We start from the raw sequence: 72,089 nt of genomic DNA, 5'->3' as shown, positions 1-72,089 counted from the left end.
CAGCCACTTTGCAGAATTCCAGGTAACATTGTTTACATCATTGCCTATGCAAATGGTGCCTTTTAGAATTATGCAAAGGGGAGTGAGGATAAGTAATTACTTTGGTTTTGTTTGTGTTTTGTTAGTGTTCAAGATCTTTCTTGAAAAACAATTTCCATGTGCCCTTTTGTAGATTTCCTTCTTCCTCTTTATTTAAAATCACACACACATACACACACACACCCCTCCAGGACTCAGTTACAAAGTCGAAGTCTAAGAAAATTGATAGTCAGTGACTGCTCCCAGTTGACCCGCAAGGTATCTCACCTTGGCTTCTGAGACCTCAGCTTTATGGAATACCTCCCCTTGAGGTCCACATGAACTCTTCATCAGCTGAGATATTGACTTTTACATTCTCATATTTCGTAACTTCCTTGAAAGACTCGCCAGTGTCGGCCATCTCTTTCCTCAATGTCCACAGCACTGCCCTTTCCTCATTCTCCTCTGGAAATACTGCCTTCTTAACTCACTCCTCTTTCTCCTTCTTTTCTTGCTCTACACATATAATGATCCCTAGTTTACCCTTCTTTCATGAAGGTTTTATTCATCTGATTGGATGCAGAAAATTGCCATGTAGAAGACCTAAAACCTCTTTTTCTAACTCCAGTATTCCTCTAAAAATTCATACCTACGTTTACAACTTCTTTCTGAAAGCCAACATCTACAAAGCTCTTCTGTCCTCTCTGCACCTAAACGTAGTTGAGAATCATTTATTAAGTTGAGCATAAAGTACATCATATGCATTGCCTAATTCTGTCTGTTCTGATGCACGGATGTTACATTTACCAGCGTATGGCTGTATTAAGATCCAGTGGAAAGAAGCATAAACCAAGAATTGAAGAGCCCAGCCCTATCTCAGTCTCCTGTATTGTATAACTTTACACATATCTAACTTCTTGAAGTTTTATTTTTCTGATACGAAAACAGTGGTTGATTGGCAAAAGGAACTCTAAATCGGTAACTCTCATCTTGAACCTACTAGTATTATCTTAGAGAATTAATATTTATTTCCCCCCTTTGAATTTATCTTGTATTATCTTTTCTATCCCATGTAGGCATCTCTCATTTGCTTCAGTAAACTGGTGGGCTCATGACAATCCTCAGGTTAGTTTAGCTTCTCCACAAACTTCCCTTCATGGGGGTGGAATTGACTGGACCTTGTGCAAAAAGACATAGACTTCAAAAGTTCTTGAAAGTATTTTGTTCATTTCCTTACTTGAAAAGTACTCACAGAATTGCCTTCTTTACTGGCTTCCCCAGGAAATGCCCCTCATTATGACTAGGCTGAGTTGGACCCCTGAGGTTTTAGTTAGTCCGCACTTCTTCCAGACTGTCCGCTGCCCTCTCACGCCTCTTTAATTTGCTAAAGTGTTAGCAATTAGCACTGATTTGCTTAACGAGGTGCCAAGCCAGCCACATCAGCTTTTATAAAAAGAGAAGCTCAAACATTGGGAGGTCTTTATTTTTCAACTTTTTTGCCTTCTTTTGCCAAAATTTGCCACAGGGATTTCTGGCTTGCCTCTTAGATTGCATGTGACCTTATGTAAGAAATCAGATAACCAGATAACAAATGGGAATTACATGAGCATCTGGAAGAAATAATTAATCTGAGAACTTTAACACTTATACAATATCAGTGTTCCTCAAGTCTTTGAAAGAACAAAAAGTATTTTATTACTCTGAAAGGAATACATTGTAACATGCTTTTTATCCTCAAATAATTAAATGATCTCTGTTGATCCCCTTAGGCAAGTGGTTACTGACTTCCTAATTGTAAATATATTTCTCCCTGGCCAATAGCCAACCTACCACATGATATTCTCCTTTATTTAATATTTATTTAGTGAGCCGCAGTTATGTGCAAAGCGTTATATTTCCAGGAAATTCTCTGGGGTTTTCCCTTTTCTTAGCCAGAGTCCTCTTGCTTCCTTTGTAGATCTGCACAGACACATTGTCTTTAAATTAGCTGACATGGAGGGCTTTGGACTCTCTGTATTGAAGAAAGACTATTTTCTGTTTATTAATTGGTGGTTTGGAGAGGAAGAAGAGGCTACCTTATATCAAGAGTGAGGGAGCTCAGCTGGTAACCAGTCATGCCTCACGTGTTCACCAGACAGCACTCATGGCCCCGCAGACTATATTATTTTAATGATTTCATAAACAGTATTAATGAGGAATTACTAAACAAACAAACAAAAAGAAAAAAGAAATATTCCCTGCCTTTCAGTGGACTGATGCTGTGGTGTTTACAGCAGAGAGGAGGTCATTGAACAATAGGCTCCTTGTTTCCAAACTCAACACCCAGAAATCTCTCTTCCAGTTTGTTGTTTGTTTTTCTTATGTAAAAAGATTAACTCAGGAAGTTTAAGTATTGGAGGAATACAGTAATTAACAATATTATGATTATACTAAGAGAGAATATTGAAGAGAGATAAGATTAGCAAAATTCATAAACAGTGTGCGACAGTAATGTGGAGTTAAAGAAATTTATCAAATAACTTTTCAAGGTACAAGTCTGGATCACTGGATTACACTTTTGTCTCTTTTTTTCTCACCACCTTTTCTACATACTACATACTCGACTCCCATTGCTTTGCCCAGGCAGATAGATACCCTGTACCAACTACAGAAGGTGGCAGATGCTGGTATACTTGGGTAGGAAAAGGGAGAAAATAATTTTAATTGCCTTGTTATGCAGTTTATCTATGTAATAAGCCTTCATCTACAAATATAATCTCAAAATAATGGATATCAAGATCTTATAAAAAGCCAGAGTGAAAAAAAATAATACTTATTGAAATCTTGAAGGCTCTACAGCCAAATCACTGAGCTTGATACTTTATTTATTTATTATTTATTTATTTTTTTGATCTTGATACTTTAAATCATAGCCTTAAGTCATGATACTTAAATCAAGCTGGGCTTCAGTACCTGAGTTGATCACAGAGTTGCCTTCACTAGATTATGTTTTAACGTTATCCACCGAGCTTTTATTGAAGAACACTACACCTCAAGAACCATATCAAAATAGGAGTATACTTGCCATCAAAATGTTAAGGGCTCTGTCTTCTGTGTCCTTCCTCATCTTCTTTGTAACGTCAGGAATGTCTAATAGGAAAGTGCTAAGAGCACCCATGCTTCCTACAGGAACTGGCTTTCTGTCTCCTGATTATGCAAGTAATCATCTTTCTTTTCACTCTGGCCACCAAAAAGATCAGAGTAAAATCTGAAACTGCAGTATAACAATTAGGTTTGACCTTTTTATCTGCATTTTAAAGGCTTCTATTCCCCGGTTTTGATTTTTCTTCTTCTACTTCGTCATTATTTTCTTGAAAGCACTTGAATAATCTGTGAAGTAGGCAGTGTAGTTATCTCCATTTTCCTGAGGTAAATTTTTACTATATGTTGATTAAGTGACTTTTCCAAGATTTCATTGTTAAGACTGAAACCTAGATATTTGCGTACAAAGTCACGTTCTCTTCACATGAAGCCACATGAAGCTGGGGATGCTCAGTGGGAAGGGATGAGGAGGGTGATGTTGCTCTCCTTGAGACATTCGACAATGTTTGGAAATAATTTCGGTTGTCACAAACACGGGGAGGATCGGTACTGGCATCTAATGGGTAATTCTACAATTTACAGGTCACATCTCCCCTTCCCCTAACTGTAAGGAATTATCCAACTCAAAAATGTCAGTAGTGCTAAGGTTGAGAGACCCTGCATTAAAAGAGAAAAACAAATACCGTATACTAACACATATATATGGAATCTAAAGAAAAAAAATGAAGAAACTAGGGGCAGGTCGGGAATAAAGACGCAGAGCTACTAGAGAATGGACTTGAGGATATGGGGAGGGGGAAGGGTAAGCTGTGACGAAGTGAGAGAGTGGCATGGACATGTACACACTACCAAACGTAAAACAGATAGCTAGTGGGAAGCAGCCGCCTAGCACAGGGAGATCAGCTCTGGCTTTGTGACCACCTAGAGGGGTGGGATAGGGAGGGTGGGAGGGAGGGAGATGCAAGAGAGAAGAGATATGGGGATGTATGTATATGTATAGCTGATTCACTTTGTTATAAAGTAGAAACTAACACACCATTGTAAAGCAATTATACTCCAATAAAGATGTTAAAAAAAAAGAAAACCGTAAAAATAAATAAAACCAGTAGAATAAATAAATAAATAAATGATTAACTCTCTTCAGTAGTACTTTTAAAACAGCTTTTGTGTAAGTTGTTATGCCTTCTTTCTCTTTTGTTATTTTACTTTCAACACCTTTGTTGGTTGTCTACATTTTATTAATATTTTACAGTATACTAACTTTTATTACTTAATTTGATAGTGTTTTTCACTTTTCATTTTATTTAATTCAACTTCATGGTTTACTTTATACATTATTTAACAAGAAAATGAATTTATAAAAGAGGAATATAAAGTCTTTTGACTCCTAAAATTGAGAATAATATCTTTGGTGATGGGAAGTGCACAAGGTCCTTCTTGTTCCGTAATTCTCTAGACTAGGATAATACTTCTCCAGCAGAACTCCCAACTACTTGATTGCGATCTTCCAATTAAGCTCATCCCCTTCAGTGTTTAATCTCCAAAAGAATTGCTTTTACCTTGTTACCTTATAAAGAGCACTGATTATTGAAAATGACTTCTAATCGAATTTTCTTTTTTTCTCACAAGAATTTATCCTCTTGAAAAGACAGTATAAATCTTTTGGGAAAAATGCCTTCCTCTCTGTGCTCTACACAAAAGCAGAGAAGGATATTGTGTTGAAACTACAATAAGCTAAAGCATAGATAGGTTCTAGGCAGAAAGATGAGGTAGATGGATAAGAAAAATATATTTTTAAAGATGCTGGTTCAGTGAGAACACAGAATAAGGAGATCCACCCTTGGAATAGTTATCTGGAAAGTTCTCTTTACAAAGTGATTTTTAGGCTGGGAGCTGAGAGTAGAGTAGGAGTTGTAGATCTTCTACTGAAGGATGCTGGGAAATCATGTCAGGCACTTGTGCACGAGAATGTGAGAGTGACGACGTTGAGATGAGAAAGCATTTGGTGAAATTAAGGAATGAAAAGATTGTTATTGTGACTGGAGCTTGGTGAGGATGCAACAGGATTTGATTTGACAGAACTTGGTGATGGACCATTGTGGTGGCAAAGGAAAGAGAGATGTCAGCAGTAACTTCCAACGTCCAAGTGCAGTGACTGGCTGGATAATAGTGCCACTAACTGAGTTGGCAAAGACTAGAGAGAGATTTACCCAAGAAGATGAAGTGGTCAGTTTGGGCTATGTTTTGTTATGTTTGTTCGCCCATTGTTTGGTTGGCTGTTTGCCTATTTTCTTTCTCTTTCTCTTTTCCGTGCTTTTTTTCTTTCTTTTTTTCTTCTCCTTTTAGATATCAACATGGATATTTTAAATAGAAAATTAAATATATGAGTCTGAAGTTCTGTAAGGCAGCTGGACTACAGTTTAATTTTGGAGTCCTTGACATATAGATTCCATTATAGCCATGGGAATGGATAAGATCACCTAGAAAAAAGTTTCCAAAAGAATACTGACAGCTCAGAATGGAGCCTTGGGGAATTCTAACATTTAAAGCTCAAATACAGGATGAGAAGGAGAAGGAGAATTAGGATAACCAGAAAAGTGCATTATCTGGTGATCTTGCTACTGAAGCCAATAGAAAGGAGTGAGTGATTAAATGTAATATATTTGAATAACATAGAACTTTATAGTGTAAATCTAGTCCTAAAAGTGAAGAATCAAACTCTCTGTCTTGGTTGACAGATTATTTTCCAGTTTTTAAAATAATAGTATTTATTCATCTTACTGGTAATAAATTGATAGGGAGTAAAAAGATGGAAATATAAAGCTGGACTGAGAGAAAAAGGAAAAGTAGATTACTGCTTAAATAGTAACCTGATAAAATATATTAATGAAAACTTACAAACCAAAAGGAAATTATAGAAATATATTAATCATAGGTTATCACACTATTTATTCACATTTCTTGGTGGATGGAAAGGTTATACATTGAAAAATACATATCCATGTTATTTACGTATATATGCGTTACCTAAAATATCATAGAGTTAAACCCACACATTCTGTTATCTGCAACTTTTAATCCATAATAGCTCTTTGATATCAAACTAGCCATCCCATATCAATCTTGATTGATGCCTTGATGTGTTTTTTTTTTTTTTTTAATATACATGGTTTGACTGGGGCTATACTTCAAAGAGAAATCAGTCTTTTAATGGAAAAGAGCTTTTTCCTTGTTTAGAAGTAAGTATGTGAAAGTCCTAGACTAGTGTAGATTAAAAAACAGCTCTCAAAGTGCCAGAAGATCCGACAGAGGGGCAAACTACGTAAAATTCAGAGGTCTAAATCCCAGTCAGCTTCCAAGAGACTGATATTTCTTTGCCCACATCATTTGAAAATTTTGAATCTTGGTTTGAGAAGAAAGTAGTAAGGCAGGATTTCCTGAGTTTGCTATTACATCAGGATTTCTGATTATCCTGAAAAGATCTGAGTACAGAAGCTCAAGCATTTGAAAATCCCTTCAGTTTCGCACTCAACAAGGTGAAATTCCCATTTTCCCAAATTTGTATATTGGTAAGTTCTGAGCTTGGAATAATTTTTTCTGATTCTTACTTACAAGGATCATTATTTCAGTCCCTCAACAAAAACCAAAAATGCTTTCATATTATTTCCTGAACATCAAAGCAAATCAAAGTGTCTTACTATTTACAAAAGAATACTTAGGCATAATAGAGGGTAAAGTATCAGTTTTGCTTTTGAAGCAAGAACTATAGGTAAAATTTTTTAAACTAACATTTTGGGAGTGAATGAAATAGTGTATTTTTTTTCTGTCACGTGGGTAGAATGCTTAGATAAATTATTTATTTTCATCTTAATATATTCTCTTATATCAGTAATTATTTACATTTTAAAAATTCTTATCATGTGAATAGTTGAAATAGTTTAAAATATGGCCATAAAATTCCCTCAGTTAAGTATTATGGAGGTTCAATAAGTATATTCTGACTTTTACTTAACAGCTGTATCATCAGAAGACTATACTCTAGAAACTAAAGTTGTTCTTAAAGAACATAGGCTGGACACCTGTTTATTATTGCAGGTCTATTACAGCAGCAATATTTGAAATACAAAGTAAAGCTTAGAATAAAACTTCCCATACAGGCTTGAATTGTCCTTGCCCATTTTATTTAAGTCCAGAAAACAATTGCAAAAAGGAGATCATAATTATGGTGAAAATTATGTGGAAAACATGGGGATGTATATACAAATATCATTCTAATAGTAGAAATATGGGTAGTATATGTTGGTTGTCTAATTTGTGTTCCCAGGAGCTGTTTACTGTCTATCAAGGAACCCAAAGTAGGACGGCTCTAATGATTAGTGATGTTGAGCATCTTTTCATGTGTTTGTTGGCAATCTGTATGTCTGCTTTGGAGAAATGTCTGTTTAGGTCTTCTGCCCATTTTTGGATTGGGTTGTTTGTTTTTTTGATATTGAGCTGCATGAGCTGCTTGTATATTTTAGAGATTAATCCTTTGTCAGTTGCTTCGTTTGCAAATAGTTTCTCCCATTCTCAGGGTTGTCTTTTCGTCATCCATAAAAAGGAATGAAATTGAGTTATTTGTAATGAGGTGGATGGACCTAGAGTCTGTCATACAGAGTGAAGTAAGTCAGAAAGAGAAATACAAATATTGTATGCTAATGCACATCTATGGAATCTAAAAAAATGGTACTGATGAACCTAGGGGCAGGGCAGGAATAAAGACACAGACGTAGAGAATGGACTTGAGGACCCAGAGGAGGAAGGGGAAGCTGGGATGAAGTGAGAGAGTAACATTGATATATATACACTAACAAATGTAAAATGAATAGCTAGTGGGAAGCTGCTGCATAGCACAGGGAGATCAGCTCGATGCTTTGCCTAGAGGGGTGGGATAGGGAGGGTGGGACGGAGGCTCAAGAGGGAGGGGATATGGGGATATATGTTTGCATATGGCTGATTCACTTTGCTGTACAGCAGAAACTAACACAACATTGTAAAGCAATTATACTCCAATAAAGATATACAAAAAAAAAAAGAGAAACAAAAAATAAAGTGTACAAAATGATGATTTGAAAAAAAACCCAACAAATTAGGACGGCTATCTTCCTTTCATACTGCTTGCTATGGAAACTAGCAAAATTCACTTTGTTGGTTATGCTACTAAGGAGAACAAATCATTGAAACATTGTGGTAATATTAGTTAAGGCTCCAAATTCATTATCTAAATCACACATGCCTCAGATTTTCCTTTTAATGCAAATGACTGTGGATCCTTGAGATTATCCTATAGGTCAGGAGCAAAGTACTCCTATGTCTGTATACATATATATTCACTTTCAAATGCAGACATCAGAGTAAAGCAGCCACACCCAACATCAACAATATCTTTTCTTTTAGTATAGCCATGGCTCTAAAGAAGTTTAAATAATATTTGAAAAAAAAAGTCTTTGTTCTCAGGATTTCTTAGGTACTTTGGAAAAATCCTCTGAATATTTTGGGAATAAAATAAAATACTTTCTTTGGATATATACACATTCATTATCATTTTTTTTTCCACTAGAATACCCTGAAGTTCAATACAGAGTTATATTTTAAATCTTAGCCAGAACTAAAACATTGAGAGACAATAAAAAGTTAAGTGAAAATCAACTTCGTTCATTCTATGGTCAAAACTCTATTTTTTCCATAAGAGAACACCTAGGAACTGATCATATGGAAGGAAAAACATTGAATGAAAGGGCCTAACAGTCCATTGCTTTTGAAGAATAGAGTGCAAATATATTTGGGGCCCTGCCAACCTCCCACTTGAAGATAAAATTAGTTATGCCAAACAAATGTCTAACTTTCTCCTGTATAATTTTCTTTATGGGGAAATGACCTGACAGCATGGATGCTTAAAATGGGCTCTCCCACTTGACTGTTTTATTTATGATGCAATAGAGTACACATCTTTAAATTTAATGCTTTCTGAATTGAAACAGCAAAGGCAGATCTATAAAAAGAATGTCTGCACCAGCCAAAGACACGGAGTTAATGAGGTATTATGTTACCACTCCTTAAGAAATGTGAACTATATTGACACCTTGGAGAAGAGTGAAAAGTAAAAGAACATTGAAATAAAAATGAGCCAAACTGAATGTACCTCTTTCCCAGCCTCAGAGATAGTCACTGCAAAATCACATTACTCCTTTCAGCCATCTGGCCCTGAGATGCTTCCCGGGCACCTGGGGTGGTAAAGATCTGGTGTCGGGTTTTTGTCTTCAGTCAATTCATTAAGCTGCAAGGGGCCTAGTCTATTAGATCACATTAGTCTCATAAAGTTGCCACCAGTGTTAAACAATAAGTATGTTTGGAAAGGGAAACACATTTCTTTTTTTCTCCTAGAAAACAGAGCATTTTCCTTTCAGAGTTAGTCTTTGTTTTTTTAGCAGAGCCAAGAAATGGGGTCTGTTTATCAAGCTATATTTTAAATAGGATTTAAAAATATAATAAAATGAAATGTTTTACTTTCTAGTTAATAAATTTGCTTTTGTAAGTTAGAAGTAAATGAAGAGGACTTATATTTAGTCCAGACAGAGCTAATACGTTGGTGAGAGTGTAGATTAAGAATTATGTTTAGGAAAGTGAATTAACAACCTATTCCTGGCTACGGAGACAATGCCTCATTATATATAGAAAGTGTACATAAAAGTAAAAGGGAGATGCTTTTTCTTCTTTTTTTTTCCGTTTTGTAGTACCATACCTTGTTTACGTGGTCAATACCCTTAGAATCCTTCTGATGTAAGTGGAAAGCATGATGTCAGTATAATGCTTGGTTTGATGTCGACAATTTGAATATGAGCATGTATTCTCCAACTCTGTGAATATGAAGATGTAATTTGCCTGTTAGGAAATAAATGACTAGGCAGCAGGCCTGTAATACATTCTTTCTTATCTGGCCAGTTCTTAAAGCAGATGGTTCCTGGAGGTTAACAGTCTATACTCCAGGATTAAACTAAATGGTTTCACTGATTGCCTTAGCTGTACCTGATATGACAGAAAGTGCAATAGGCCAAAGAGGTATTTCAGGCTGTTATAGACCTATAAGCAAACTGATTTTCAATCCCAATTTCTAAATCGAACCGGGACAATTTACATTCTTATGAAATGGGATACAATATACATACAATATACATTTACACATTGCCACAAGGGTATTTTTAATTCACTAGCCTAGTCCCATAATCTAGTGAAATGGGACTGGAACTTAACAACCATTATGAGGAACTTAGTGAAAAATATAATGAGATCATAAGAATTGCCTTCTTAGAGAAAGGAGGGCAAAAGAGTTAAAAACATAGCTATAAGACAAAGACAAAGGGGGTCTGACTGATAAATTCATTTCAAATTCAAAGCTAAGACCAGTCTTTGAAATTTCTGAGGATGATGTGGGCTGCTGAAATTGGGAGCATTCCTCAGAAGGTGGACAATAAGTTGTTACATGTCACAGACCCAGCCCAAAAACAAGATGCCCAGAGCCTAGGGGCTCATTTTCCTCATCTAGAAGCCCTTTCCTTTTGCCCAGTTGCCTTGCTATATTGTTGGCAAATAAGCCCTAAATAACTAGATAGTAAAGAACACACTTCTAGATAATAAAGAACACACTTAAGTGGAACCCTTATTTATAGAAATTCCTGTGTGAATGTAAAGTGGGTCATGTAGATGCCCACAAAACACATGTAGCTGAGGGCTCAGGGGAACAGACTTCTAGGGCAGATGCCTCAGTCAGATCCCAGAGCTGGTTACTTGACTTCTTGAAATGAGCAGGCGTGGGGGTGCTCAGCCGTGCACTGGTGAGCAGAGTCACAGTGCATTGTTGCCATCATACCTGATGAAGTGGCTGAAGTGATAAGAAACTGCATCCAATGGCAACAGGAAAGAAATCACTTAGAAATGGCTGGGAGTAAAATTCCCCAAGGACAACAGTCTGCATGCAACTTGCAAGTGGATTATATTGGACCTCTATCAGGGACACCGGGAAGCTACAAATGGGTGTTAACTAGGTTTGACACCTATTACGCTCTCAGATTCACTTATCCTGTTACAGAAGCAACTTTGAAGAACACAGTGAGAGGCTGGAACATCGATTCTCTATTATTCAACCGATCTGGACATAATATTTCTGATTAAGCTGGGCCTTTTACTCCTACTAACATGCAGAATGGACAAAGAATACTGCATGGTCATGCCTCGTTCCTTATTCCCCGTTAAGCAAAGTGGGCCATCAAAACAGGCATTAAGTCAAAACATCTGGTAAAAAAGTTTTTTAAGGATTGGCATAGTTGTTTAAATAACACGTATGTCAGATTGATTATGGGAGGACTTGGAAGTTTTCTAGGATTAGGAGATGGCAGGATATAGGGGAGAATGCAAATAAATAGCTGCAGGTATTACTGACTTACCAGATTTTACTTTTATTTACCTGATACGATGTTCTCAAAACATGGGGTAAATGATTTTCTTGTGTAAACCACACCATATACAATACCACTATATTTGACACTGAGTTTTGCTCAAAGTATTTTGGATTGTCATAACTTCACTGCACCTTCAGTAGTCAAATTAGTGCTGACTGTGACTGTGGCCCCTCTTGTGAGTATTGTTATTCTTTATCTGTCAAATCCTAGGATATCTGCCTGGAGTTTGAGCTAAGAAGAACCATTAGCAAGACTGCTATTACTGTTGGATATTAGGTTAAACACAATATCTGAGTGGGTAACCCTAACTGTGGGGGGGAAGTGTGTGGGTCAAAACAGGTAATAAATAAAACATGGGGGTGGGAATATACCAGATGGAAAGTGCCCTCATTAGTGGACCTCCTCATACTGTTTCCGTGAGGGCACTCTAGGGCAAGAGGCTTAGATCTGGAGCTGAGCAATTGGCAGTGTTGGGAGAAACATCCAGAGCTATGTTCTCTGGAGAATGGAAATTGAATTCCTGCTGCTTTATGGGCTCCAAACAAATAGTTAATCTGGATAATCTGCAAAGAAAGAAGTGGCACAGCACCTACTAATGATCCAGTTTACAAGGAGCTGACCAACTAAATGAATGCAGTACCTAATAGTGAACGACAATTGGATTTCCAGGTGATTTCTAAAGAACACCAGAAGCTGGATATCAGTGAAATAATACCTGAAAAAGCCTGGGAAAAAAAGTCACTTTAATTTTAAATGCAGAAAACATGTCTTGAAAGAACAAAGGTGATATATAGACATTTTCAGATAAAAACAGAGAGATTTCACTACCAACTGATCTTTACTAAGTGAAATGTAAAAGTATGTGTGTCCAGGTAGAGGGAAAATTGTCCCAGGTCTAAGATGGAATTATGAGCAACAAAATTGGCAAATGTGTGGATAAACCTAAGCAAACATTGACTGTATGCTATAAAAAATAATAAAGATGTCTACTTTGGAGGGCAAAAACATTGTAAAACTATAAACTTGCACAATCATAATATTTGTTATTGGTTATGGGAAAATCCGAACGAACTTTTTGGCCACCCCAATAGAAAGGATTGATCATAGTTTATTATTCCAAGACTCTTACATTGTTAAGGGAGAGTATATTTATGAAAATGCTATGTTGGTTATGCAACTTAGAATTTAAAGATAACCTTTAAAACAATCAAAATAGGGATCACGAGTTGCAAAAGAGTGAAGTAAAAATATGTAAAACAAAAATAGTGAAAGTAGATAAAATGATACCAAAATTATTAGAGTGTTTATATCTGGATGGTGTGATTATGAGTAAATAGTTTTATACATTTTATCATTTTGACGTGTGATTCAAATTTCCTACATAGAATATATTCCTTATATAGTGAAAAATATGTATAAGTTCATCAAAAGTTATTGAGGACTTGGATGGTCTAGGTAGTGAGTGAACCTTACTTCAGGGATTTAAGATTTTAAACCAATTTGTCAGTCATATTTCCACATCACAAAGAAACTACCTAATTTGAAACATAATTAAAACATGTAAAATGTCAATCAACAGTTTTAAGTGAGTCTGTGTTTCAAAATGAGGATTTTTTTCCATTTAAAAATTGGACCCTGGGGGCTTCCCTGGTGGCGCAGTGGTTAAGAGTCCGCCTGCCAGTGCAGGGCACACGGGTTTGAGCCCTGGTGGGGGAAGATCCCACATGCCGCGGAGCAACTAAGCCCGTGCACCACAACGACTGAGCCTGTGCTCTAGAGCCCACGAGCCACAGCTACTGAGCCCATGTGCCACAACTACTGAAGCCCGTGCGCCTCGAGCCCATGCTCCACAACAAGAGAAGCCACCGCAGTGAGAAGCCTGTGCACTGCAACAAAGACCCAACGCAGCGAAAAATAATAAAATTAATTAATTACTTAATTAATTAAAAAAAAATTGGACCCTGTAGATAAGAGGGCTTTTTAAATAGTGTTAGAAATAGAATGGATATCCATTCAAAAGTATTATTTCTAATATATTTAAGTTCATATAATATCAGTCTTTTGTTTCTCCTTTATGGACTAAAGGGCAAGCTTCATTGCAAGTATTTTTGTTTCTGTTTTTGTTTATCTGTTTGGACTCTGTAGTCATCAAGCTATTATAGAATAAATATTATTTATGTATGTGTATATTATATTACATTATTTATAGCATAGAATTTGGTGAGTTTCTGTTTTTTTCTAACTATATTTTTATATGTTTATTTCTGTTTTTAACTATATATTATTCTCAAATCCTATGCTTAGAAAAGATGTGTTTATTCATGACTGCTGATGAACAACTGATTTACCTGTTAAAATGTGTTTTTTCCCTAAAAGAAAATAGTTTCAATGACCTTATGTGAAGTGCTGAGGGACCATATTATATTTGTGATTAAAAGAAACAGAGAAATAGAGGCAGCAAATGAAAGCTATCAGAAAGATTGTATCTGTGTAATTCTCTAGCTATATTTAACTCACTGGGTGCAGGCACAAAGTAGGTGGAAATTTGGGTTTAACCATAATTAGGATTTTTCCAAGGGAATGACAGAAATAGAGAGGGAAAAGGAATTGAGGGTTGGATAAAAGTGAAAACTTCTCATGAAAGACAATGAACTCTAAGCTGGGCTAGGATGGAAGTAAGAATTCAAGGAGTAGTGGAGAGTAAAAAGCAGATTCAGTGGATAGAGGTCAAGGCGGGATTGAGTACTTCTGTAGTGTGGTTACTAAAGTAAGTAAGCTTGAAAGAGAATAGATAGTGCTCACATTGGAATGTTTTAAATAAACATTTTAAAGATGATGCAATGATTGCCAATGACAAGTCTGTGTTATTGTGACCACAGTAGTGGATAGCTGATAGAGGGTAGACTAAATAGAAATCAGGGAGTGGAAGAAATGAGAATCCAAATTCTGAGGAAGGTCATCTTCATGGAGTTTGAACTGACCAAAAATAATTTTGGTGTTAGTGGAGGGGAAGACAGTGATCCAGGTGGTAAATCTGAAGGAAATTAGGAGTGTATTAGGAGTCCCTGAGAGCTTGATAGACTGCAGCCATGAAGGGTCACAGGAATCTAGTGTGGAGCCACGAGCTTCAGAGGAGCTGATGTTTTTGAGAGAGGGGAAAGTGCAAATGATTCTAGAAGCAGCAAGGTGGGTCAGAGAGGACATCACCTCCTTTTCTGGTGGACATCACCTCATTTTAATGTGCTACAGAGGTGGTGCCTCCTCAGGACAGTATCTGCATTTCAAGGAAGAACAAGAAAATGAAGAGCATGTTCAAAGCAGAGTTTGAAGATTTAAGGAATTTGCTGATGACAAATGATGCATTCCAGAGGACACCCTGGAAGTGTTTAGGGAGCTCATAGAGATACAGGAGATGCCACCAATTTTGAGGGTGTACAAATTGTTACAGGGATAGCAATTTGGGTGATGATGGGTAGGATCTTTGAAATTCTGTGAACTGAGGCAAACCAGAATATGAGGAATGATTTAATTGATGCTGAGAGTGTTTCAGGGAAGAGTGAGTAATCAGTTCTGATTATAGTTTTCAAGATTTATATTTGATAGGTGTTCAGTATTGAGGCTGATGAAAGGAGGAGGGGAAAACGGCATGAGGGAAGGATATTTGCTATTAGCAGAGCGCCCTGTTGTTGCTAGGTGACGGGCTTTGACTGGCTGTCACCCAGAGAAAGTCACAGGCTAGCATTACTTCGTGAAATTTTATTAACACCTAGAAAGACAGCCATAACACCTAGAATGTGATCGTTTTTATTCAATTGCCTAGAACAGCAGTCCCCAACATTTTTGGCACCAGGAGCCAGTTTCGTGAAAGACAATTTTTCCATGGACCGGGGGAAGGGAAGTATGATTTCGGGATGATTCAAGAGCATTACATTTATTGTGCACTTTATTTCTATTATTATTACATTGTAATATATAATGAAATAATTATACAACTCACCATAATGCAGGATCAGTGGGAGCCCTGAGCTTGTTTTCCTGCAACTGTCCCATCTGGGGGTGATGGGAGACAGTGACACCCGAAATGTGTTGCTTATGTCCAGTCTTCTCTGTAAGATGCAGTTTAATTGTCACTTGCCACTCACTGATAAGGTTTTGATATGAGTTTGCAAGCAATTGATTTATTATGGTCTCTGTGCAGTCAAACTTCTCTGCTAATGATAATCTGTATTTGTAGCCGCTCCCCAGCGCTAGCATCACTGCCTCAGCTCCACCTCTGATCATCAGGCATTAGATTCTCATAAGGAGCGCGCAACCTAGATCCCTTGAATGTGCAGTTCACAGTAGGGTTTGCGCTCCTGTGAGAATCTAATGCCACCACTGATCTGACAGAAGGTGGAGCTCAGGTGGTAATATGAGCGATGGGGAGCGACTGTAAATACAGATGCAGTTTTGTTTGCTTCCTCGCCCGCCGCTCACCTCCTGCTGTGCCAGTTCCTAACAGGCCATGGACCAGTAGTGGTTCATGGTCCTGGGGTCAGGGACCCCTGGCCTAGAGTAAAATGACAACTTTGATTTTTAATATAAAATGGTGCCTCTAACTATCACGTAGAATAAAATACAGTAGCCATTCTCGGGGAGATAACTCAAGAAATGCATGCCTGGTCATCTGGAGATCAGAGCAAAGGCAGATGAATTAAGTGTTTGTGACACCAGAGTAAGCATATTGCACATGAGGGGTAAATGATCACGCCGAAGACTCTAGAATGTCTAAGTCTGAGGGTAAAAGTCTTTCTCCTCTGCACAGGGTTCCCATGGTCCTGCCCGAATTGACCTTTTCAATCTCATTTTTGATAATTTTACAGCTGACTACTCCCATTCTGATTGAAACATTCTTTAAATGTGTGATATATTCAAACAGGGTTCAGTCAACTCAGCAGGTTTTGAAATCATTCTCTCACTTTACCATGAAATTGCACATTTTTACTTGCAATTAATTCATTGTGTGTTAATTTACTGTTGATATCTCATAAGACAATTTTTTTCTTGTGATACATACACTTGAATGACTCTTCACTGTTGCTCTATATGATAACAATATGGTACAAGCCTAGATCTCATTTATTTTGATATCCACAGCACATAGCATGGACCTGATAAAGATATTCATACAGTGACTTTGGAGTATTTATTAAAGCGGGTACTAGAGGGTATTTAACACTATTTCTCTCCTTGATCTTCAGCACATGATGTGTATCACATTGTGTCTTGGTACTTTGTGTAGGATTTAGAGACTCCTCAACTGGCCTGAATTTGAAACTCAAAGGAATATTTTTAGAATATTTTATAGTACATAAGTGTGTCTACTAATACCTTATTCATATATTCAAATCCATGAGCACATCAAGATCTATATCTGTACACATGTCTGTATTTATATAACTGTAATTTATTTTCCATCCTAAATACCTCACATTCTTCAGAATTCCTAAACAATGACAGAATATATTCCTAGTAATAAACAATTTCCTTTTTCCTTTTTACCGAAATCCAGGCTTGGGATGTTAAGTGGCAAGCCTTTTTTTCCCAAGGTTTAACCTTATAATCGGCTGTTACTTCAATTCTCTGTGCTGCAAAGTTTATACAGTAGCATATTTCATTTAAACATTTTCCTGGATGGGCCCACCTTCTCTACTTTTAAATAAGATAGTTATCACCTATCTTTTTTTAAATTGAAGTATAGTTGATTTATAATATTGTGTTAGTTTTAGGTGTACAGCAAAGTGATTCAGTTATGTATTGATGTATATATATATTTTCAGATTATTTTCCATTATAGATTGTTACAAGATACTGAATATAGTTCCCCCTGCTATAGAGTAAGTCTTTGTTGCTTATCTATTTTATATATAGTAGTGTGTGTATGTTAATCCCAGCCTCCTAATTTATCCCTCCCCCCGACCTTACCCCTTTGTCTGTCCAAGTGTTTTTACTCAAATGGCATTACTTCAGTCTTTTTTATGGCTGAGTAATGTTCCATCTTCTTTATCCATTCTTCTGTCAATGGACATTTAGGTTGCTTCCATGACTTGGCTATTGTCAGTAGTGCTGCTATGAACATTTAAGTGCACGTATCTCTTTGAATTAGAGTTTTCATCTTTTCCAGATGTAGCTCAGAAGTGGGATTGCTGGGTCATATGATAGCTCTATATTTAGTTTTTTTAAGGAACCTCCATACTGTTCTCCATAGTGGCTGCACCATTTACATTCCCACCAACAATGTAGGGGGGTTCCCTTTTCTCCACACCCTCTTCAGCATTTATTATCTGTATACTTTTTGATGATGGCCATTCTGACCAGTGTGAGGTGGTACCTCATTGTAGTTTGGGTTTGCATTTCTCTAATAATTAGTGATGTTGAGCATCTTTTCATAGGCCTATTGGCCATCTGTGTGTCTTCTTTGGAGAAATGTCTATTTAGATCTGCCCATTTTTTGATTGAGCTGTTTGTTTTCTTTGATATTGAGCTGTATGAGCTGTTTGTATATTTTGGAAATTAGTCCCTTGTCAGTTGCATCATTTGCCAATATTTTCTCCCATATAGTAAATATTGCTCCCATATTATAAACACTGCTGCTATGAACATTGGGGTGCATGTGTCTTTTCAAATTAGAGTTTTCATCTTTTGCAGATATATGCCCACCTCTGGCAAACCCGACCTAAGATTGAACTCCTTTTAAGATAGGTGATAACTGGTTTAGCAAAAATCAACCCACAAAAAAACCAAAAGCAAACAAACAAAAAAACCAGATAACTGGTTATCACCTATCTTAAAGGAGTTCTGTCTTATGTCAGATGTGACAGAGGCAGATATGGGACAAGGATTGATGTGCAAGTGAGTTATTAAGAAGGTATCTATAGTACAAATGAATTGATAAAGAGTTGGGGAAAAAAGACGGGAGGGATAGTGGCCAAGCATGCATGTGACTTTAGGCAGAGTCCCACAGTTGATAGCCCTTGCCTAATTCCTCAAGGAAACTCAGATGTGTAAGGATGCCTAAGAGCTGTTCCTTCCAGATCATGGCTGAGGTCTTTCTTGGTCTTGTACCTGTCTTTCACTTGTTAAGGACCTCCCGGAGTGGGGGTGGGCAAGGGAGAGTCCTAGGCACTCCTGCTCTCCAAGCATGAGCACAGTGGATCCATTAACCCTAAAACAGTCTTCAAAAGTGGTTTCAGATTGAGGAATTTGGAAGCAAAACACATGGAAAATGGAGAAAGTTCACAAAGGAACAAGACATGAGATATGAGCAAAACTGGGCAGAGTGCCTAGAGTGTCCACTGAAACTTCCCTTGAACTTACTGCATCAGAGATCATTTTCTGATTCTACACATATTTATTGACTATTTGCTATGTGTCTGGTATTAGACTGAATGCCGAGAACAGGAGATAGTTAAGGACAAGTTCCTGTCACTGAACAATTTATAATTTGGTGGGGACAGGGAAGGAGAAGAATGTGTGCAGAATGACAATCAATGCTATAACAGGTCATTTTTCAGGAGTTCTAGAAGCACAAATAAGGGGTACTAGTTGACTATGGGGTAGGGTCTTAGGGAAGATTTCTCTGACGAAGTACCTCTTGTTGAAGTATGAACAGGATTATTCTAGTAGTTACATTCTTTTTCTCATTCTTTTACTGTCAAAATTTTCCCACACTCTAACAATTTAAAGTTCTGCTATGTGGTTTCCTGGAGCACAACTCTCCTAAAACCTACCACTCTTAGGTTAATTGATAAACGACCCAATGATCTTTGCTCAGCTGTTTTTTAAAACATCAGTCGCTCTGTAGCATTTTATATATATATATTTTTTAACACTCCAGTCATCACGGAACTCTGTAGTTTTGCTGGTGCTGCCCTGCCCTGCGCTGGCTTTCTTTGTGCCCACCTAATCTGCCTTTTTGCCCAGGTTGTTTGTTCTCTTTTATTTACTTCTTGTGTGTCATTTACTAAGGTTTAATCTCCTGCCCTCTGCTCTGCTTGCTGGTGTTAGTCTTTCCTTGTGCTTCAGGAGTCTTCATAATGATCAGGTCTAATTTTTTTTTAAGCTTAACTCTGTTCTTTCTCTGAAATCTTAGTTTAGTTCTACACACTACACTTTAAAGAAAGACACAGTCAAAGGACTAAAAGCACATCAAATGATGTTGAACCTAGAGAAGAGAAAGTTCAATGGGACATGAAAAGTGCCTGCAATTATAGAGGGGCATTTTGTGAAAGAAGAATTACATTAATTTTTGTTTCCACAGGGAACAGCTAGCACCATAGCCTAGCATTTTAAGGAGACACATTTTTGAATCAGTATAAGAAGGACATTTATAAAAATTAGATTTGCAAAAGTACATTGAATTGATAGCAAAATAGGGACTTTTCCTGTCATTAAAGGATGTCAAACATGAGTTGAATGACAATTTGTTAGGAGTGATGTTGAAAGGGATTGAAGCCTCAGGTGAGGATAGAGCCTTATAGGTGTCAAAGTCCGTTGCAACTTGAAGATAATATCGTGCTATGATCCCCTTGGGTTTTCCATTGTTCTTTCAAGCCAAGCATATCTCAAATATAATTCATCACGTTCCTTTTTAAGCTGGCTTTCCAGATGACTTCCCATCTGCCAGTCGAACTGTCTTCCCACAGATCATCATACACGCTTGACACTTCAGCACCATCACTGGCTCATTTTTCTCTTCTGTTTCTCGTTTCTAGCCAGTCTTCCAGTCCAGTCAGTTTTCCCTTGGTAAAATTTCTTCAATTCATCCTTTATTCTTCCTGTGGTAACTGTTGTGATTGAGCACCTTACCTAGAACTCTGGCAAGGATAAAATTAATTTTATCTTACAGCATTTTTGGCTCCAGAGTCTCGGTCCCCACAATCTACTGTGTAGAACATCCCTCAAGAACTTTAAAAACTTCATTTTCTGTAATAAATAAGAGGGATATAAAAACAACTATGCAAATAAAATTAAACTCCTTTAAACTGATTTTAGACCATACTAAGTATCATTTCATCAACTTCCCCTTTAACCAATGTTCCATTATGTTAAGAGCATAAACCTTCCATTAAACAATGTTTGATTATTCCCTAAGATGAGCTGGCCTTTCTATTAAGAATTGCAAGAACACTTTATCTTGAATACATCTTTCTAATTCTTTCATCTGTGCTTTAGTTTCAATCCTTTTTGTACTTTATCTCTTTGTAAAAACAAATTTCGTTTCTATTTTTTTCCAGAAAGTAGCCCTCACTTCTGCTTAATATATGCTAAATAAACTAACCTCTTGAGAGCAATACTCTTGTCCTAAGCACAGTGCCCAGTATTTCAAAACCATTTGTTAGAATATATATGTTACAGTTACAGATTTAGCATACTGTTCATATGGTTTTTAATTAATATTAAGTGAATCAGGCACCAGCTTCTCCTTTATCATAGGTACAGCTGAGGCAATCAGGGAATATTGTTCACTGAAATATTCTGACTTGCAATTATTAGTGCTTTGTGGCTCCACATTTATATTAAAAATCCACACATAAATTAAATGAAAAAGTCATAATATCTGACTCTGTCCCCTATTTTCCTATTTGGCATAATATATTTGGTTATCTTTTGACCCTATGAATAATAACATCAAAAATCCTACTGATGCAGGAGGAAAAGACGTTTAGTTTCTGTTTTACTTTGTTTTACTTTGACAGTAGAAGGCTCCCTATCATGATGGATCTTAAGCACATTCTGTAGCTGCAGGTCTTTGGGATGACCCTTACATAACTGGTGTGGGAAGCACACAGGTTGGTGTCATCACAGAGACCCACCAGCTAGGTCTCACTTGGCTCTTGCAAAGCACCACTAGCAATGCTCTGGAAGCACAGGTCTCTTTTGAAGTCCTGGGCAATCTCCCCCATCATATGCTGGAAGGGATGCTTCCATCTGATGTTAAGGAGGTGTCACAGCACTAGGCTGTAAGAGGTGCCTTCATGCTTAGCAGAGGGTCACCTTTGCAAGCAGCTTTTTTATCTAGGCCCTTCCTGGTTACTTCAGCCTGTTGTCAATGACATATTTCTTCAGTTTTTTGCTTATTCCTTTCTCTTTCAGTTACACATCAGCTAGTGAGGTACCTCAGACTCTGGGAGGCAAGAACAATACAAAGAGTGAAGTAAATTGGGGACGTGGTGCTGCATGCAGATAAGCACCCTCCTCTCATCTGGCCTCCTGGGCTTCAGCTGCCCAGAGTAAACCTGACCAAAAATAATTACTTAACAGCAGCAGAATCAATACTCCCAATACTTATCTAACTTGTTCTTCCTACCCAATTTTTAACTTTTTAATTAAGTGAATATTCTTTAAAAGATGAACATTTGGAAATGAAAAATTTCAAGAAATACTGTTTTTATGTAGACATGCTAATAAATTGTTCAGAGCTTCAGATTCTCGACCTTTAAATAGGCTTGATATGGGACCATGTTTGTTACCTTCTGTGGCCAAAAATGTGCATTAAATTGAAGAGAAAATTTAGTACATGCTCAAGCAGATTGGTAACTTTCTTCTTTTTTTTTTTTGGCTTTAAAAAAATTTTTTTTAATGTTTATAGAAGTTATCAGTTTAATCCTTGATTTTTGAAATAATTTTAAATCCAAGAAAATTATTTTCTTAAAAATAGGTTATTGCTTACATAGATCTATAGAAAAAGGATCTTGTTTATTGCAGTTGGATTGTAATATTAAAGCTGAATTAATAGTGTGTTCTTCAGCTCTCGAGACTATCCTGTGAATAATTCATAGTATCTAATATACCTCCTTTTAATTTGGTATCGCCAGGACATTTACTTTATGGACTGAATATGAAAGCAGCTTCTTCTTATCTGAAGATTAATTAACTATGAATGGGAAATGATCTTGTAAGTTAACTTTATGCTTTATTTTTTTCCTTTATCATTCATAGGTAAGGAAATGACAATGGATTATTTTTTCCTTTTGGTCATCATTTTCTTTTTTCAAAAATATAGAAATATATATTCTATGGATGATTGCTATATTGTGGAATTGTAAGGACTCTATATCCGAACACACCTTTACTTGTCTTTGGTCTTATCTTCTGTTAGTAATTTTACTCTCAAGAAAAACCTATGTCTGCAATCCAGGATATTTTTATTTCCTCATTTTCACCGTGGTTCTTAAATGCCCATGGTGTCCAAAGGGTTCCCCAAGAATGTGTAGTTAAAAAGCTACTTTTCTGGGCTTCCCTGGTGGCACAGTGGCTGGGAGTACGCCTGCCGATGCAGGGGACACGGGTTCGTGCCCCGGTCCGGGAAGATCCCACATGCCGCGGAGCGGCTGGGCCCGTGAGCCATGGCCACTGAGCCTGCGCGTCTGGAGCCTGTGCTCCGCAACGGGAGAGGCCACAACAGTGAGTGGCCCGCGTACCACCAAAAAAAAAAGCTACTTTTCTTTTCTTCACAGATATTCTTTTAGCAAGTGTGAAGATAAGGAGCCTTAGGGGTTTTTCTTCTCCCTCTAAAAAAATACTCAAAAGTTCTTCATTTGATTGTATAATTGTGAAGATGATTAACTTCACAGCAACAGCAGAACTTTAATCCCAGCACATGAATAGTACACTTTGATCTTATTTATGACTATAATACTCCACCCATTCATTTAAATATCATAGGAAAATCAGTCGACTCATGGGAACATAAGTTTCCTTCTTGGCCTGATTATAATAGGTATGGTATGAATTTAATGAGTTTAAAATATTAAACATATTTTCTTTAAGTAAAGATTTATTCTTTTGTTCTCATGATACAAGTAGATTTTATAGTATTTTCTTCTGAAATATTTTTATCCATTAACTTTTTCATTAGGACTTTATCTTAGCATCTTTATAAATTATGAAAATCCTAAGAAAATATGTTTGTCATCAAACATAAATAATATTAAAATCAGTGTTCTCTGACAAACTACTTTTTATCCAACAGTTTAAATTCCAATACTTCCTATGGGCAAACTAAAAGGATCATTATGAGGTCAATGTATTATTTTTTAAAGAAAAAAGAAGAAAGAAAAGACTAAACTGGACAGTAGTTCTTGGGGATCTGGGACCAGTAAATGTTAGAAGAGGCCTACTTGAAAAAAATTTTCTTATGAAAATAAAAATTTTGGTATCTTCTGTCAATAATTTAAAAAAAGGATATAGCAAAATATTTTTCCAGAATTCTGTTCTTTTAATAGTTGAAGTGAGAGGCAATGTTGATATCTATTGGTTTAACCTGGGAAGAGTAAACAGAATTAAGTACAATCATCAAATGTAACACACAAGAAAAAATGACATTGAGGCAAATACCCCAAGAATAACTGGTGCAGAGAAAGGAGTAGGCATGTAGGAATCAATTGAAATTTGGAACCTGACTCCTGTTTGTCTATAAGAATTTAGTGTCCTTGCTGAGACTCAATATCACCACATGAAAATTGGAGATAATCATTAAGGATATCCGTGTGTGTGTGTGTGTGTGTGTGTTATATGTGTGTATGCATGTAGCAGTGATCTTTTCCAGTATGCTGTAAGGTGTTTCTCTGAAATCATAACCCATCTGCAAGATTTTTTAATAGACTGTTTTTTAGAGCACTTTGAAGTCACAGCAAAATCAAGTGGAAAGTGTAGAGTTCCCATGTACCCCACGTCCCATTCTTGCACCATCTCCCCTACTATCAACATCTCATCCATTGAAGCATGTGACTGTGTCCAGTATGCATTTAAGAACTTGTGAACTTTTATCTGTGGATCCTGAATTAGTAGGCCCTTTTGTTGAAACAAAGAATAAGATATAATCTTCTACAGCAGTGACACTTCTGGTTTGTATTATGTATTGGTGACTTCTGTTTTAAAGAGCCTGTTTGGTAATATTTAAATCAAATTAAAAACCAAAATCTTCTCTATTGCATTCGAGAAGATTTTACATACGAGGTATGTTTTCAGGCAATAAAATGTGTTTCGATTTCTTTAGCGCGGTGAAAATACAAACCTCTTGTTTGTGTAGCTGTTTTATTTCTGTTTTACTTCTGACTTATTGAGGCCATATTTGGCTGTCTAGTCACCTGGCTGTGGAATAGCTTATCACCTCTCGCCACCAGTAGGGGCTTTCTGCATGCTTCCAGGCATAAATAACACATGCAGGGCAACAAAGATGTTCCACAAAATAAAAATAACAACAGTAAAGAAAGATGGGCATGAAACCAAATGGATATTAAATTAAGTACCTGAAGTCCTTATTTATAAACAGAGTTCAGTATGTATTATTAGATTTGTTTTATAAAAACCATTTAAGCATTATAACACTTGGTTATTTAAATTTTCTTTTTCTTTTTGAGGGAGGGTACTTTGAAAAACTCAAACTGGTGTTTTCAAGCAGGAGAAAGAGTGTCTGATAAAATGTTCATCCTTAAGCTAATTGAAAATTAAGTCATAAGTCACTGTGAATTTACTCACAATGGATTTGTGAATTCTGAAATTAATTAAGGGCACTTATGTGTAGCACTGCTCTTGGTACTAAAGTTGAGGTATCTTATTCGTTCATCATTTAACAAATATGTTTTTAATATTTAATATATATGCCAGACACTGTGCTATGCACATGGTATTCATAGTGGACTTTAAAAACAAATTCTGTTCTAATGGAGCTTACATTCCAGGGGCTGAAGGGAAAGAGCAACTAAACATATAAACACATCAACAAGATAATTTCAGAGAGAGAGAGATGAATGCAATGAGGAGAATATAACAGAAAGCTGTGACTGAGGGGGACAGGGAATGAGTTGGGGCTTGTTTATGTGGAGTGAATTGCATAGAGTGGCCATCAGGGAAGATCTTGGGATGAGAGAGCTCCAGGCAAACAGAACAACTATAGCAAAAACCCTCAGGTGAGAACAAAGCTGCACTGTTTGAGGAGCAGCAGAGTGGCCTGCGTGCCTGGAACAACTGAGCAGAGGACTATTGTGGTAGGATACACCCTCTGAGAGATTGTCAGGGTCCAGATTAAGGACTATGGACTTTATTCCAAATACAATGAGAAGACAGTGTTGACATTTCACTTAGGCGAGAGGAAACATCTGATTTATATTTTTAAATGGCCACCCTGGCTTCTGCAGATTTAATGGATTGTAAGGGAGAATTCTAAAGGATAGAAGCAGATGCTAAGTAGGAGACAACTGCAGCAATCCTTGGAGGGATAATGGTACCTTGAACCCTGGGTCATAGCAGTAGAAATGGAGAGAAGTGGGCATAATACGTTTTGAAAATAGACTTGACAGAACTTGATGATGATTTGGATTTGAGAAAGAATAAAGAAAAAAGAAAAATCAAGAGCAGCTTCCAGGATTTGGAAACTGAGAGAATGCTGTTTCCATTTGGTGAGTTGGCAGTGGCCGTTGGAAGAACAGATTTGGGTTTGGTAATCAAAAGTTCTGATGTGGACACAATAAATCGCATCTCTGTGGAGATTTCTAGTTGGAAGTTGGAGAAATGAATCTGGATTTCAATGAACAGGATATAATATTACAGTTTAGATCAGGATTAAGAAGACATTTTGTGAATTTATTTTTATAAATCTTTCTTTTTTAAAGTTTAACATTGTTTCCCTAGTTTGGTATCAAAATATTATAGCCTTTGAAATAAAATGACTTAAGGCAAAGTCTTCTACAACAGGTAAGTCATTAGAGCTTATCCATGTGTCATAAATTCATTGTTAATGTATTATTAGAGCAAGGCAGACAAGAACACATTTACTGATGAAACACAAGACATTTTCTTAAGGAAAATAAATAGTTGAAAGGAAATAAAATATATGTAAGGGTAAGAAATTCTTTTGATACTATTTGGATGGATCTTTTTTGAGCTGCCAAAGGGATTATTAAATAGCACCTCCAGTTTACAAGGAAGATAAAATGTAGGTCCTACACATTGTCCAAAAAACTTTTACATTTGGGTGTTAGCGATTCATTGCTACTATCTTGGCCAAACCTGTATTAGGAGAGATGTTTTCTCCCAAATGCATTTACTTTCTTAGAATCTTGTCAATTTTTAAGCTTTGAAGAACTCAGTTTATAATGTATGGATTTAGATTAGAAAGCCTGGGAAGGAAATAAAATTATATTTGTCACAGATTCAATTTCTCTGAAAGAAAGCCCCCCCAAAACTAAACAAATAAACAATAAAAAAAATCAAACAAACATAGATTTGCAGCTTCTTTGAATATATATTATCTCCAGTTTAGAAAGCGTAATCCTTAAGGGCAGTGACCTAGTTCCATCAAAGGCTACCCAAGTGTTACTATCAAACAAGTCAGGATGGTTTTCATTTTCAGGTCATAGAAAATTACCAATTCTCTGGAAACAGTAAGTCTTATCTTTATGACTTGCTTAATGTGCATTGGGCTTTCTTCCCACCCTGTGGAAATGTGCTCTGCTAGTCTTCTAAAAGAAGCCAGGTACAGAAAAACCAACCAAGGTTTGCGACCCTCAACTTGAGCCTGTAGGGAGGTGTCATAGATTTTCAGGTTATTGGAAATCAATGCTAATTGGAACTCTTCTCAAAGCAGCAAAAATATTACCTGGAGCAGCCTTGCAGACATATCTAGATTTAAGTTTAACAGTCCCACCACTGAACTAAATATTGTCTGGAGAGAGAGACTTTTGATCATGCTTATATTTCAAAGGAAGATTCCTACTCCTTGAATTTGTATCATATTTCTAAGAGTCTGTGAACCTAGAGAACTAATCATTCCTGGTTGATGGGACACAGAAAGCAATACAATTTGCTTTGTAGTAACATTCAGTTGATGTTTTCTGAATCAGTGATGCTCAAATAACAATGCCTATTCAAAAGATTACATGTGCATATTTGAAAGCAAAGTTGACCTGATTTCTACTATCACAAATAGTAGAAATCCTCAAAGTCTTTCCTGAAAGCGCATATACTCCTGCACACGTGCAGGCATGCACAAGCACTTCAGGAACCGAAGCTTGCCTGGTAAATCATTCAGTTCCATATTCATTAGCCCCCCAGAAAGCTGAATTCATTTTGAAGTCCAGGAATGTTAGAAGAAAGCAAAACCAAAAACTGCCTGCCCAACTTTAAAACGGGGTTTTGAAAATTAAGGATACATCAGTCAGTGGCTTATACCTTTAACCTTTCACTTCTGGAATAACTTTCTGGTGCAGGGCATCACTGTGCCTGTTTCTAGCACAATGTATCATTTCTAAACATGTAAATTCCTTGGATTCCAAGAAAGGAGTCCTGGAGGAAATGAATCTTGATTAAATCTAAAGGCATTCTAGAGTTGTGTAATTACTGTTAATTATAAAATTATAGCTGTTTATGTTCCATTCTTTCCAAGTAAGAGAGTAAAAGTGTGTACTGATTCTTAGGCTTGTTCAGGTACTGCTGGGGTGATATATTTATGTTCCAGAATTACACTAAAAGCCATAAATGGCCAGGGAAGTCGCCAGAATGACTTCAAATATCACTTAATTGTGAACATGCTTATAGGGGAAACTTATGTGAGCAAATATATTTTTTATTACCATGCCATTTTTACTTTTCCAGGTGAAGGTATGCTACAAAGGTTTTTCTTAAAGTCTTATTTTATACACAGTGCTTACTTTTAAAAATTTAAGTCAATATTAGCCTATAAAATTTTAGAATGTTAATATGAAACATTCTCGGTATAGATATTGTGCTTCCTGACGGTGGTTCCTTAAATGTTATGGAGGTGATGAGCACTGCATTGACCTCACTGCTTATGGTTAGGGGTTTTACAGCCTCTAGCTCTAAGATGACAATATGGGTTATAGGTTCCTGTCCATTAAGTATATCTATCCAAGAATATAAAAGAAACCTGTTTCTCATTTGTGTAATCATTTCCCATGTCTGGAACCACGTACCATGTGGCAGACTGAAACCTGGAACTTCTGGCTCCAACATTTTGGTCTGAGGACAATTAAAGTGACTATACCAATAATCTGTTAACTACAAAGTTAAAGAAACTGTGAATTGTGAAAAAGATTGTGAAAATCCTTTTAGTGTCGTTCCTGCTTCATCTGGCAAAGGCATGAACTTTCTGTAGTTCTTTGTACTCTAACTTCATGGGCTGCTAGGTGGCTGAATTAACAAGATGAAAAAACCTATGCTCTTAAGATCACTCCATTCCCCTTTCTGGGTTCTTATATGCATTCACAAATATTTAAGAAGCCAGTTTTGTGTCATGTTCTGAGGCTTTCATGGTTATCAAAAGCAGACAATATGACTGATTTCATGGAGCTTACCATCCAGTGGAGAAATCAAATATTAATCAGTTGATCACTGAAATAAATATAAAGTTGAAAAGACACTAGAGAGGACAGTACTATGAAAGCATATAATAGAACAAGCAGAAATCATCCAAGGCCAGGAAAAGCTTCCCTGAGAAAGTGATGGTTTAAACTGTGATGTGAGAGTAGGTAGGAATTAATATATTCAATGAAAATATAATAACAAAAGGAAAACATGTCTTGTGTGATGCTGATTTGTTTTCTTTTAAAAATTATTTGTATTAGAATAGTTTTAGATTCATAGGAAAGTTGTAAAGATAGTGCAGAGTTCTCAGATGCTCCACACCCCATTTCCTTTATTGTTAAGATATTACATCAGTGTAGTTCATTCCTCACAGTTAATAAGCCTATATTGATACATGACTGTAAACTAAACCCCATACTTTATTTGGATTTTATTAACATTCCCATAATGGCGATTCCTCTCCCAGATCCCTTCCAGGATATCAAATTGAATTTGGTCCCCACGTCTTCTTAGGCTGCTCTGGGCTCTGACAGTTAATCAGACTTTCCTTGTTTTTGATGACTTTGACAGTTTTGAGGAGTACTGCTCAGGTGTTTTGTAGAAGGTCATTCTACTGGGGTTTATCTAAGGTTTGTATCACGTTTAGACGGGGGTTATGGGTTTTGGGGAGGAAGACCACAGAGGTGAAATGCCATCGTATCCTCATCGCATCATATCAAGGGGCCGTGCTATCAACAATCCACGTGAATGTTCACTGATGATATTCACCTTGATCACCTGGCAAAGGTAGTGTTTGCAAAGTGTCTCCACTGTAAATTTACTTTTCCTTTTTCATACTCTGCTCTTAAGAAGCAAGTTACCAAGTACAACTTACACTCACAGGATTTGGAGATAAACTCCATTTCCTTGACCAGGGAGTAGCTACTTAAATTTTTTTGGAACTCTTCTGTGTGGTAGATTTGTTTTAACAAATTTTAAAATTTGTTAAATTTTAAATGGCTCACAATTTAACCATAAAAATATTGACTATACCTTTATCTGTGCAATGTGGTTTAAGGGGATTTTAAATACAGTATATTTGTCTGTACTTTTCTGTATTTCCGAAATGTGTACAATGAATGTGGTTTTATTATAAACAAATGTCATTTGAAATAAAAAAGAAACCAAGATGTGAAATAGTCTAGCATATTTAAATTTGGAATCTACACATATACTACAATTAGATTTTTCTTTAAATTTTTGTATTTTGAAATATATTCTATGAAGAGTGTGTATAAATTACATTTACAGCTTAAAGAAATGAAATTTGTGATAAACATCAGTGTACCCATCATCCAGCTTAAGATATAACAATACCTTAGAAGCTCCACATGCCCCTTTTGTGATTGTAGTTCTCTTTATTATAAATGGATTGTCATCTTGATATTTGTGTCCCTCGGCCCTTTGTTTTGTTTTATAGTTTTAACAAATATTTATGTATGCTTAGACAGTTTTCATAACAATATAAATGGAAAAGTACTTGTGTCTTTTGCACAATATTATATTTGAAAGATTCAACCATAGTGTTGTATATAATTGTAGTTCATTTTCACTGCTGTATAGTGTTCCAATATATGAATTTATCAATAGTGTATTTATTGTCTCTAATATTGATGGCCATTTGAATGATTTTAGGTTTATGAATAGCATGAACAATGCTGCTACAAACATTCCTGTGTAATGTGTCTTGGTGCCTGTGTGTAAGAATTTCTATAAGGTATATATCTAACAGTTAAATGGATAGATTACAAAAAGCTACATTACTAAAATATGCCAGATTATTTTCCAAATTTTTTTGCCCAATTTGTATCTCTGCCAACCGTGTATGAGTTATGATTGTGCCATAGTCTTGCCAATTCTCAATATTCTTAGAGTTTTAAAATATTGCCAGTGTTTTGTGTGTGAAATAAAAAGTGGTTTTAATTAAAAGCAGTTTTAATTTTACCTGATTAGTATTCAAAAAGAGCATGTATTTTCTTTTTTAATTGGCCATTTCTTTTCCCACATTTGTGAAACACTTATTTTCACGCTGCTTATTTTTAATGCAGATTGCCTTATTTTCACACTGCTTATTTCACACTGAAAACACTGCTTAGTTTTAATGCAGATTGCCTTTATTCATATTGATTTAGATTTCTGTGTATATTCTGAAATCTTTTCACTGGTAAGTATTACAAATATCTCCCAATTTTGGGTTTGGCTTTACATATTTGTTATTCTATTCATCATGACTTTTAATAAACAGAGGTTTTTCTATTTATCAGATATCCCTTTTATGGTTTATATTCTTTGTTTAATCCTTTAAAAAGAGATTATCCCAACCACGTGATCCTAAAAGTGTTCTCTATACTTTCTTCTAAAAGTTTATTTTTCTTTTACGTTTATCTTTTTGTTTCATGCAGAATTGATTTTTGTTAATGATATGAAATAAGGATTTTTAAAAATAAATTTGTTTATTTATTTATTTATTTTTGCCTGCATTGGGTCTTCGTTGCTGTGTGCAGACTTCCTCTAGTTGCGGCGAGTGGGGGCTACTCTTCCTTGCGGTGCGTGGGCTTCTCATTGCAGTGGCTTCTCGTTGCAGAGCACGGGCTCTACGTGCACAGGCTTCAGTAGTTGTGGCTCACGGTCTCAGTAGTTGTGGCTAATGGGCTCTAGAGCATAGGCTCAGTAGTTGTGGCGCACAGGCTTAGTTGCTCCACGGCTTGTGGGATCTTCCCGGACCAGGGCTGGAACCCATGTCCCCTGCATTGGCAGGCGGATTCTTAACCACTGCACCACCAGGGAAGCCCAGAAATAAGGATTTTTTTAAACTTGTTTTCTGTATAGTTAGTGCATTGTCCCAGCATTATTAAGTGGTCCGTAATTTATTCCCTATTCTTCAGTGTAAATTCTTTATATATTATACTTCAAGTTTATTTAGGTCTATTTCTGGGCTTTCCGTGCTGTTCTCTGGTTATTTATCTCTGCCAAGATCAGACAGATTTTCATCAGTTTGGCCTTATAATCAAGAAGAGGTTGTCTTGTATAATTAGAAGTGGTTTCATTATCCTCAAACCTTAGCCTCCTGATATCCACAGTATTGTCAACTTTATATGTTCACAAAAACATCTCTCTTAATTGAAATTGCATTGATTTTTAAATCAATCTGAGTAGAAGTAACATTTTTAATACATTGTAACTTCCTATTTATAAAATACATATACATGGATATATAATATAATAATATAATATAAATAATATAAACAACAATAGTATATAATCATGTACATATTTGTATAGATCTCCTTTAATATATTTAAAGTAATTTTATACTACTTACTTAAAGGTCTTGATAACTTTTGGGAAACTTATTCCTGATAATTAATGTATATATATGTATAAAGTTTATAATTAGTAATAATATTATACAACATATAATTATATTAATTATATAGTTTATTAATATATAATAATCAACAACATATATTATAGATAATATATAATACAACGCTGACAATATAAATGTTAATTGTTATATATAACAGTATATATATTTATATAGGCTTCTTTTAATATATTTTAAAGTAGTTTTATAGTACTTACATAATAGCCTTGATAGCTTTTAGGAGACTTATTCCTGATACTTCATATTATGCACTAATATTGTGACTGGTAGGTATTTTTAATAACACTTTCTAACTGTGGGTGGTATATAAAATGTAATTAAAATTTTATATTGATCTTTTATTTAGCAACAGTGCTAAAACTCTTTGTAATCAAATAAACTTATGGATTATTTTTAATATAAATAAGCTTATCAGCTGGGAAAAGTGGTGGTATTTTCCTTCCTTTCCAAATTTTGTACCTGATCTTTATTTTAGTTGTCTCATTTCAATTGCTGTGATGTCTAGTACAGTATTGAATAAACATTATTTTAGCTATCATTGTAATCTTGTTCTTGATTTTACATTGTTATTTTATATTATTAATATTTGTTTATAATTATATATCAAATGTATATCAAAATAATATAATTATACCAAAGTACTGGTGGCTGCAGTTTCTTTTATGTTTGATTTGTATATTAGATCAAGAAATGTCCTTTACTGTAGCCAGAGTTAATCTGATTCAGATGGTAAGATATGTTCACATTAACTGTATTTGTTTTGTGAATATTTTTAAATATACTGTTAGTGCTAAAAATAAATACTAATATATGTATAAAAACTATATTTCCATATATATTGATTTAGTTCAATATTTAGTCTAGATTAAACATACTAAGAATCTATGTTACATATATTGATTTCAAACTTTTCCTCTATGTAGAAGCTACACATTTAACTGAAGTCTGTGTTACTCAATTACTCAGTATGTATTTGGTCCCTTGCAGATTCATGTGTATAGTGGGTAGTAGGACAGAGAAGAAAACTATTTGGGCAATGGATTCTGAAGAACATTAATATAGAGCCTAAGTATCACTAATCTTACCCACATAGGTGTCTAGGAAACTATTTCTCTCTAACTCACACATGTGGCCATCACCAAGTTCCCAAAGAAATCAACAATATTTCACTAATATACATGAGGTTGCAGATTCCTTAGGTCCTTCGCTGGGGAAAGGTCACCGATTATTGTTTCCCTTTGAAGGAGAGAATGAAAAGAGATACAGTGCAAACTAGGCTCTTTCAACCCTCCTCCTGACCTTTATCCCTGCATCCTACTTGTTTTAAAAATGTCTTTTTGATCACTCAATGGAAATTGAATTTGGAAGAAAATGTTTCCCTATAAGTAACCATTGTTGACAGGAGTTCAAAGTGAAACCAGTGAAAGTGTTTTAAAAGGCGACATCCTATCCTATTGTCAGATTTTGCTTGGATTGTAAAATATTTTGCAAGTTGAATGCAGAACGATCTTGGAATTGACAATAGTATTTATCCTGCTTTCTTTCCGCTTTATGTACAGAAAGTTATCTTGTTGTGTGTGCATGTACATGCACACGTTTGAGTGTGTATGCATGTGTGCTTTCGCCTAGCTTTTCCTTTCCTGGGGAGTGAACAGCCCTGGTAACCGCCACTGTTACTTTGTCTCTCTAGCTCCTCAATTTCTGTTGCATCACTTTCCAATCGTGTCCAGAGAGGATTGTGATATTGAAATAATAGTATTATATAAGAATTCCCTGGCCACAGTACCTACTCATTCTTATGTGAATTAAAATGACAGTTTAAATGGCTGAATGTACAGACTGCACAGAATAGCTAAGAGCAGGCAAAGAAACATGTTTTTTTCAAATTCAGCTATTAAGTTGTAAGATAAAGAATTACGTGTATTTAAACAGTTTTTTCAATAAATGACCAGTGTTTATATATGTATGCCCCCCTCCATATTCTTTCCCATTCATTCAAGAAAAAACAAGATAGAACAAAACAAAAAGAGGTTGTTCTAATATTCCAAAAATATATTCTTTGAGATGTTTGTACCGCATCTATTCTGAGGAAGGACAGTGAACAAAATACTTTGTTGATCCATTCTATTCCAGTAGATTGGGACTAAAAGTAGGACAGAGTTTTGTTGAAATTCAGATTTATTTTGAGGCTAAGTTTATTTCTTTGTAAGGATAATAATAAAGTAAATCACCATAATTAAATGATTTTAATGATGAATTTTATGTTCTTTTTTGTGTCTGGGACATCCTTCTCTCTCTTTTATGGCTTAAATTCTTTCCCATTCTCATGAACCAACTTCTGCCCCATCACTTGTACAAAAACACCTCAATCAATCACCTTAGAATGACTTTCTTTTCTTTAAAAATCCAGTGGCTTTCTTTCAGTGTTTGTCTACTATCTTAAAGCTCTTGGAGCCTAGGATTCCTAACTGTTTAAAAACTTAGTAGCCATTTTTAAAACAGTTTTAGTTTTATAGAAAAATTGAGCAGAAAGTACTGAGAATTCTCATATGCCCCCTCTTCCCTCCCATACATTTCCCCCTATTATTATTATCTTACATTAGAGTGATATGTTTGTTCAATCAATATTTTTTAAAGTTGAAAAGTATTTTTATTGCAGATAGTTTCATATACAATGTTAGTGATATTGATTTCCATCCCCTCCCACGATGGAGCCACATTCCGATCTCATAAAAACATTCAAGTTACACGATAGACGTTTCCATGTTTCTCTCTTTTTTAGTACCTGGGGGTTTGCTTTCGCTAGATTTTCTATTTAAACCCACGCTTCTTCTCATTCTTTCATTTTTAGCTTCTCTCTCAGTTTCTCTGCTTTAAACTGCTGGGTGCAGTCATCAAATAGTTTTTGGTTCATCTCCATGAAGCGTTTCAGCATGTTGTATTGATAAATCAAGCCACGCCTTGTCTTGTTCCAGTGGGTCTTTCAGTTGTGGTACAAGGATGGAAACATGATGGGCAGAATCTTTGCTGCATTGTCACTGATGAGACTCATGATGTACTCGTTATTCCAGCAATATGGCACTTACTCTGCCACCTGGAAGTGGGGGCTAGAGACACGCTTGGCTAAACGCTTCATGATCTTCACAAACTCTTGATAGTTCAATGACATCTAGAATCTCTTCTAATTCATTTAAGAACATTACTTCTTTTAGACTGTGAGTCTTCGGCCAGTGCTTGAGAAGAGCCATCACCACTGGTTCAGTGAGGGTGCTGTCCTTTTCTAAAAACTGAACGGCACAGCGTGCCAGCTGAGGATGGTAAACGATCAGAGACTTCACTTTTTCCAAAGGTAATAACACCTTCAATAAGAAAATCTTGTGCTCTTCTTTCAGTGGTAAGGCAAATCCTTTTTTTAATATTTTATTGAAGTATAGTTGATTTACAATGTTGTGTTAATTTCTGCTGTACAGCAAAGAGATTGTTATACACACACACACACACACACATATTCTTTTTCATATTCTTTTCCATCATGGTTTATCACAGGATAATGAATATAGTATCCTGTGCTATACAGTAGGACCTTGTTGTTTGTCCATCCTATTTATACTAGTTTGTATCTGCTAATCTCAAATTCCCAATCCTTCCTTACCCCACCCTCCATGCCCCTTGGCAACCACAAGTCGTCCTCTATGTCTGCGAGTTGTTTCTGTTTAATAGATATGTTCATTTGTTGTTTCTGTTTAATAGATATGTCATTTGTGTTGTATTTTAGGTTCCATGTATAAGTGATATTATATGGTATTTGTCTTTCTCTTTCTGACTTACTTTGCTTAGTATGATAATCTCTAGGTCTACCCATGTTGATGCAAATGGCATTATTTCATTCTTTTTCATGGCTGAGTAATATTCCATTGGATATATGTGCCACATCTTTATCCATTCATCTGTTGCTGGACATTTAGGTTGTTCCATGTCTTGGCTGTTGTGAATAGTGCTGCTATGAACATAGAGGTGCATGTAACTTTTTGAATTATAGTTTTGTCTGGGTCTATGCCCAGGATTGGGATTGCTGGATTATATGGTAACTATTTTTAGTTTTACAAGGAGCCTCCATACTGTTCTCCATTGTGGCTGCACCAATTTACATTCTCACCAACAGTGTAAGAGGGTTCCCTTTTCTACACACCTTCTCCAACATTTATTACTTGTAGACTTTTTAACAGTGGCCATTCTGACTGGTATGAGATGGTACGTCATTGTAGTTTGAGTTTGTGCTTCTCTAATAATTAGTGATGATGAGCATCTTTTCATGTGCCTATTGGCCATCTGTTTGTCTTCTTTGGAGGAATATGTATTTAGGTATTCTGCACATTTTTCAATTGGGTTGTTTCTTTTTGTTATTGAGTTGTATGAGCTTTTTGTATATTTTGAAAATTAAGCCTTTGTCAGTTTCATCATTTGCAAATATTTTCTCCCAGTTCATATGTTGTCTTTTCGTTTTGATTTTTTTTTCTTGCTGTGCAAAATCTTATGTTCAATATTGATGAACCAATATTAAAACATTATTATTAACTAAAGTCTGTGGTTTACTCTTTGTGTTCTACAGTTCTATAGGTTTTGATATATATATATTGTCATGTTTCTACCATTATAGTATTATACAGAATAGTTTGCCTAAAATATCCCTTCTATTCCACCTATTCCTCCCTGCCCACTGTCTCTGATAACCACCATTTACTCTCTGTTGCTATGAGTTTGACTTTTTTATATTCCACACGTAAGTAAGATCATGCAGTATTTGTCTTTCTGTGTCTGGCTTATTTCACTTAGCATAATGTCCTCAATCTCCATTCATGTTATTGCAAATGGCAGGATTTCCTTCTTTTTAAGACTGAATAATATTCCATTATAGGTATATACGTGTGTGTGTGTGTGTGTGTGTGTGTGTGTTTCTTTATCCATTCATCTGTCAAGGGACACTTAGGTTATTTCCACATCTTGGGTACTGTGAATGATGCTGCAATGAATATGTGAATGCACGTATTTCTTTGAGATAGTGATTTTATTTTTCCTTTGAATATACCCTGAGAAGTAGTATTGCTGAATCATATGGTAGTTTTAGTTTTAATTTTTTGAGGAACTTCCATACAGTTTGCCATAATGGCTGTACCAGTTTATAATCCCACCAGCAGTATATAAGGCTTCCCTTTTCTCCTCATCCTCAACATTTGCTATCTTCACATTTTGATAAATATCCATCCCAAGAGATGTGAGGTGATATCTCATTGTGGTTATAATTTGCATTTCCCTGATGATTAGTGATAATGAGCATCTTTTTATATACCTGTTGGCCATCTGTATGCCCTCTTTAGAAAAATGTCTATTCAGGTCCTTTGCTCATTTTGTAATTGGGTTATTTGTTCTTTTGCCATTGAGTGTTATGAGTTCCTTTTATATTTTGGATATTAACCTCTTATTGTACATACAGTTTGTAAATATTTTCTCTCGTTCCTTTGGTTGCCTTTTCATTTTGTTGATTGTTTCCTGTGCAAAAACTTCTAGGTTTGATATAGTCCTACTTGTTTATTTTTGCTTCTGCTGCATGGGCTTTTATTGTCATTCAAAACAGTCACTGCCAAGAACAATGTCAAGGAGATTTTGCCTCTTTTTTCTTCTAGGAGTTTTACAGTTTCAAGTCTTAGGCTTATATCGTGAATCCATTTTGAGTTCATTTTTTTTATATGCTATCCTTCTTTTCTTTGCTCGAAATATAAGCATTCTACTCTTTATGTATATTTTGGCAACAACTGTATTCTGTAAATTTCTGTATTTGTGGCCCTGGTTTCTATTCATTTAATACAAATTCAGTCATAATTTTTGTATATTTGTAACATTGACAATAAAATTAGGTTTAAATTAACATTGAGCCAGCTATGTTTTCACAAGGCACCACAGTGGCTGAAAGCGAATGTGTTTTCTTTTATTTCTTTTTCTGTATTAGGTAAAATGTTTTTGTGAGAAAGTGCTTTTCAGTTCATGGGTGTTTATACTACTTTCTGTTGCTCAACACACTTGTTTTAATCCTCTAGTCATGGTCTAAATGATATAATATGCTAGCCCACCGGGCACAACTAGACTTGAAAAAAAGTTTCATGCTAGGTGTGGCTCATATGAGCCTTTACTGCTGGACCTTTACAAAATCATCCCAGAATATCTGCTTAGTCAGTAAAGATAATTTGTCCTAGCATCTCAAAATTTGAAAAGTTATCAGGAAGAAGAACATAGTGCATGAAAGTCATAATAATTTTGCCACCTGAAGGATACAGGTTAGAGGTAAACTTTATGATTTTAGTAAGAACATGCAAGTTGTCCCATTTTTTTTTTTTCATAGAGCAATCTCCAGCTTTCTACATTTAATTACACTTGGCTTTGGAAGACCTCATAGAACTTCCGAAATGCTGTGCATCACACCTCTGTGGAACTTGAGGAAATGATTTTATTTTCCCTTTCTAGTTTTATTCCATTGGGGTAATAAAATAAAGACTTTAAATTTGAGATTTATGACTGCCTCTTTAAGCAGTGCTGGGACTTCTGTTAATGGTCTGACTTACTAGATTGAAAACTTTATAAAGGGCTATATTTTTTAAAGGCATGATTGTAAGACTGTGTTGTACAATTATGCACACATGAAAGAAAAATACAGAGCTAATAAGGATATCTGTGAAATGCATACTCCTAGAAACACCAATCCTCACAATATGGGCAGAATTCTTTATTTTCCTCTAAACAGAGTTGATCACTGTTTTATAATCCTTATGGATAGCTGGCTTGTCCTAATTATCTTCTCAGTCCTGAAACATGTATTTCTCATATAGCAGGTATTCCATTTAATAACTACTGAAATAAATTTTATATAAATAGAATTTTCTCCAAATACCAGAAGACTTAGAAAAAATGGGAGAAATTATGCTGTTCCACAAAATATTTATGTAAAAGGAAACATTTGAAGGAAAGTATACTTAGTGCATTATCATGAAATGTAGAAATACAAAGTTGGAATGTTAAATTATTGCAAGGATTTGGAAGTAAGTCTGACATATTTTGTTTTAATTACGTGCCTCAATACTCACCACATAAGACCTCCCACTGTGTTGATCACATGATGGTCAACATTATTATCAAATATTTTTTATTGCTAGGCAAGATATGAAATAGTCTTGAAATTATCTAAATAATTTAGTGTACATAGACTCTAAATTCAAATATGTCAGGCCAATCTAAATAATTCAGTGCACATAGACTCTAAATTCAAATATGTCAGGCCAAATAATACACTTTTGACATTTTATTCATTAAAGTATTTCTCAGTCTCAGCTGTACTCAATGATGAAATTAGCATAAATCATCACTTCTGACTTTTGTCTCAAGCCTTTTGAGAAAAGCAATTGAATAAAAAGGGAAATTGTTTGCTAGATTCAAGTAAGTAATGTAAAATATTATTCTGATTCTCATACATTTTCAGACACTTATGAGAGCATGCAATGAAATAATAGATGTAAGATGCTTAGTCCTACACTGATGCAAGGCAAATATGCAATATTTGTTTGAAAACATTATTGTTGTCAGTTTTAAGTGGAGCTATCCTTCCTTTAGAATTCTAAATCATTCCATTAAAAATTAGAGACAATACATTGGAACACACATGAACTCCAACCTGTCTTTATAAAAACATCTCTATACTTGCCTTTTGATCTGCTGGAAAGGGTTTTCTGATATACTGTATATTGATGATACATAAAACATATTCAATATATTAATTTTCTCCTTCTTTTAATAAAGAGGTTATTTTCTACAGTTGATTTTAAATTTTAAATTGACCAGTAAATATAAATTTAGTTAGGATTTCATCTTTGCATAGAGAAGACTAGTCTTAAAATCTTCACAACTTAAAGTATTTTACATTTGTATAGGTACCAACCAAGATATGTTGCTTTATTATTAGTAATTCAGCTTGAGATCTCATAAATTCATAATTTCAGTTGGTAGTGCCTAAGAAATATTTGTATTTTTTGTTAGTTTCAACTGATGATAGACTATAACAGAAATTAATAACATCACCAGAACTATTTACAAATATCAAAAATATTATTTAGATATAAGAAATTATAGATATAGTCATGCTGCCAAATCATGTCACACAAATGCAAGGTAACGGTCAGCATATATATGTGAGGACATTCTTACAGCACTAATTCCATGTGTCTATGAGTGAAATCACTGCACACAAATATTCACATCAAAGGTAGTGTTTTACTTTTGTAGCTGAGATATGTTAGTGCTGTTTCGTTTGGTGTGCTTTTCTATCTTACCTACCTGTATTATGATTTTGGGGGAGGGAGGAAGAGATATAAATGTTTACATTTATTGTGTTATATGATGGCATCTTGTTCTAAATGTGCAGCTCTTCCTCTCTCTCTAACCCTTATGTTTGAAATGCATTGTTGAAAACAGCATTTTTCCTTCTCTTGCCTAAGAGGCTTGGGGACTAAAAACATGCAATTCCAAGTAAAGGATTAGGAGAGAAATGAAGTATTTTTGAGCTGAAGGGTATCATTAACTGAGGCACTGCTGAGATTGCAGCAGTTCAACACCACCATGTCAACCAAAAAAAAAAAAAAAGTTTAAGATACTGTAAAGGAATCAGCCATTAAAGGAAAGATAAGAAATATCAGAAAAAATTCTGAAAAATGATATAACTATTCTGGTTGATAGTACAAATCGTGAATAAATCGTATACTGCAAGGGAAACATGAAAATAGGTTAGTATCTAGGACGTTGTATGCTGAATTCCTAGAGAAAAAAAAGGTGATAAACATATTGTCCCTTGCATTTCCTACAGCAGTAGAAAGAACTAATCTGTTGAAATTGTTGACTTCTATTGGACTCTAATAGGAATATGTTGTTTTCTGAAGGCTAGATTACTTATTTATGTTTTAGAAATGTATTCTCTGTGGGTTTAGTCAATGTCTTCTTTTTTTTTAATCCCCAAATGATTGTACAGCAATGTCAAGCATGTCCACAGATTTGTTGGGTGACACTGAAACCAAAACTTGTTCTCAGTTAATGATTGAAGTTATTAATTACTAATTAATTATGAATTTCCAGTATTGATATTTTCAACTTTCTAAATTATCACATAACCAAAGGTATTAATTTCAACTCAGAAAGTTTGGAGAAAGAGTATAGAAAATTGATATTTTCCCTATTCAGGAAGGAGAAGGGGATAAGCAAGAGTCTCACAGGAAAGTGAGATGAAAATGCTGGAATAATTTCTATATCCAACAATTAGTAAACACGGTTAGAATTCCCTAATTTTATTTGTAGTTGGATTAATTCCTATTATTTCATAAATGTCAGTACTTGTATATACACCCATGTATAAAACTCAAATCCAAATGATGAACTTCCCACAGCATCTGCATAAGCATATTTTGTTGATTTCCCTCTCTTCTCCCCACCCTTAGACTCGAAACTCTTTGATGCTTCCTCTTTACCCCGTTCTTAAGCATTTGACACAGCCACCAAATGTCAATAGCTCATGTGTATATTTTGAATAAAATGAAAACAAGAGCTGAAAATGTTCCCATGACTGCCACAGCTCATTATGACAGAGTTGTGAAGATGTACCTTTTTGACATAAATAGATGAAAGTTGAGTATGTGCCAGGGCTTGGTTTGAAGCCATGCCTTCTTTCATTATTTCTTATTTTGGATAGGCAACTCCAAAAGTTAAGCTTCTCTAACGTGTCCTAAACTATTATCCTTCTCAAGTTATTCCAAAAATTTGAAGAGGAAGGAACACTTCGGAACTCCTTCTATGAGGCCAGCATCACCCTGATACTAAAACCAGACAAAAATATCACAAAAAGAAAGATTACAGGCCAATATCACTGATGAACATAGATGCAAAAATCCTCAACAAAATATTAGCAAACCAAGTCTAACAATACATTGAAAGAATCATATAACATGATCAAGTGGATTTAACCCAGGGATGCAAGCATGGTTCAATACCTGCAAATCAATCAGTGTAGTACATCACATTAACAAATTGAAGAATAAAAAATGTATGATCATCTCAATAGATGCAGAAAAAGCTTTTAACAAAATTCAACATCCATTTATGGTAGAAACTCTCCAGAAAGTGGGTATAGAGGGAACATACCTCAACATAATAAAGACTATTTATAACAAACCCACAGGTAATGTCATACTCACTGGTGAAAACCTGAAAGCATCTCCTCTAAGATCAGGAACAAGATAAGGATGCCCACTCTTGCCCATCTTATTCAGTATAGTATTGGAAGTTCTAGCCACAGCAACCAGAGAAGAAAAAGAAATAAAAAGGAATCCAAATTAGAAAGGAAGAAGTAAAACTGTCACTGTTTGCAGATGACATGCTATACATAGAAAATTCTAAGACAGCATCAGGAAAATACTACAGCTCATTAATGAATTCAGTGGTTTCAGGATACAAAATTAATATACAGAAATCTGTTGAATTTCAATACACTAAAAAAAAACTATCAGAAAGAGAAATTAAAGAAACAATCTCATTCATAATCACACCAAAAAGAATAAAATTCCTAGGAATACACCTACCTAAGGAGATAAAATACCTGTACTCTGAAAACCATAAGATGCTAATGAAAGAAATTGAAGATGATATAAACTGATAGAAAGATACACCTTGTTCATGGTTTGAAAGAATTAATATTGTTAAAATGACCATACTACCCAAGGCAATCTACAGATTCAATGCAATCCCTTTCAAAATACCAGTGACGTTTTTCACAGAACTAGAATAAATAATTTTAAAAGTTATACAATTTTAAAAGTTGTATAAACTAACACAACATTGTAAAGCAACTATACTCCAATAAAAATTAATTTAAAATTTTGTATAGAAACACAAAAAAACCTGAATAGCCAAAACAATCTTAAGAAAGAACAGAGCTGGAGGTATCACACTTGTTACTTTCAAATGATTTAGCAAGATGATTGATAAATTAATGGCTGGATGGCTGGATGGCTGGATGGATGGAAGGAGAGAGCAAATATGGAAACATGCATTTAATTGTTGAATCTAGTGGTAGGTACTTAGATTATTGTATAATTCTTTCCAATTTTTGGCATGCTGGAAAACTTTCAAAATTGTAAAGCAAATACTGAAGGAAAACGCAAAAAATGCTTTATATTGGCCTTATTAGTAGCAAATCCAAGACATGGATTTTTGAGCAAGTGATATATATAAAGGAGTGCGCTTATGCAAAATCTTTGACAGAGTGAAGGAAAAATATATAGATTGATGCTAACAAACTTAAAGGTTAATGATTTTAAAGTGACTGTTTGTTTTTCCCATAAGAGAGTATAGGTAATGAATTAATAAAATAAAAACTAAAATTTTCTGATGAAATGATGATTTTTATAATTCCAGTTTTTGCTTGTGAGTAATCATTCTATTCAAGAAATTGTAATTCTTCAAACTGACTCCCCCCGCTTTTAAAGTGTTATTATATCCAAATAAGGTTGGCATTAAATGTTGGCTGGAACACTCAAAGCTCACATACAGATAAAACAGTATGATTTGCCTGTTTGTAAAGCATCATATAGCACACACAAATCATACAATTCAGAACTGCATGAAGTATGCCACTGTTTGAGTATAACATGGCATTTTTCGAGGTGGGATTATTAGATCATCTAGTAATAGTGGTTCTTGAAAATTGAGGGTCTCAGAGGTTAAATGAATTGCATAAAACCAGTCATTAGTCGTTAAGTCAGAGTTCAAATTCTGACTTTTGGACTACAGATCTCATCTAAATCTACTCTGCCACCCTTCATTCCCAAGTAGTTTGGATCTGGGTGGACCCTGAATTAATAAAATTCTCATTAGATCTTTCCCCCCCCAGCTGCGAGAAATTAATTTGAGCTACTGGAATTGGCAGGGACAAATCTCTTTCCTTCCTATAAAAAGAAGATCAAGTTGCTATTACATTTCTGGGCTTGAAATAAATCTAATAGTATAATAATAATCAGATTGAAAACAAATGTTATATTTAAATGATTGAATTTCACTAAGTTAGAAAGCTAAAACGTAATCATTGCCAAATAAATCCTACAGCTTCCCTAAGAATCTTGGATATTTAGATACATATTAACTGTTCAGCTGGAGAGAATGTTCTTTTTTCTTCACCCATATGTATGAACTATTCAAGTTATTATCTGATAAGGTTACTTTTAAAAATCACTATACTTCTGAGGTGGTACACTTAATATTGAAAACCTGGAAAATTATTATTTGCAAAAAAATATAAAAGCTAAGTACATTTGCTGTGATTTAGGAAGTACTGTTAACTATCCCTGAATAAACTGCTTCTATAAATATGTTTTTATTTTTTGTTTGCTTATTTGTTTACAGGTTGATAAAATAAAGTTACACATGACACAAATCTGTTTATTTTGATAGCTGAATCACGACTTAACTACTTCTAAAATTATACTAACCAATGCTTGGCTATTAAGGTTGCTGTTTATTTCACAAAGTGTAGGTTTAATTCACTGTCAACAAGGTTGGTTCATTCATGTACGGCATTACATAAGATTCTAGGTTCTTTGTTAAAAAACATAAACGGGACTTACTGCCTTCTCCATTTTAGAAAATGCAACTATTTTCAACCTCCCTTTTTGAAGACTTGTTATCTTTATATTGTATTTATGTTATCAGTAGGGAAGATGTAGATAAACATTTGGCTTTGGGGTAGAATGGAAGGGGTAACAGGTGGTTCTAAAGGTTTTCTCTAGACTCAGGGATACCATAAGCTTTCAGTCTTGGTCCATTCACCTTGTAATGTGAATCCAAGAGATTATTAGGAGCACACCTATATACCAGATTCAAGATCAGTGAAACTCCAGTTAAGGAATACACACCTGACATTGCACCTGGTGGCCATGATTGTGTATTAAGTCCTGAGAACCAGCACTGATGAGACCCAGATACTTAAAGGGTGGAGAGTTGTCTGTATTTCACAGACTGTGTTAAGGGCCCATCGTGGACACCTGTTGGGCTACATGACTAAACAGGTTTAAACACTAAAGGGATTCCAGAGTCCTGTGTTGGATTTGTAAACACACACTCAACCCCATTTCTCATGTCCAAGCACATCCCAAATGCCGATTGACTTGAGCATCACGAAATGGGCTCAGGTTTCAGAAGACTCCTGTTGTGACATTTCAGGATGTGCCATGATGTTTTCTGTCTTCCATCCTGTCTTTTCAATAGCTGTCTTTGGTGCTGAATACAGCCTATTGTGCCTTCTCAATGCATTTATAAATCTGAATCCAGACCATCCTACCAAATCAAGCAGAGTTGGTGTTCAGGAGGGCTAAGATTTTTTTCCCTATACATTAGAATTATTTTTCCCCTATACTGATATTTTCTTACCTTAATGAACATTCTGTTCATACTATGACTCCATGTTGGATAAGCACCACTTACTCCCTTCCTCAAAACATACACATAAAATCACATACATTTAAGCCCATGCTCTGGAGATCTGCTGTAACTTGGAGTCACTAAAGAAAGAATGTACCTTGAACCACATTCAAATGTGTTTAGTCATCATGCTATTGGAAAGAACAGTGGCTTTAAAAATTTAACAGTCCTTACAATCAGCGGAAGTGTTTTTTCGGCTACATGGCCGCATCCTACCAATTCTTATTATTTATGGGTGAGGGCAGTGAGGTGCTTTTCTAACAAGCACCTTCTGTGATTCTCATGAAGAACCTCAACATGCATGAAGTTGCTTTCTTATGTTTAGTTTTCTGGTTTACTCTTTTTATGTGGAACACCTTAAGGATTTAGGGGAAAAAAAAAACAAGAGATGATTTCCATGTACATTCTTAATGTGACATAAGATGGCTTTTATAGATGTGAATTCAATACTCCTCTTTTAATCTTGGGATGAAATGTGGCTGTAAACTGTGGTATATAAAGATAATTGCATGTACTAGAATCTCTATAACTTTGGAAAGAAGATCTAAGCTTCCTTTCTCATGGGAGATATTAAGGACTGTATTATCCTGTAAAATGGATAGGAAAGGGATCCCAATAATATGTTATACTTGCTCACAGAAGACGCAGCAAGATCCTCAGCATAACATAACTGCGCAGAGACCCACAAACAGTACAGAGCAGGCCGCTGCAGTGGGCGTATAGATGCTCTCCTAGAAATAAATAACAGTGGCCATTCTACTCTAGAATCTACTATCATGACTAAAATTATAAACTAGCGATGTTTAATCCAAATACTATTTAAAACTTAGAGGGAATCTTTTTCCTAAATTGTATATTTACAATGGGCAAAGTAATTCAGAATGGCTGAATATGAAGGACAAATACATTCAAATAGCATAACCAATTAATATTCAGTGTTTTTGAAATAGATTGTGGTTAACTCTTGCCTTTCTTCTTTTATAAGAGTGTTGATTTGATCATTTGCATTTAGAATCTTTTTGCATCATATCTGTATATCTCCATCTGAGAGTAAAGACATTTAGAGTGAAGAGGGTTGTTGGGAGGCAAAAGAACAATTGTTTGCCTAAAGAAAGGAAAAAGAGACTATCTAAATTCTTGGTCAAACATAAAGGGTACTCTGTCCCTGACTATAGAAAATATTTGTGTTAAAATAAGTCATTTTTGAAGTTAAAGTATCCCACCTTTTCTGCATACGGTAGTATATTATTTTCTATAAAATCTGTTGACTTACAGGAGATTCCCAAATACTCACAATTGGGAATCACTAGGGAGAAAGATGTGTGGTCAGTGGCTATAATTTATTGAAAAATATATATCAATACACACACACACACTCCATATACATCCAGCCCTCCAAAGCACCCTGAGGAGTAGGCATTATTAATCTTCATTTTATAGATGAGAAATCCGGGGCTCAGCATACTTAAGTAACTTGCTTGTGGTTACACAGCTAATAAATGCTAGTACTGAGTTAACAGAAAAACAGGTCTGCATGGTCCCACACTTATTCTTTTTTTCCCCGTATTTGTCATTTTATTTTACTTTATTTTCATTGAAATATAGTTGTGTTAGTTTGGATGTACAGCAAAGTGATTCAGTTTTACATATATAAATATATATGTATTCTTTTTTAATATTCTCTTTCATTATAGGCTATTACAAGATATTGAGTAGAGTTCCCATGCTATACAGTAGGTCCTTGGTGGTTATCTATTTTATATATAGTAGTGTGTATATTTTAATCGCAAACTCCTAATTTATCTCCCCCCTCCCCACTACCCACTTGGTAACTATAAGTTTGTTTTCTATGTCTGTGAGTCTATTTCTATTTTGTAAATAAGTTAATTTGTATCATAAGTGATATCATATGATATTTGCCTTTCTCTTTCTGGCTTACTTCATACTTATTCTTCACCATTATATGCTGTTCCCAGAGACAGAAACAGATGCCAAGAGGTAGAAACAGAGGATCTGAGTCTCATTGTTGACCAAGAAATCCAGAAAACAATCCCAGACAGTCATAGAACCATATTACTGTTGAGGACCCAAATGATACCTTAAAATAAGACCCCTTTAAGTGGGATAACTTTAGTGAGTTTCTCTTCTTTGGAAAAAAAATAAGTAAATAAAATAATTAAAATGAGGCATGCAAGTGGGAAAAACACTTTTTCCATCAATGCCTTTCCATCAAAGATACATGTAAATAAATAATTTCAATGCAATACTTCACATAGCAGAAATCAGTATTTTGGGATACAGAGAAGAGGAAAAATCAAAAGGCTGTATGTGACTGTCAAGGAATATTTTGAAAGGAGGTACCATTTCAGGTGGGTATACAAGTAAAGGTCGGAACTTGTTATTTGTAGGAAGGGGGAAGTCCTTTTCTTGCTAATGCAAGAAAAATGATGTGCTCTATTGATATAATTAAGTACAAACGTTGTGCATAATTTGAGGACTCCTTCACCTTTACAAATCACTTAAGTGACCCTACATTTCTAGGGGCTTCCATAACTTCTGAACCATGAAACCTGAATGATTAACAGTTTGAAAGAATTAATTTACATTTCCAAAGCAAGACAGAGGTTTTTATTTTCAGTTGTCAACTTTCTCTATTAAAATGAACCCCAGGCTTTCAGAGATCACTTCATGGTTTTGCCCTTTTTCCTGCTGATCCATGTTGCCTTATACTGAATTTAAGGAGACTCAGGGTAGCTTGATTAAATTTGCTGAAGCTCTTTGCAAAGCCACATTGGGGGCAATTTAATTTTTTTTTTCTGTTTAGCTGGTTGAGAAAAGAAATTCAGGCACAACTATATAAAATACTGTTTTAATTAGATCCAAAGAGAAATGTGGCCTTGGATTCTTATTAAAGTTCCTTAATTATGAAAATTAATTTTAAAAGACATAGTAACTTTGTTTTACAAAAGTGAGCATGTTTGTGAAGTTACTTTGCACTGTCCATGAGAAAAAAGGTAATGAGTCAAATTTTGTTCCTTTCATTATTTTTGTCAGTAAACAAAGTCTCAAATCAAGACAGGGTAATTTTCAGGAACTCCTGAAAAAAAATAAAATAAAAAAATAAAAAAGAATCAGACATAAATTCACATCTCAAAGTGTTAAAATTTTCCAAAGCAAGAAAGGGGAGCCACCCACTATGTATCCAAATGAATTTCTGAAGAAATACTTGAGCATATTTTTAGGCAATTAATATATATAGTTTGGCCTCTCTTTTCTAAAATATATTTCTTTTTAATAAAGTAAAAATCTCAGTAACAAAAATCAACAATAAATAAATTCAGTGCTAAATATTATAAACATCTCTCACATCTCTTCAGATGTCTAAGTAAATTATCATTGAAATTGTCTTTTCTCAATGAGATTGGTGAATGATTTCTGTGCTTTGGCAACTTGTACTTTCTCATCCCAACACACAACAAAGAAATATAGATCCACATGCCTGATAGGTTGCAAAACTCTAACCAGTTTTATGGTTTCCATATATAAAATTGACTTAACATTAAAATAATGAATTTAGAACATCTTCACCATATCAATGCACTGTGATGTAACCAAAATATTGCCTGTGATACTCCTGTATGCACCATAGCCAGCTTAATTGTTTGAACCAAGTCAGTAACTTGTCATTGGTTTAAACATCCAATGTAATACAGTATACAATCAGTATATAATACAGTATTATATACAGATTGTATACAGTAATATACAGTATACAATCAGTATATTACAGAACTAGAAACACATTCAAATAGAGATAGAGAGAGGGATAGATTTCAGAAAAATGTTTACACACTTACTTATACTAACATATTGTCTCTCTGCTCTCTTTCACAGACATACATACAAGTACATACATACCCTACTCTGTTTTCACTTTGCATACTGCAATTTGCATTATGTGAATAGTGCTACAGTTTGAAGATTAGTTATACTTATTAAATTCACTGGATAGATAGATAATAGATAGAGGTATAGATATAAATATAGATAGAGATGTAGACATAGATGTAGATGTATACATAAATATTGATTTTTTTGATTAGCTACTTGAATTTATCCATATAGATACAGTTTGAGATAATGGATTTCTATATTATTTCTCAGATGTGAATTTTTCATACTTTCCAATAATTTTGTCCACTGTTTACTATTTATGGTTATAATAAAATCTTGTCAAAATAAAGCATAAATAAAATATATTTCATTTCAAATTTCTATTTTTGAAAATCAAGATTTGGCATGTAATTTAACAGACTACCTGGTGGAAAGAACATAGGCTTTGGAGCCATATCTAGACTGAATATATGCTTCGTCACTTAGAGCCCATGTAATGTAGAGAAAGTTGCTTAACAACTCTGGGATACAACATCCATAACTATAAAAAAGAGGATAACTCATACTTATCTCACACTCTATAAATATGTTATTGTTTGACTCAGAACCACTTATTCTCATGTTCTTATGTTTAATTCTTATGTTGAATATAAACATTTATTATTGTAGACATATATTTATATTTTTCTATCTCTCAAATTCTTTTTCAGTTCATTCAATGCTAAATTTCATTAGTGAATGATGAAACCATCATATTAAAACAGAGAGAAATATAAAAACACTGAGCTGAACTGTATGAGTTTTAAGTATTTTGATGTTTATATTTGTTTTACTGTTGGGGAGTGGGAAATTATCTAATGAATATGGTCTGAGGAGCGATTGATAGCACATCATGGTGACACACATTTACGTTTCTACCTCATCTTGTTTTCAGTATTAAAAAGGAGCAATGACCAAAAACAATTCCTAAAGGTGGTGGTTTTCTTAATTGCTCGCTGTTCGTCATATCTATAAAATCTCCTCTAGGATTGAGTTCGTTACTTTGCCTTTGTGGATTAAATTTGCTTTGCTATATATAGCTCCAGTTTTTCACCTTGTCTTTTAAACAGTTTGCTATCAAATTGGGGCCTAAGCTCACAGGGCATTATCTTCATGAGGAGAGTTCACCTCTGTAACACTGGAAAGTTGTGGAACTGAATTCAGGCAAGATGAGAAAGAGGCTTCAGGACTGTGTATTAAATTCTAATGTATTTTCATAAAATAACTTGCCAAGTGTTCATAATTAGGATATCCCCGCATTGTTATTGGGTACTTTATAAGAGGCTATCTGGTATCAAGCTCAATGAAAACAGTCATAACGATTTCTTTTCTGAAGTATATATATAGGTTAAAAATAATTTATTTTTTCTTATACATTAAAGTTGCATAAGTCACTTAATTCAAGAGTTCCTTTCACACATTTTATGTAATTTTCTTATACTCAGGCTTTTCCACTCATGTCAAGTTAAAGTTTCAAGTTGAACATATACACTGTTGACCTGAAACAAATAGACTGCCAGTTATTTCTCCAGCAAAGATGGGTTTCTTTGGGATTAGCAGAGAGTCACAATTCAGGGTCTGCAACCATGGTGAGCCACTTGTGTGTCCCTGCAGGGAAAGGGAAGGAGGTCATTTTACAGAGGGGAAAAGGAAGTTGGAGGGCTATGGTAAACAGAGTCCATGGCTTTTCATTGGCTGAATCCTTGCCAGGAAAAAAGGGTAGTCTTTCTTCATGTTGGGCTTGGCTGTTGTCACAGCATATGAGAGTTCCTCTTTCTGGTCTCCCAACACCATTCAATTGAGGTTTCTGTTTATTAATTTTTACAATACTTTCCATAAGCCAAAAGGACCATGTTTATCTAAGTAATAGTTTTCTAAGAAATAAGAACAAACATCTTAAGCTAAGCTGGAAAAGTAATTAAAATTGAAACCAACACAACCTTTTTTCCCATTCTAAGAAATTTCCACTCAAAACTAGGCATGTCATTTTAAGGCAAAGCTATGTTGATATATATATAGAATATTTTGAACAATAGTTTGTAGTCATTTTGCCAGAATGGCAGTAATGCCATTGATCTAGTGAAAGAATTTTGTCTCATTTTTATAAATTTTTATCATTTATTTGCTTAATGTAGTGATAATCTGATGATATGAATATAGCCAATTAAAAATCATCCATTTTTTTTAGATTTACCTTCATAAGAAATGAAGAATATGTTTTGACATTTGCAAAAACTTCACTAGTATTTTGTGAGTGAAGTTAGCAAGAGGCAGAATTCTTTTTTGCTGAGTTATAATTGCATCTAAAATAAATATAAATATGAAAAAAGTAAGAGAATTCCAGAAATGCTGGAACTCTTGGAATATTCTTGGGTGTAAGCTTGTACAAACAATGCTGCTGTGTTTGAGGGGATAAGGATTGCTTTAAAGCCATTCCTTATTCAATTCCAGAAAGATAATATCTAGGGGAGTATATACGTTTTCACTTAATCTCCTTATGCTAAGTGTGTAAGAGAAGAAATAGTCAGTGTGGGCTGTTATGTGCTCAACACTCACAATGAATTAGTTTAAGATGCATTTTGAACTTTAAGAAATAAAAACGATAGCTACAACTCTATATTAATATACTTTTTAACCATTTAAGTGGCATACATTTTCAGTGCTAAACAGAAGGCCGTAAAAATCAACACTAGTATATTATTTATGCTTAGGTATTAATTGCTTGGGGATATAAAATGTCATTATTATTTTTATACCAGCTAACTGAAGTGGAAAAATGAGATAATTCTCACAAGCAGAATTCACATTTGCTTCAATTATGTGGATACTTCGGATGAAAAAAACTTTTATGTTATAATTACTACATCTTTCAACTTTATTTCATGTCTTGTCACAACTTTAATATGTCAGTTCCGGTTCTACCAATGCTAGGTTTTTTTTTTTTTCTTAGCACAATATGTTGTACTTTGCCGAGTATGTTCTAAAATTAAGTATGGAAATCTTAGGTATCAAAAGGCATTGGAAGAAATAGGATAACAGTTTCAAAGTTATCACAAGAAGGTGTAAATCTGTGGTGACATATACAAATAAGCATCTTAAGGATAGTCTTTTTAAAATGGACTCTTTTAAAGGTCCTTGTTTAAAGTATCTAATGCAAGCAGATCGAATTTTGGAAGTGAGCATCATCAGTTACTTGGTAGAACATGTGGTTTAAAGATTTCTTACACAAGGCACAATATTGCACAGCTTTACAAGGGCATAAATATAATTTAACACACAGTGATCTAAACCTTAACTTGATTTATGACTGCTGACAGCATCTAAGCACAAGAAATAAAGGCAACAAACTTTCCTCAGTCGTTGGAATGCTTAATGTTAATTTTGTGTGCACGTAATTGGTTTCTTTTACCTTGTACCATAAAGAAGGTTTTCCTCCATTATTTTCAGTTTTCTCTATATCACATTTCAAGGGCATTAGTATTTGAGGCACATTTTTGCTAATCCCCTTTTCCATGCTTGGCCCTATCTAGGACAAAGGACACATTTTCTCCCAAATCTTGGGAGACTAGTTTACATTGAAGTCGAAGTGTTCTTATATAAAATAAGATAAACGAGTTAGCATTAACTGTTCTATTTTTACTTAGAACTTTAAAAATTGAGAGACTGGTTAAAAACAAAATTGTTATAAATGACTGTGATTTGGAGGAGAAAAATATATATATTAGAATGTTCAGTATTCATTCAATAAGTATGCCTCAATTAATGACTGCAGTACACAATAAATGTTAGTATATCAATCAGGTCACCAAGGAGAATTGCATTATTAACATTCATTAACTTTGTAACAGATAACTTAATTGTACAAATAACCCAAAGCTATGTAATTAGGATGTGATTATATTCACATTTCTTTATGACAAAATGAACTTATAGTTCAAGTAACTGGTGCAAGTACAAAGGAAAATGTGAAATGAGGTTATAAATCAACTATTAAATACTTATTCTCCTTTGCTACTGACTAGGTACAAAAGGATGTTTTAATTCTCTGTGTTTTAATAACAATTTTCTATTAAGTAATTTTGTAGAATTGAGCTCAATAATAGTCCCTCTTTTCACATTATAGTCAAAATGTTCCCTCTTTTCTCATTATTTGGGAAAGACGGGACTGTTTTCTTGTTGCTTTAATTATGTTTATATTATGTGTATATTCATGGGCTAAAATAAGGAAAATTTAAACATTAGGATGTACTGCCTTTTTTTCAATCTTATTATAAATCTTCATTTCTTGCAGGGAGGGAGAAGTAGTCATTTATGGGTTAATTAGTCCTAACTCCATCCTTGGACAAAGAGATGTTGAGAATGCCAGCATCTGATAAAGACTGATGAAAGCTTAACTCTTGGTTTCAGGTGAAGTACTCGTGCTCATCTAGTATTTATATCTGTACTTCAACATTCTGGAACAGGACATCCATATCAAAAAAATAAATAGTTTACTGGAAATACAATAACTAGTACACTCCTTTCTATTGTGGCAGATAATTTTCTTTCCACTCAAAATTATGCACAATTTAGAATTTTCTATGCTTTAGATTGAATAAAGAACTAGTTTGACAAATAAATTGAAATCATATGAATATCTTAACCCCGATTTATTAACTATGGTACAATTGGAAGTAATGAATAAAACTCTCTGACTCCTAAATCATTGAATGAGAGAAGCAAAATTTAGTAGTACAGTCTATTCTAACATCATTTATTTTTGTGTTGTCCCCCATTACCTGTCTTTTTGTAATCCACAGCATTGCTTGACATAGGTGAACTCACTCTCTTTCCGATATTTATTTGAGCATATTTTAAATTTCAAAGCCACCTGGCGAGTCAGCTCAACTTTCATGACTGTCTCCCTTCCAGCAAGATCTCCCAGGTTCACCTTATTAAGAAGAGATAACGTGTACCGCAGGTCTCCAATATGCCTGGCCCTAGGCTACCATTCATCAGTTCTGCTTCTCTTTAAACACAGTTTTCCATATTTTTGGTTTTTCCATGTCATGCTTATTAATTTTCAACAAAGAGATGAATGTTTGGAATGGCTACCAAGATATGTTTGTTTTAACACTCCCTGGTAGTTCTAGAGACAAAAATTCCAAAGGTTTGAAATCTAATTTTAGCCCTAATATTAGATTAGCAGTCTTAGGGTACTTTACTATTGTAACAGCCCTAAAAACATTTTATTTTAGAATTTTAAATTTTTTAATGAAAAATGATATATGTATACAGAAAAATACACATGCTATAAGTATACAAATTAAATTTTTGCAAAATTAACACACCAGTGCAACCAGATAGAAATAAGAATTAAATCATTACCAACACCCAGAAGTCCCCTTCCACTCACTGCTGACTCAAGGAGAGCTATTTTCCTGACTTCCAGCAGCATAAATATTTTTTACCTACTTTTTTTATATAAATTGTATTATAGATACTTTTCTCAGTGACTTCTTTTACTCCATGCTGTGTGATGCTCATCTAAATTTTTTCATGAAGTTGTAATCTTTCATTCTCTTCGCTAAATAGTATGTCATTTTGTGAGTAAACCATGATTTCTGTAGCACTGTATTTATCCAGTTTTCAGATATTATGAATTATACATTTATAAGCATATACATTTCTCTTGGGTACATATCTAGGAATGGAATTGTATCATATGGTATTCATATATTTAGTTGTTTTTTTAAAATAGCTTTACAGTATTCCAAAGAGTGTGAGCATTGTATGGAAGTTCTTGTTACTCCAGATATGTGTCAACACTTAGTATTTTCTGTCCTATGACAAATGAAGTTGAGCACCTTTTCATTTTAGTGTCCCCTGAAATTTGAATAAATCAACATATATACACTACCGAAGGTAAAATAGTTGGCTGCTGGGAAGTGGCAGCATAGCACAGGGAGATCAGCTTGGTGCTTTGCGATGACCTAGAGGTGTCGGATAGGAAGGAGGGAAGGGAGGCTCAAGTGGGAGGGGATATGGGGACACGTACATGCATATGGCTGGTTCGCTTTGTTGTGCAACAGAAAGTAAAACAGTATTGTGAAGCAATTATACTCCAATAAAGATCCATTTAAAAAAATCTTAAGTTATTTGGATGCTTCAGAATGGAGAAATGGTATGAGTAGTCCATTAATTTCATAGTGATTATATTTGTTTCATTTTGGGATTTTCTGCTTCTAGTTTGTGTTTGTTGAGGACAACAAATAACCCACCAGTTTTTCATTATGTTAAGCTCCTGGGAAAGGAAAACCATTATTGCTTCTTTTTCTTCTATTTCTTAATTTCCAATTTAATTTTTTTGCATTCATGGGAAATAGAGCCCAACTATATTCCGGATGAGTTTTATCATAACATACAATTTCACCTCAACCCATAACAAAAGAAACATGCACTGAGAGCTAAGTTACTGAATATGGCAGGGCTACTTATAGCTTTTAAAAATACCTCTTCCATCATTCATATTTCTACAACCATTATCTGATCTCAGTTCCCATTAATTTTCATATTGTTTTAATAGAACACTTTACTACCTCAAACCTTCTTTCCAGTTTCTCCAGCTGCTAATCTGTTTGTTGCTTTGCTTCCAAATGGTTGTAGTGCTTTCTTGATTTAGTTTGCACCATTTGAGTCCGAGAGATGTGTTATAAGTATGTGCATGAACAAGTTTATGTGCGTGAACAAGTTAATCCTACTTTCCATGCACACTTTGTGGTTGCTTTGTTAGAAGTAGTTTGGGGATGGTGGAATTTGTGGGGCTTGCTTTTTTATAGAAAGTATAAAAATCACCAGAATCAACCCCATTGGTTTCGACTAATTTCCCTTTACACAAGCTCCTGCTGTCCAATCCGACTATGAGTTTTGCCACTTCTGCCAGAAGTATGACTTCTTCTCTGTTTAGGAGCAATTCTTTCATACAAGGAGTAGTATTTTTTCAGGAGTAGTAGAAAGGGATTCATTCTAACTTGCTTTTGTTACTGAGAGACCATCTGTGACAATTGAGGACAGGGATAGAGGAAAACAGCACCCTCTCTTTGTCCCCCCATTCCCCACTTGCTTACAAATAGTTGAGACTATCTATAGGCACCATCCTGACCCTGTCAGACTTTCATATTGGCTCATATGAGTCAGCAGCACAGGTTTGGCTTCCTGAAAAACAGTTCTTAACATGTTAGCGACCTCAGAAAACTTCAAGATTTATCTCGATTTCTCAGACTGCTTTAAAGAATACTCCCTCTTTAAAGTCCATTTCAATCTCACCTGCAGTTATTCCTTCTCTCATGCTAAGCTCCAGCCACATAAACCCTCTCGCCATCCCTTGAGGATCCTTTCTGTTTCTGCATCTCCAAATCTTTGCTCTAATCTGATTTTGGCTTTAAGTATCTTTCCCTCACCATCTTCACTTATCCAAATTCTATGTCTCTTTCAACTTCAGAGGAACTGACATCTTCCTGTTCAAGTGTGTGTTGGTCTCCCCAGCTTCAAAGCTTATCTTCTTTCAATTTGTTGCGTATATATTTTTTCCACCCCACCATACTTTCTGTGTTCTCATAGAAGATTTGGTTATACAAGTCTTGACCACAAGCACATTCCTTCCATAATTTCTAACAGCATAGTTTCTTGCATGTTGTGGAATTCAACAAATATCACAGTATATTGTTTAAGATCTTCTTTTTTCACATTATGCTGTCTCTGAAATATGGATCATTATTTTTCAGTCAATGACATCTTGCAGTCACAGTGGCTAAGGAATAAGGGTGAGCCAGTTGTCCTTGCTTATGCATGCGAGAACTCCATCAAAGCTGGTCATGTTTCTGTCACTTCAATCGAGTTGTGTGCATTGTTGTCACTTTAAGTGTTGATTTTAATTGCCATTTAAATCTTCCAAAGATTACAAATTGCTTTAGCACTGAAACAAGAAGTTATTGTGTTCAAAGAAAGGGAAAGAAAGAAAGCAGTGGGGCATCACATGGTAATAGCGAAACAAATAGTCTTCACGGGGGAAAATGACAGCTATTCCATATTGTCCTGCAAAGCTACCTCCAGCTGCTTTATGGCCACTGAGAAAGGAAAATACCCACGAGCAGATAATGTTTAACTATCATACACATGGGAAATGATCACCAGTTCCATGCCAGGGAATGCAAACTGAATACAGTTAAAAATTACAAAATTCCTTTGAATAGATGAAAGAAACCTTAATGTAATGAAAGGATTGTGTAACCAATTAATTTATTACATGGGCTTATTGTTAATGTATGCCAGATTTGAATTCACAAGGTTTTTTTCTTAATTAGTGATTCATAAAGTAATGGCATATCTTATAATTGATGGCTTATTAAAATCAAAGGTGAAGGAATGTATGCTAAAAGATTGAATGAAAACATGCAAGGATAAATGGTAAAATCTCATCTTGGTACTATAATTCTGAAATTATGTTCCTAATACTGCAAGTCTTCAGTCCAGGACATAATTTGGGCTATACTTTCTCTGATTAGAAAAAATATAGGAAAATCAACATTTATTCAGACTAAATAACTCTTTTTGAAATGTAGTTTGTTCAGTAACACACACACACCCGCTGTGTGTGTACATATACATGAAATATGATTGTGGGTATATTTTGTCAATAATTGATTGTGCTATTACTTTACAACATGAAATAGAGATGGGCCATTTTTTTCCCTTAATGTGAACATTTAGAAATCAGGAGATGTTCCTCTATAGATGATATACCTATTTTCATAGTGGCCCAATACATATAAAACATACTGCCCAGACTCCCCAATTCAATGCACTCTACCTGATAACTACAAAACATGCTGATAACTCTATCACAACTAAAATACTCTTCATGAAGAGATGAATGATAGAAAATGAAATTTACAAGTACATGCCTAGTTGACATATTTATAATAAAAATATATTTGTCGAGGGGTATCTTTGTTTAAAAAGTTGAACTAGACTTAGTTTTTCCCTAAAGCTGCAGCCCTACTGAGAGTTGCTTGAATGTTTTTCCACTCCCACTTGAATTTTAGAGATGTAACATTCTCCTTTCCCCCTGTTTAGTGCTAACATTTATCTGTTTTCCCTCTGAACTTAGTATTAACTCCAGACTTGTGGGGAGGGACGAATCATGTATCACTTTATACATACAACCAAAACCAAAATCACTCTTGAGATAACCTCTCTACAATTCATTAAAGTTATTTTAGTGACTGAGGTAAGAAAGAAAATGCTAAAATGTGAAGAGTTTCAAAAAAGAAAAACACAGTTAAATTCTCTGCATTTGAAATTTAAGAGAAATTTCAGGTAGGAGGCAGAGAGAGGAAAGAGAAAAGAGAGATTGACAGGACACTTGGTTTGTGCCTTAAAGACATTTAACAACAGAGGTGTCTAATAAAAAATTGGTTATGCTTCTGCAGAACATCCCTCTCCCCATCAGTGTTCACTCTTCCTTCCCCAGGCTTCCTCCCCTCCCTTAAGCCACTCTCCATCTCAGCTACCTCAGTGATCCCAAGGAAATGCCATTTTCTACAGAGAAAGCTGAAGGGTTGTGTGTGTTTGGAAATGGAGGAACGTGGCTAGGATTCATATCTGGGTCTAAGGTGAAGAACTTTACATTCGAGAGAACGGACAGTCCATAAGCTAAACTGATTCCGTAGCAGTAGAAGAAAAGCTCCAGAATTCATCATGAGAATGTAAGCCTGTCTGCAGAAATCTTAGGGTAGGCACTGAACGTCTGTTTGGTGTAGGATTCGAATGGTTCATGACAGTTGAGGTTAATAGATTGGAACTGAACTTACTTGAGTGTTAAAGGCAAAGAAAGAAAGCTCAAAAGACATCTTGGTTATATTTGCATGACAGAGGCAAGAAATCAGGCTGAACTGGCGTAGCTGTACCACCGATTTGTCTTTGTCTATATCAATCACCTTAGACAGAAGATTATCCGTGTAGAGATCAATTAAGCCAATCACATAAACTGACCGAAATTCTCATTACTTCTTTTGATAACTTGCAGTACAAGATGGGTATTTTTCAATAACTGAAAATAGCTAAAATTATAACTCTTTGTCTGTTTCTGAAAATTTCGACCCCAACTGTCTCTGCCTTGCTTTTAGCTGGCTTGGGTGGTACCTGGTTTAGGTTAATAAATATGCAATTTTCACATTAAAATTGGATGCCAATTAAATCCAAACCTTCCCCATTTCTAATCATGAATTCTCTGTTTTCAATCCTGTCACTTCCTGCTTTGCTCAAAACTTCACATATTTAAGGAATAAAATTTATTTTACAATTTTTCTGTAGTCTTGAGTTTTAAGTATAGGGAAGAGAAAAAAACTTTACTTGGCCCTAATAAAACATGTGTCAATGTAAATGCATTTTTAGGGCACAGTGAAAAACATCCAATGAGATTGACATATTAAAATGAATGAATTCTCTCCAAGGCGGTAGTTTATTCAAAATATCTTAATTGACTTAAGATTGACTGACAGGATGGAGGAGCATCTGCTTGCTGGTGACTGAGGTTAATTTTAGAGTTCCATTATTCATGTAATCTCTCAGCATCATATAACTTTGTCATAATTCTTGTGTTTGACTTCATATATGAAATTAGTGTCCTTGTTGGTAGTGAAGCACAGATGATAAATTTTCTATTGTCCCCATAGTCCTTTGACTAATTTAGACTTAATATGCAGTAACTTATTTCCTAGTTTTTGAAAAATTGAATTAATTGTATGATTGGCCTTTTTCAGAATTCAGTGCTATTTTAAGTAACTTGTTTCTGATTTTAATACCAAATTCTTATTCAAAATTAAAAAGACCACTATTTAAAGGAAACTATTAATGTTATTTGGAATGAAATTTAGTGCCATAGGTTTCCTTAAGGAGCCAATTTACATATTCTGGTTTCTGTTAATACTACGCAGTCAGACTTAAATATGCTTGCATATTTATTTCCAAAAATAATTCTGACTCCTGACAAGTGGCCATAAGTTAACCTATTATCATTTACTCTTGTGTGTTTATTATACGTATATATGTATATATATACTGTGTGTGTTTATGATACGTGTGTATGTATGCGTACTCTGCAGTCATCCCTGTAAGCATGCTGAGGTTCTATGTTTTTCTTTTTTTCTGCCGTGTGTAAGTTAGGATAATTATAGCTTTATCAAAGGGAGAATCATATGAGAACTAGCAATACAGTGACCACAATACATAAATACGGTATGTGTTGGCATTTTATATTAGACCAGACTTTGAACTGAGCTATTCCTCCCAGGGAAACAAAAAAGCATAAAATAGTTTTTCCTTCTTTGGAGGACATAACAGGTAATTACTTAAATTAGCAGCAAATGCAATATTTTAATAGCTCTGATGTGTCTTCTTCATGATACCTTATCAGCATGTTGTTGCAATTTAGCCTTGAAAAATAAGTAGTAATGAAACTCGTGATTGGAAAGAGACAAGGTATTATTAAGAAGATACTGAAATGGGGTATGTAATTATAACCAGGTAATGTTACTGTGATGTGAATATAAGAGTAAAAAACATAAGTCTGGAAACTAAATGCATACTAAGAAAACCACTCTGTGTTAGCATGTTGATTTAAAAGGTGATAATGTACATGTTTGCATGTATAGTGCTAGAAAAAATAAGATAAAAACATAATACTTAGAAATAGTGCATTTAGTTTCACTTTTTAAATTAATTAATTTATTAATTAATTACTTTATTTTTGTTGTGTTGGGTCTTCGTTGCTGCACGCGGGCTTTCTTTCATTGAATCGAGGTGGGGCTACTCTTCGTTGCGGTGTGCTGGCTTCTCACTGCAGTGGCTTCTCTTGTTGCAGTGCACGGGCTCTAGGCGCGCGCGGTCTCAGTAATTGTGGCTCGTGGGCTCTAGAGCGCAGGCTCTGTAGTTGTGAGCACAGGCTTAGTTGCTGCGCCGCGTGTGGGATCCCCCTGGACTGGGGCTCGAACCCATGTCCCCTGCATTGGCAGGCGGACTCCCAACCACTGCGCCACCAGGGAAGCCCCTAGTTTCCCTTTTAAATTTGAAAAATTGTCATCATTTTGATATAATTTGACAGAGAGACTTTTGTTTTAACTGCTCTTTAGTTTGTCTTCTTTAAATAATTACTATAATGGAGAAATATTATAAGGTGTATACACAAAAAATAAGATAATAAAGCCAATAAGGTAAAAATCATAATATTCTCATTTCTAATGTGTTTTATGTGTGCAGATTGGGTATACAGACTCTAAGATATATAAAGGAATATTGGCTCTTAGCATAACATGTAAAATATTTTACAGTAGTTTCACTTACACATGTAGACATCTTTAAAAACTAATTATTTAACTCTTTTGATTGATTTTAACCAAGAAACCAGGATTACCTCTTTTAAATATGTGAATATCCCCCTAAAAATATATGAATAAATTAATTAATTACCTTTAATAAAGATATTTCAATATGTTTATTACAATTTAGAAACTTTTAAATGTATGGTACTCTAACTTATTAATAAATTAATCTTTCTGATCATTTTAATATTTCTTGATTAGCAATAATATATATTTTAATGTAATAAATTATAGCTAGGATTTAGATAATATACAAAACAGAAACCAGAAAATTCACATTTTCAGTAATATACATTGATAGAGAATGTTTTCATTGTTATTAAAGAAAAAGGAAAAATGTTTTCATTAATTCAAGCATATTAATGAGAGACTAAATTTATTTCTGTAATGCTATCAGCAGTTACTAGGTTTTTAACATGTTTTTATTGAGGTGAAATACATATAACATAAAATTTAACATTCTAATGTGTACAATTCATTGGCATTTGTTATTTTCACAATACTGTGCAACTACCTCCTCTATCTGATTTCAAAACATTTTATCATCCCCAGAGGAAATCCTGCACCCATTAAGAAGTTTTACCCCATTCCTCCCTCCCCATAGCAGACTGACAACTACCAATCTGTCTCTATGGATTTACCAATTATGAATATTTCATATAGCACTTTGGTGGTTCCTCAAAAAGTTAAATATAGAATCACCATATGACTCAGTAATTCCACTCCTAGTATATATTGAAAACAGATAGTCAAGCAAATACTTGCATAGACATGGTTCATAGCAGCACTTTTTACAGCAACTAAAAGGTGGAAACAACCTAAATGTTCATCAGTGATTGAATGTATAAACCAATTGTGGGATGTACATACAATGGAATATTATTCTGCCTTAAAGATGAATGACATATTGATATATGCCACAACATAGATGAAACACTGAAAATATTATGAAAACACCATGCCACTTGAAAGAATCTGCTATAAAAGCTCACATATCACATAGCTTTTAAAAAAAAACTATGGTAAGAACAGTTAACATGAGATCCAACAATACATTTTTAAGTGTACAATACAGTATTATTAATTATAGGCATAGTGTTGTACAGCACATTTCTAGAACTTAATCATATTGTGTAACTGAAGGTGTCAAAATATATCAAACTGTACATGTTAAATAAGTGTTATTTATTGTATGTCAATTATACAAATATGTGTGTAAGCATATATATTTGTATGTCATTATTGGCATATAATAATCAACAAATATGTATTACACAAGGGGAAAAATAAAAAGATTCTCATGAAAATATAAACTGAATATGTGTCAAAGATTTTATTCAACTCATTAATTAATGAGGAAATTATTAAGATGTTAAAGTGGATTCAAAATGCATTTGAGGAGCTGAATATTTATAAACAATAAATGTTGTTTGCTGAGTCAGATTCAAAACTGGTTAATGTTCTGCACAGTCATAACAGTAAAATGTGGATATTTAGAGACAAAAATATTTGCATTTCCACTAGACAAAAATCTGTAACTTCACATTAGCCTTTACAGAGCTATGAATTAGCCTAGTCAACAGTAAGTGAATCAGAGGCACAGCCCAGAACAGCACCTAAAGAACCTCCAGTAATCTTTTGTCTATTTCCAAGTTTCTCGTAATTTTTCTACAAATAGATTTCTCTCTGTCTAATGTTTATATTGTAAAATGCTTCAATTCATAATTCGAAGTATTTGCTATAAACAAAAACTAGAATTTTGAATAAGTTCAACAGAATTCTCAACAGTTGTTATTGTGTTTTTCTAAAATGTTGTCTAGTTCATATCTCAGGGAATAATACATTTGCCCTAAGGCATAAAACAAGAAAAATATGTTTATAGTCTTGATCAAAAACCCTAAGGTAGGGGCTTCCCTGGTGGCGCAGTGGTTGAGAGTCCGCCTGCCAATGCAGGGGACACGGGTTCGTGCCCCGGTCCGGGAAGGTCCCGCATGCCGTGGAGCGGTTGGGCCCGTGAGCCATGTATGGCCATTGAGCCTGCGCGTCCGGACCTGTGCTCCGCAACGGGAGAGACCACAACAGTGAGAGGCCCGCGTACTGCAAAAAAAAAAAAACAAACCCATAAAACCCCTAAGATATAATGTAAATACATTGATAGGACCTATTAAATAATACCTTGTTTATTTATATTTAGATGAGAAAATTCTTTGCTTTTATTTTCTTATATTATAAATCTTTATGTTCATTTGCTTTCTGCTAATCACCTAAAGTTTAAAAATTAGCTCATTTCCCATCTGATATATATGTCAGTTACATTTTTCCGTATCAATGTAATACCGTCTATATCCTGCTGAAACTCATTTAGTATAATTGTGTATGCTTCACTTGTCTAGAATTCATCTGTGTATAGCATTTCAAAGAAAACAGTTATGTGGTAAATTACTTTTTTATCCTCAGATAAAATCAGTTTTTATAGTAAGTGAAAATTTCATTTCCTCCAATTGTCATATGCTTTATTACTTCAAAAAATACAATTATGCATGAATGAAGAGGGAATTTAAATTAATTTGTGTATTAAAGTTAAGTCAAAGTCCTGACCTCACACTATCTTTGAATACTTCCTGAAGTTCCGCAATATGTTAATTCACTTAACAAATATTTGCTTATGTAATGTGAGCTATGTGCCAGGCATTGTTCTAGGCTGAGAACATAAAAGACCAAAGCTCCTTAGAAACTACATTCCAGTGCATGGAGACATATCATATATCAATAAACTAGTAAGTAAACAGTATATCAGATGGTCCTAAGTATAAAAAGAGGAAACAAAAGTGGGGAAATATTAGGGATGCAGATTAGATAGTTGTAATTTTATTTATATATTTATTTATTCATTTTAATCTGAAATGCTTTATTAATTTTTAAATTTGTCTTTTAATTGAAGTAGAGTTGATTTACAATACTATTTTAGTTTCAGGTATACAACATAATGATTAATATTTTTATAGATTATACCCCATTTAAATTTATTATAAACTAATGGCTATATTTCCCTGTCCTGTACAATATATCCTAGTAGCTTATTTATTTTATGCATAGTCGTTTGTGCCTATTAATCCCCTACTTCTCTATTACCCCTTCCACCTTTCCACCTCCCCACTGATGACCACTAGTTTGTTCTCTACATCTGTGAGTCTCTTTCTGTTTTGTTATATTCATTTATGTCTTTAAAAATTGTACATATAAGTGATAACATACAGTATTTGTCCTTCTCTGACTTATTTCACTAAGCATAATCCCCTCTAGATCCATCCATGTTGTTGCAAATTGCAGAATTTCTTTCTTTTATGGCTGAGTAATATTCTTTATTCATTTATCTGTTGATTAACACTTGGGTTGCTTCCGTATCTTGGCTGTTGTAAATAACGCTGCTGTGAATATTGGAACATTGGGTCCATGAATCTTTTCAAAGTAGTGTTTTCATTTTCTTCAGCTATACACTCAGGAGTGGAATTGCTGGATCATATGGTAGCTCTGTTTTTAGGTTGTCAAGGTAGGTATCACTGAGGAAGTATGATATTGTGATTTATAATAAGTATGTAGTTGGTCTTCCTCCCCATTTCTGACACAGAGATCCTAAAATACTTAGCATTTCCTGAGGGCTGAGAGTCATAATATTTTTTATGTCCCTCCTGTCTTTTGTGTTATTTTCATATATTTTACTTCTACATTTATAGCAATCCCAAGCCACTTATTTTTGTGCTTCTATTGAAAATATAGTAACCAATTGAAAATAATCTTCTAAATTTATCAACATATTTAACTTTACAATATCTTCATTTCTTTCTGAGACCTTTTATATAGTTTTTTTTTAACATCTTTATTGGAGTATAATTGCTTTACAACAGTGTGTTAGTTTCTGCTGTATAACAAAGTGAATCAGCTATACATAAACATATATCCCCATATCTCCTCCCTGTTGCATCTCCCTCCCACCCTCCCTATCCCACCGCTCCAGGTGGACACAGAGCACCGAGCTGATCTCCCTGTGCTATGTGGCTACTTCCCACTAGCTAGCTATTTTATATTTGGTAGTGTATCTATGTCCATGCCCCTCTGTCACTTCGTCCCAGCTTACCCTTCCCCCTCCCCGTGTCCTCAAGTCCATTCTCTATGTCTGCGTCTTTATTTCTGTCCTGCCCCTAGGTTTTCAGAACCTTTTTTTTTTTTTTTTTTAGATTCCATATATATGTATTAGCATACAGTATTTGTTTTTCTCTTTCTGACTTACTGCACTCTGTATGACAGCCTCTAGGTCCATCCACCTTACTACAAATAACTCAATTTCATTTCCTTTTATGGCTGAGTTTATATAGTTTTACTTTAGCCTGAATGGCCAGTAACTACATTTCTTGATCTCTTGGCAATGAACCTGTTTGGCTATTGCTCTTCTGAATGTGTGCTTATTTCATCTTATTTTCAGTACGTTAAAGCTGTTCCATTTTTTTTCTGGTTTCCATTATTTCTGATAACATGTTAGCTGACACTTTTATTATTAGTCCTTTTCATATAATAGCTCCCACTGCTGAGATGCTTTCTAGATATTTATATTTACTTTAATTAGAATTATAGAATGTGCTGTCCTTAAGCTTATTTTTCTATTTATTTATCTTATATGGTTTTGTTAAACTCTTGGAACTATATGTTGCTTTTAAACAACTTTGAAATAATTTTAGCCAATATTTCTTCAAATATTTGTCTGTCCCTTCCCCACTTTCAGCTCATTTTCTCTAATGCATATGTAAGTTAGACTATCTTATACGCTTACAGATTATTGAAGTTTTATTTTTTCTCAGTTGTTTTTTTCCTTGGGGAGGGTTGTTTGCTTGAAGAATTGCTCTCTAGTTTTCTGAACTTTTATTCTGCATTGACTAATCAGTTGACTGTTCCATGCAATGTTATTTTTGATTACAGATATTTTATTTTTATGTCTAATATTTGCAACTACTTCTATTTTTCATAGTTCTCTTGATATTCCCCATTTCTTCTTTTATTATGTCCATCATTTTCTATAGTTTTAGGATATATTTTTGATGGTTATTTAAAATCTTTGTCTTCTGATATAAGAATCATCTCTGGTTCTCTATTTGCATTGTTTGTTTCACATCTGATTATCTTTTTATCACATAATGGAGATTGTAGATGTTACCTGGCAAAGAACCTGGATATTTTGTCTTCCTCTGAAGAGCGTTGATTTCTCTTCTAGCAGGAATTCCCTTACTGACAGATAACCTTGATAATGTAGAAGCTTAGTTTTATGCTTGGTTCAGCTGGCATATTTCGTTTTTTTTTTTTTCAAATTATCAGTGCTGTGAAGTGATCGTTAATCCTAAGGCATGGCTCTTTGATGATTTTGATAGGGATCCCAAGGTATTTCTCCAGCCCCTCAATTATTTAGACTTGAACTTCAAATTGTAACTTTTATAGAATGGAGAAGCTGTTGAAATCTCTGCTCAGTCCTTTTAGCCTCTATCTATTACTTTTCTCAGAACTTCTTAGATTCATGTCCTTCATGTGTGCAATTTAGGCGTCAGTCAAGACTTTGAGTCAATCTTGTACATGGGATCTTCGGGCCTTCCCACTGTGGCATCTTCTATTTTGGGATTTCTTTCCTAAATTTTAGCCACTCTGCTTCACCTAAATCTTTATTTCTATTTTTCAAGCTAATAATATTCTCACTTTCTGCATAAACTATATTACTTGAGAACCATGCTGACCAGTGAGTATTTCCAGGGGGAAATTAGATTAAAATTGACTATTTAAACACTGCGAATTCTATCCTTCAAGGGCCTTCAGTTTCTACCTGTATGCTCTCTAGTACTTTCAGACAGTTGATTTTTTTTTAGACTTTTTAATTGTATTTGTTAGAATAATAGTCTGCTACAAATTACTCAGTCATTACCAGAAGCAAGAATATAATGTACATATTTGAAATAAGGCGATACATTATATGTGTTTAAGCTTGTATCGTTCTCATTGAATTACTAGCAGTTTGTTATCCTGTTGGGTAAAGTTTTCACATTTGATCGATCGATGAATTGTTTTAGAAGTGTGAGAACTGGGCAAGGAATTTTATTTTACTCATGTCTTTTCTAAATTTTGGAATGCTGTGTATAGAAAATGCAAGATAATGATTTTCTCCTCATCCAATCACAATATCATTTTCACATAATGGCTTATGCAAGTCCTATAAAAAGTCACAAGGGATTTATACAAACATTTAGGGCTATTGCACATAAACTGCTGGGTGAATTCATTTTTCAAGTGTAATTATTATGATGAAAAAATATAATTGAAGATTTTAGTCACATCCTTGAAAGGAGAGAATTTTATTAAAAATAGATACTTATCTACATTTTAAAAATCAAGTTCATTTTAAGTTTTTGTTAGCAGAAATTGGAAAAAAATGTCATTTTATCTTTTACAACTACCCTTTCACAGTCTAATATCAACAGCAAGTAGTTTGGTAGTTCTCAAAATATAGTCTAATTGTGAGAGCTGGTTAAAAATGCAAATATGTAGAGTCTAGGATTTTGAATTTATAAGTTCTTCAGGTGATCCTCCTATACAGAATTTGAAAACAACTGGTTTAATAATAGATGATTATCCAGATTAGTGACAAAATTCTGATTAATTTTCAAATTACTTCCTTTCTCAAGGAGCTTCTAAAATTTCTCATATCTTATTTATAAAATATGGAAATAATAGCACATGAGCCAACCTTATAAATAGGAATTAAAAACAGTGGGCTCCTGTGGAGCTAATAAAAATGGCTTAAAAAGCAGGGCAAAAATAAGAGTGTCTTGCTTTACGTTAAATGTTGTTCTTCATGAATACAACACAATGAAAACCATATAATATAGTATAAACAATATAATAAAAGTATTCAAAATAAACTTAGTTCAGCAAGGAGAACCTGGCATGTGGCACAGATTAAAAGAAAGCTAGGGGGCTTCCCTGGTGGCGCAGTGGTTGAGAGTCCGCCTGCCGATGCAGGGGACACGGGTTCGTGCCCCGGTCCGGGAAGATCCCCCATGCCGCGGAGCGGCTGGACCCGTGAGCCATGGCCGCTGAGCCTGCGCGTCTGGAGCCTGTGCTCTGCAACGGGAGAGGCCACAGCAGTGGGAGGGAGGTCCGCGTACCGCAAAAAAAATAAAAAAAAAAAGAATAGGAGCAAATTTTCACAGCTGTCCTTCACTCCGTTTTTTTTTTTTTTTTTTCCTTGAGGACCCTTTAAATCAATGATTGCCCCCTGGTCCTCTGGATGCTCACGGAATAGGCACCGGATAAATGATTTCTGAATGAATCAGTCCTTTTGATGTATTTAAAGAACCTTTTATTACTGGGATTTGTATTGCCTTGAAAGGTGCTCCTAAAATTTTCTTTTGACTCACTTAAGTTTGAATTGCCCCTGACCTGCCACATTGTGTGCTTTTAGGTTCTCTTCAGGAAAGATACCCATGATGGTTTAAAAAAAATACGTACTGGGGTGGGATAGGGAGGGTGGGAGGGAGGGAGATGCAAGAGAGAAGACGTATGGGAACATATGTATATGTATAATTGATTCACTTTGTTATAAAGCAGAAACTAACACACCATTGTAAAGCAATTATACCCCAATAAAGATGTTAAAAAAAAAAAATAGGTACTGCACTCACCCGTCTCCGCCTTCAGCTGTCATAATGGATTCTTTGAACTTGACTAGTTATCTGCCCCTACATGGATTCCATTTTACTATCTCATCTTTGACGAGAAATGATACAAAAAAGTAATCATTCTTTTAAGTTAGTACTTATCAGTGCAGATCAAAATAGGATAAATTAGGTCATTGACTAGAGAAAGTAGAAGAGCCTCTTGGATGCAATAAGACTTTAAGTCCTTTTGAAGTGCTCCCTGCATTTTCCCAGAGTTTTTCAATACTTTTTATCATCTAGGTGAATGCTATTTTGCATGCTTGATGTGCAAGTTTATCTGCATACACGTGCTCCTTAGATTAATGAAGTTTCAGTCCTTTTGCTTTCTAACTCCAAGCGTTTCTGTGTGTTCTTGAACCATTCACTCACTTTCCTGATTCCCTTGCTATCTTAAACATTCAATTATTTTCTCTGGTCTCATCTTTTTTAAAAAAATTCTTTTTTCAGTCTTCTCATTCAGCCATTTAAAAGTGCTCAGATCTCACAGATTGTGAGAAAGACACATTGTCCTATCTGTGTTTTCCGCCTCAAATGGAAAAAAAAAAAATCTCTACAGCAGTTTATATGCACTCTCTTGTACTCTTTAGCAACTACTGAGTCTTTCATTCTCTAGCATTTATATCACCATTATTCTACTGAAGCTACTCTTTAAAAAGTTCCATTTACTTATTAGCAACCAAATTCCTTAGTGTTCCTGTTCATTGATGTCTCTGGACAGTTGGACACTGTGGAACCCCAGCTTCCTAGAAACCCTTCTCCACTTACGTCCATAACATTCTAACCTGGGACTATTCTGACTTCCTCAACTGCCCTGTTGATCACCTCTGGTTCCACCCTTTCAACCAACTTTTTAATGGGTTCTGACTTCGACATTCTTATTGCTCCTTGCCTATACTCTTTTCCGTGTCTTGACAACTGTGCACTTCGGCCTTGCTAACCACCCACACGTAATGACTCTAAAATCGACCCCCTTCCTTCCTTTTGCCCCTGAGCAGCAGTCTTTCCTTACCGAGCTTTTACTGCCGTGTAGTTTTACCAGGATCTTCCAAAAATATTTCAAACTCATTTCCAAAGTTAAACTCACTCTCTTCACTCCTCAAACTGATCCTCTCCCATGTATTTATCAGTGTCAGTGATACCAACATACTTCTTTTTATAGTTTCAGTCCTTCTCTTCAGCTTGCTTTAAACAATTCTGTATTTAAGATCTGTCAACTTTACCCACTTTTTGATGCCCTTTATGTTTCCACTTCCACTAACCCTTTCCAGCACTCACCTCTTATAGACTCTGGTAGTCACCCATTATTGGTAGGTTCATCTCTTTGTAAGCACGTGGTAAACTTAGGAGCATTTAGCTCTAACCCTAGTTAAGAGCACTTGCTGCCCTTATTCGGATGGTGGCTGGTATTTGCCATCAGAGTTTCAAGGTCTTTATTGAGATGCACAGCATAGGAATTTATGTTATTGCTTTTCGTTGAAAATAAAAGAAACATACAAAAAGCACAGAATGTCTAAGTGTGATGACTCTAAACATGTTGTTCGACTTCAGTCCTATCTCTAACTTGCTTCAGCCTCTGTGCTCATCTTTGTGCCCTGTACACACGCTTCTTAATTTACCACCAATTCTGCGTCAGTGCAACCAGAGAAAACTTGACATGGACTCCAGCCACACCCCCAAGTTACTGTGTTGGCTCCGGCCAGGCTGTGTGTGGAATAGCTTTGCACAGACAAGGTCTGAGGGATGAGGACATGGCCTTGTGTGGAGAGAGGCCAAAGTCAGAGACAGAAGAACAGTTTAGGGTCTCAGATTCAAGGAGAAAGTGCAAATCCACAGACACTGGAAGAAGTCAGAACTTGAAGGGATTTGAACGAGCTTGAAAAATAAGTGGGTATCTGCATAAATGGAAAATATTGAGGAGTCAGGACAAGCAAAAATGCAAAAATGCTTATCTAGATATGGGACTAGGAGATAAGTTGGCTGAGAGGTGATCAGGGGAAGAAAGGTAAAAGTTGGCCCTGGGTTTTTCTACCCTGTGTGTTTTTAA

General features: G+C 34.9%; 1 pseudogene across 1 annotated transcript; it reads right to left on the bottom strand.

Annotated features, from left to right (window-relative positions):
- Window positions 1–35,062: 35,062 nt before the first annotated feature.
- Window positions 35,063–57,235, bottom strand: LOC309970624 (serine/threonine-protein phosphatase 2A 56 kDa regulatory subunit gamma isoform-like; annotated as a pseudogene). Its single transcript has 2 exons — window positions 57,181–57,235; window positions 35,063–35,791 (listed from the first exon to the last, which is right to left on the bottom strand). The product of its transcript is annotated as a serine/threonine-protein phosphatase 2A 56 kDa regulatory subunit gamma isoform-like (transcript).
- Window positions 57,236–72,089: the final 14,854 nt, after the last annotated feature.

Source organism: Leucopleurus acutus, assembly GCF_964270905.1.
Source record: "Leucopleurus acutus genome assembly, chromosome: 13".
Lineage (NCBI taxonomy): Eukaryota > Metazoa > Chordata > Mammalia > Artiodactyla > Delphinidae > Leucopleurus > Leucopleurus acutus.
Note: the sequence above shows the minus strand (reverse complement) of the source record. Positions and strands in the feature narration are given on the sequence as shown.